Below are 72089 nucleotides of genomic sequence, written 5' to 3' on the forward strand. Positions count from 1 at the left end.
ATAATCAGTTGTACTTTAGAGTTTTCTTCTTTAGGTTTAATATTTCTTTTAATAATTTGTTGCATAACCCTTTCATCTTCTTTGTGGGCTGTGGAGAAGAAGGACTTATAGTAAATTTTAATCAGGTTTTTGGCGTTAATGTCCTGTGGGATTTTGTCTGGGTGGCTTTTGTCCTGGTACCATTTGTCTAAAGTTATTTTTGTGATTCGCTCTATATCCTTATTGGCGAATCCATTATTCATAAGGGTCTGAGAAGCTCTTTCTAACTCATTATGTACTGTTTCCCAATTATTACAGTGACTAAGCGATCTTCTAATATAAGCGCTGATGGTAGAATCTTTGTATCTTTGGGGACATTCGCTAGTCCCATTTAGGCAATGTCCTGAATTAGATGCTTTTATGTACACAGATGTGTCATAAGTGCCTTCATCTCTCTGTTTTACTAATGTGTCTAAAAAGGGAAGGGACCCATTTATGCTGTGCTCAATTGTAAAATTGATGCCAGATGTCTCTATTAATCGTTCTTTTAGATCGTCTATTTGTTGGCAATTTTCAGCTTTGACGAAAATATCGTCTATATATCTGCAGTAAATGTGAGGTTTTTGCAGATTTGCGGAAATTTCATTTTCGATGCTAACCATAAAAAAGTTAGCAAAAAGTACTCCAAGTGGTGATCCCATTGCAACACCATCGGTTTGGCAATATTTATTTCCTCTAGGGCACATAAAGGGGGCTTCTTTGGTGCAACATTCCAAAAGGTCTTTCATTACTTTCTCTGGGATATCACAGTTAGGAGTGGTATCATTGTGATAAACTCTCTCTATTATATATTGAATAGTGCGGTCAACTTGGATGTTAGTATAGAGGGACTCCGCATCTAACGAAGCGATAATGCCTTTTGAGTTATTGTTTGCTAAAAGATCTAGAAAATCAGTGGCGGATTTAACATTGTAGTCAGCGGGAGTGTAAGGTGTGAGGATTTCAGCCAGTTTTTTGGCAATTTTGTAAGTTGGTAATGGTATCTGTGAGATAATTGGACGTAGCTTGTTGCCGGGTTTATGGGTTTTAACATTGCCATAGCAGTAACCTAGTTCGTAATCGCCTGTAGGTTTAGGAAGCTTTATGCCTCCTTTAACCGCGTTTGCACAATCTACTAGTTTATTAATTTTCTTTTTGAGGGAGTCTGTGGGGTCTCTTTTGCGCATACACTGTGACGTCATAGGCAGAGACTGGTAGATAGAAAAAGATGAAAAATGAAAATGAAATAACGAAAAAGGAGAAAAAGACATTCAAAGGAATGAAAAAAGGAAGGAAATAGATATTTAAATGTGAAAGAAACTTATTTTTGAGTTGGCCGTCTTCGAGTTGCGCATGCGACGTGACGTCATGAGCAGCGACTGATAGATACAAAAATAGTAAACAACTAATTGGAAATAATAAAAAATCAAACAACTAAGAAAAGAGAGAAAAAGAGAAAGAAAAGAAGAAGAAATAGTTAATTTTGAATTTTAGGGTAATCGTTGGTCGTCTTTGGATTTGTTGTCTTTTGCGCATGCGTCATGACGTCATAGACAGTGATTGATAGATAAAACAAGATAAATAGATAAATAAATGATAAAATAACGAAAATAAATCAAAGATAATGAATAAAAGAGAAAGAAAAGAAGGAGAAAGTGTTAATTTTGAATTTCATAATCGTCTTCTGATTTGTTGTCTTTTGCGCATGCGCTGTGACGTCATAGGCAGAGACTGGTAGATAGAAAAAGATGAAAAATGAAAATGAAATAACGAAAAAGGAGAAAAAGATATTTAAAGGAATGGAAAAAGGAAGGAAACAGATATTTAAATGTGAAAGAAACTTATTTTTGAGTTTTAGGTTAATCGTTGGTCGTCTTCGGGTTTGTTGTCTTTTGCGCATGCGACGTGACGTCATGAGCAGCGACTGATAGATACAAAAAATAGTAAACAACTAATTGGAAATAATAAAAAATTAAACAACTAAGAAAAGAGAGAAAAGGAGAAAGAAAAGAAGGAGAAATAATTAATTTTGAATTTTAGGTTAATTGTTGGACTTCTTCGGATTTGTTGTCTTTTGCGCATGTGACGTGACGTCATGAACAGCGATTGATAGATAAAATAACGAAAATAAATCAAAGATAATAAATAAAAGAGAGAGAGAAAAGAAAGAGAAAATGTTAATTTTGTATTTCATAATCGTCTTCGAATTTGTTGTCTTTTGCGCATGCGCTGTGACGTCATAGGCAGAGACTGGTAGATAGAAAAAAAGAAAATTAAATAACGAAAAAGAAGAAAAAGACATTTATAGGAATGGAAAAAGGAAGGAAACAAAAATTTAAATGTGAAAGAAACTTATTTTTGAATTTTAGGTTAATCGTTTGTCGACTTCGGGTTTGTTGTCTTTTGCGCATGCGACGTGACGTCATGAGCAGCGACTGATAGATAAAAAAAATAGTAAACAACTAATTGGAAATAATAAAAAATCAGACAACAAAGAAAAGAGAGAAAAGGAGAAAGAAAAGAAGAAGAAATAGTTAATTTTGAATTTTAGGTTAATTGTTGGTCGTCTTTGGACTTGTTGTCTTTTGCGCATGCGCTGTGACGTCATACGCAGAGACTGGTAGATAGAAAAAGATGAAAAATGAAAATGAAATAACGAAAAAGGAGAAAAAGACATGTAAAGGAATGGAAAAAGGAAGGAAACAGATATTTAAATGTGAAAGAAACTTATTTTTGAGTTTTAGGTTAATCGTTGGTCGTCTTCGGGTTTATTGTCTTTTGCGCATGCGACGTGACGTCATGAGCAGCGACTGATAGATAAAAAATGGTAAACAACTAATTGGAAATAATAAAAAATCAGACAAATAAGAAAAGAGAGAAAAAGAGAAAGAAAATAAGAAAAAATAGTTAATTTTGAATTTTAGGGTAATCGTTGGTCGTCTTTGGATTTGTTGTCTTTTGCGCATGCGTCGTGACGTCATAGACAGTGATTGATAGATAAAACAAGATAAATAAATAAATAAATGATAAAATAATGAAAATAAATTAAAGATGATAAACAAAAGAGAGAAAGAGAGAAAGAAAAGAAAGAGAAAGTGTTAATTTTGATTTTCATAATCATCTTCAGATTTGTTGTCTTTTGTGCATGCGCTGTGACGTCATAGGCAGAGACTGGTAGATAGAAAAAAGAAAATGAAATAACGAAAAAGGAGAAAAAGACATTTGAAGGAATGGAAAAAGGAAGGAAAAAGAAATTTAAATGTGAAAGAAACTTATTTTTGAATTTTAGGTTAATCGTTGGTCGTCTTCGTGTTTGTTGTCTTTTGCGCATGCGACGTGACGTCATGAGCAGCGACTGATAGATAAAAAAATATAGTAAACAACTAATTGGAAATAATAAAAAATCAGACAACAAAGAAAAGAGAGAAAAGGAGAAAGAAAAGAAGAAGAAATAGTTAATTTTGAATTTTAGGGTAATCGTTGGTCGTCTTTGGATTTGTTGTCTTTTGCGCATGCGCTGTGACGTCATAGGCAGAGACTGGTAGATAGAAAAAAGAAAATGAAATAACGAAAAAGGAGAAAAAGACATTTAAAGGAATGGAAAAAGAAAGGAAAAAGATATTTAAATGTGAAAGAAACTTATTTTTGAGTTTTAGGTTAATCGTTGGTCGTCTTCGGGTTTGTTGTCTTTTGCGCATGCGACGTGACGTCATGAGCAGCGACTGATAGATAAAAAAAATAGTAAACAACTAATTGGAAATAATAAAAAATCAGACAACAAAGAAAAGAGAGAAATAGAGAAAGAAAAGAAGAAGAAATAGTTAATTTTGAATTTTAGGGTAATCGGTGGTCGTCTTTGGATTTGTTGTCTTTTGCGCATGCGCTGTGACGTCATAGGCAGAGACTGGTAGATAGAAAAAAAGAAAATTAAATAACGAAAAAGGAGAAAAAGACATTTAAAGGAATGGAAAAAGAAAGGAAAAAGATATTTAAATGTGAAAGAAACTTATTTTTGAGTTTTAGGTTAATCGTTGGTCGTCTTCGGGTTTGTTGTCTTTTGCGCATGCGACGTGACGTCATGAGCAGCGACTGATAGATAAAACAACAGTAAACAACTAATTGGAAATAATAAAAAATCAAACAACTAAGAAAAGAGAGAAAAAGAGAAAGAAGAGAAGAAGAAATAGTTAATTTTGAATTTTAGGGTAATCGTTGGTCGTCTTTGGATTTGTTGTCTTTTGCGCATGCGCTGTGACGTCATAGGCAGAGACTGGTAGATAGAAAAAGATGAAAAATGAAAATGAAATAACGAAAAAGGAGAAAAAGACATTTAAAGGAATGAAAAAAGGAAGGAAATAGATATTTAAATGTGAAACAAACTTATTTTTGAGTTTTAGGTTAATCGTTGGTCGTCTTCGTGTTTGTTGTCTTTTGCGCATGCGACGTGACGTCATGAACAGCGATTGATAGATAAAAAAAATAGTAAACAACTAATTCAAATAATAAAAAATTGAACAATTAAGAAAAGAGAGAAAAAGAGAAAGAAAAGAAGAAAAAATAGTTAATTTTGAATTTTAGGGTAATCGTTGGTCGTCTTTGGATTTGTTGTCTTTTGCGCATGCGTCATGACGTCATAGACAGTGATTGATAGATAAAACAAGATAAATAAATAAATAAATGATAAAATAACGAAAATAAATCAAAGATAATAAATATAAGAGAGAAAGAGAGAAAGAAAAGAAAGAGAAAGTGTTAATTTTGAATTTCATAATCGTCTTCTGATTTGTTGTCTTTTGTGCATGCGCTGTGACGTCATAGGCAGAGACTGGTAGATAGAAAAAGATGAAAAATGAAAATGAAATAACGAAAAAGGAGAAAAAGACATTTAAAGGAATGGAAAAAGGAAGGAAACAGATATTTAAATGTGAAAGAAACTTATTTTTGAGTTTTAGGTTAATCGTTGGTCGTCTTCGTGTTTGTTGTCTTTTGTGCATGCGACGTGACGTCATGAGCAGCGACTGATAGATAAAACAACAGTAAACAACTAATTGGAAATAATAAAAAATCAGACAACAAAGAAAAGAGAGAAAAAGAGAAAGAAAAGAAGAAGAAATAGTTAATTTTGAATTTTAGGGTAATCGGTGGTCGTCTTTGGATTTGTTGTCTTTTGCGCATGGGTCAAGACGTCATGGACAATGATTGATAGATAAATATTGACAATTGACAAGATAAATAAATAAATAAATGATAAAATAACGAAAATAAATAAAAGATAATAAATATAAGAGAGAAAGAGAGAAAGAAAAGAAAGAGAAAGTGTTAATTTTGAATTTCATAATCGTCTTCTGATTTGTTGTCTTTTGCGCATGCGCTGTGACGTCATAGGCAGAGACTGGTAGATAGAAAAAGATGAAAAATGAAAGTGAAATAACGAAAAAGAAGAAAAAGACATTTAAAGGAATGGAAAAAGAAAGGAAACAGATATTTAAATGTGAAAGAAACTTATTTTTGAGTTTTAGGTTAATCGTTGGTCGTCTTCGGGTTTATTGTCTTTTGCGCATGCGACGTGACGTCATGAGCAGCGACTGATAGATAAAAAAAATAGTAAACAACTAATTGGAAATAATAAAAAATCAAACAACTAAGAAAAGAGAGAAAAAGAGAAAGAAAAGAAGAAGAAATAGTTAATTTTGAATTTTAGGGTAATCGTTGGTCGTCTTTGGATTTGTTGTCTTTTGCGCATGCGTCATGACGTCATAGACAGTGATTGATAGATAAAACAAGATAAATAAATAGATAAATTATAAAATAACGAAAATAAATAAAAGATAATAAATATAAGAGAGAAAGAAAGAAAAGAAAGAGAAAGTGTTAATTTTGATTTTCATAATCGTCTTCTGATTTGTTGTCTTTTGCGCATGCGCTATGACGTCATAGGCAGAGACTGGTAGATATAAAAAGATGAAAAATGAAAATGAAATAACGAAAAAGAAGAAAAAGACATTTGAAGGAATGGAAAAAGAAAGGAAAAAGATATTTAAATGTGAAAGAAACTTATTTTTGAGTTTTAGGTTAATCGTTGGTCGTCTTCGTGTTTGTTGTCTTTTGCGCATGCGACGTGACGTCATGAGCAGCGACTGATAGATAAAAAAAATAGTAAACAACTAATTGGAAATAATAAAAAATCAGACAACAAAGAAAAGAGAGAAAAGGAGAAAGAAAAGAAGAAGAAATAGTTAATTTTGAATTTTAGGGTAGTCGTTGGTCGTCTTTGGATTTGTTGTCTTTTGCGCATGCGCTGTGACGTCATAGGCAGAGACTGGTAGATAGAAAAAAAGAAAATTAAATAACGAAAAAGGAGAAAAAGACATTTAAAGGAATGGAAAAAGAAAGGAAAAAGATATTTAAATGTGAAAGAAACTTATTTTTGAGTTTTAGGTTAATCGTTGGTCGTCTTCGGGTTTGTCTTTTACGCATGCGACGTGACGTCATGAGCAGCGACTGATAGATAAAAAAAATAGTAAACAACTAATTGGAAATAATAAAAAATCAGACAACAAAGAAAAGAGAGAAATAGAGAAAGAAAAGAAGAAGAAATAGTTAATTTTGAATTTTAGGGTAATCGTTGGTCGTCTTCGGGTTTGTTGTCTTTTGTGCATGCGCTGTGACGTCATAGGCAGAGACTGGTAGATAGAAAAAGATGAAAAATGAAAATGAAATAACGAAAAAGGAGAAAAAGACATTTAAAGGAATGAAAAAAGGAAGGAAATAGATATTTAAATGTGAAAGAAACTTATTTTTGAGTTTTAGGTTAATCGTTGGTCGTCTTCGTGTTTGTTGTCTTTTGCGCATGCGACGTGACGTCATGAACAGCGACTGATAGATACAAAAAATAGTAAACAACTAATTGGAAATAATAAAAAATCAAACAACTAAGAAAAGAGAGAAAAGGAGAAAGAAAAGAAGGAGAAATAGTTAATTTTGAATTTTAGGGTAATCGTTGGTCGTCTTTGGATTTGTTGTCTTTTGCGCATGCGTCATGACGTTATAGACAGTGATTGATAGATAAAACAAGACAAATAAATAAATAAATTATAAAATAACGAAAATAAATCAAAGATAATAAATAAAAGAGAGAGAGAAAAGAAAGAGAAAATGTTAATTTTGTATTTCATAATCGTCTTCGAATTTGTTGTCTTTTGCGCATGCGCTATGACGTCATAGGCAGAGACTGGTAGATATAAAAAGATGAAAAATGAAAATGAAATAACGAAAAAGAAGAAAAAGACATTTGAAGGAATGGAAAAAGAAAGGAAAAAGATATTTAAATGTGAAAGAAACTTATTTTTGAGTTTTAGGTTAATCGTTGGTCGTCTTCGTGTTTGTTGTCTTTTGCGCATGCGACGTGACGTCATGAGCAGCGACTGATAGATAAAAAATAGTAAACTAATTGGAAATAATAAAAAATCAAACAACTAAGAAAAGAGAGAAAAAGAGAAAGAAAAGAAGAAGAAATAGTTAATTTTGAATTTTAGGGTAATCGTTGGTCGTCTTTGGATTTGTTGTCTTTTACACATGCGTCATGATGTCATGGACAGTGATTGATAGATAAAACAAGATAAAAATAAATAAATGATAAAATAACGAAAATAAATAAAAGATAATAAATAAAAGAGAGAAAGAGAGAAAGAAAAGAAAGAGAAAGTGTTAATTTTGAATTTCATAATCGTCTTCTGATTTGTTGTCTTTTGTGCATGCGCTGTGACGTCATAGGCAGAGACTGGTAGATAGAAAAAGATGAAAAATGAAAATGAAATAACGAAAAAGGAGAAAAAGACATTTAAAGGAATGGAAAAAGAAAGGAAACAGATATTTAAATGTGAAAGAAACTTATTTTTGAGTTTTAGGTTAATCGTTGGTCGTCTTCGGGTTTGTTGTCTTTTGCGCATGCGACGTGACGTCATGAACAGCGACTGATAGATAAAAAATAATAGTAAACAACTAATTCGAAATAATAAAAAATCAGACAACAAAGAAAAGAGAGGAAAAGAGAAAGAAAAGAAGAAAAAATAGTTAATTTTGAATTTTAGGGTAATCGTTGGTCGTCTTTGGATTTGTTGTCTTTTGCGCATGCGCTGTGACGTCATAGACAGAGACTGGTAGATAGAAAAAGATGAAAAATGAAAATGAAATAACGAAAAAGGAGAAAAAGACATTTAAAGGAATGGAAAAAGGAAGGAAACAGATATTTAAATGTGAAAGAAACTTATTTTTGAGTTTTAGGTTAATCGTTGGTCGTCTTCGTGTTTGTTGTCTTTTGCGCATGCGACGTGACGTCATGAGCAGCGACTGATAGATACAAAAATAGTAAACAACTAATTGGAAATAATAAAAAATCAGACAACAAAGAAAAGAGAGAAAAAGAGAAAGAAAAGAAGAAGAAATAGTTAATTTTGAATTTTAGGGTAATCGGTGGTCGTCTTTGGATTTGTTGTCTTTTGCGCATGCGTCATGACGTCATAGACAGTGATTGATAGATAAAACAAGATAAATAAATGATAAAATAACGAAAATAAATAAAAGATAATAAATATAAGAGAGAAAGAGAGAAAGAAAAGAAAGAGAAAGTGTTAATTTTGAATTTCATAATCGTCTTCTGATTTGTTGTCTTTTGCGCATGCGCTGTGACGTCATAGGCAGAGACTGGTAGATAGAAAAAGATGAAAAATGAAAATGAAATAACGAAAAAGGAGAAAAAGACATTCAAAGGAATGGAAAAAGAAAGGAAAAAGATATTTAAATGTGAAATAAACTTATTTTTGAGTTTTAGGTTAATCGTTGGTCGTCTGTGGGTTTGTTGTCATTTGTGCATGCGACGTGACGTCACGAATCAGCGACTTATAGATAAAAAATAGTAAACAACTAATTGGAAATAATAAAAAATCAGACAACTAAGAGAGAAAAAGAGAAAGAAAAGAAGAAGAAATAGTTAATTTTGAATTTTAGGGTAATCGTTGGTCGTCTTTGGATTTGTTGTCTTTTGCGCATGCGTCATGACGTCATAGACAGTGATTGATAGATAAAACAAGATAAAAATAAATAAATGATAAAATAACGAAAATAAATAAAAGATAATAGATAAAAGAGAGAAAGAGAGAAAGAAAATCGTCTTCGGATTTGTTGTCTTTTGCGCATGCACTGTGACGTCATAGGCAGAGACTGGTAGATAGAAAAAGATAAAAAATGAAAATGAAATAACGAAAAAGGAGAAAAAGACATTTAAAGGAATGAGAAAAGGAAGGAAACAGATATTTAAATGTGAAAGAAACTTATTTTTGGTTAATCGTTGGTCGTCTTCGTGTTTGTTGTCTTTTGCGCATGCGACGTGACGTCATGAAAAGCGACTGATAGATAAAAAAAATAGTAAACAACTAATTGGAAATAATAAAAAATCAGACAACAAAGAAATAGAGAAAGAAAAGAAGAAGAAATAGTTAATTTTGAATTTTAGGGTAATCGTTGGTCGTCTTTGGATTTGTTGTCTTTTGCGCATGCGCTGTGACGTCATAAGCAGAGACTGGTAGATAGAAAAAGATGAAAAATGAAAATGAAATAACGAAAAAGAAGAAAAAGACATTTAAAGGAATGAAAAAAGGAAGGAAACAGATATTTAAATGTGAAAGAAACTTATTTTTGAGTTTTAGGTTAATCGTTTGTCGTCTTCGGGTTTGTTGTCTTTTGCGCATGCGACGTGACGTCACGAGCAGCGACTGATAGATAAAAAAATAGTAAACAACTAATTCGAAATAATAAAAAAACAGACAACAAAGAAAAGAGAGAAATAGAGAAGGAAAAGAAGAAGAAATAGTTAATTTTGAATTTTAGGGTAATCGTTGGTCGTCTTTGGATTTGTTGTCTTTTGCGCATGCGCTGTGACGTCATAGGCAGAGACTGGTAGATAGAAAAAGATGAAAAATGAAAATGAAATAACGAAAAAGGAGAAAAAGACATTTAAAGGAATGAAAAAAGGAAGGAAATAGATATTTAAATGTGAAAGAAACTTATTTTTGAGTTTTAGGTTAATCGTTGGTCGTCTTCGGGTTTATTGTCTTTTGCGCATGCGACGTGACGTCATGAGCAGCGATTGATAGATAAAAAAAATAGTAAACAACTAATTCAAATAATAAAAAAATTAAACAATTAAGATAAGAGAGAAAAAGAGAAAGAAAAGGAGAAATGATTAATTTGGAATTTTAGTTTAATCGTTGAACTTCTTCGGATTTGTTGTCTTTTGCGCATGCGTCATGACGTCATGGACAGTGATTGATAGATAAAATAAGATAAATAAATAAATAAATGATAAAATAACGAAAATGAATAAAAGATAATAAATATAAGAGAGAAAGAGAGAAAGAAAAGAAAGAGAAAGTGTTAATTTTGAATTTCATAATCGTCTACGGATTTGTTGTCTTTTGCGCATGCGCTGTGACGTCATAGGCAGAGACTGGTAGATAGAAAAAGATGAAAAATGAAAATGAAATAACGAAAAAGGAGAAAAAGACATTTAAAGGAATGGAAAAAGGAAGGAAACAGATATTTAAATGTGAAAGAAACTTATTTTTGAGTTTTAGGTTAATCGTTGGACTTCTTCGGATTTGTTGTCTTTTGCGCATGCGACGTGACGTCATGAGCAGCGGCTGGTAGATAAAAAAAATAGTAAACAACTAATTGAAATAATAAAAAATTAAACAACTAAGAAAAGAGAGAAAAAGAGAAAGAAAAGAAGGAGAAATAATTAATTTTGAATTTTAGGTTAATCGTTGGTCGTCTTCGGGTTTGTTGTCTTTTGCGCATGCGATGTGACGTCATGAGCAGCGATTGATAGATAAAACAAGATAAATAGATAAATAAATGATAAAATAACGAAAATAAATAAAAGATAATAAATATAAGAGAGAAAGGGAGAAAGAAAAGAAAGAGAAAGTGTTAATTTTGATTTTCATAATCGTCTTCTGATTTGTTATCTTTTGCGCATGCGCTGTGACGTCATAGGCAGAGACTGGTAGATAGAAAAAGATGAAAAATGAAAATGAAATAACGAAAAAGGAGAAAAAGACATTTACAGGAATGGAAAAAGGAAGGAAACAGATATTTAAATGTGAAAGAAACTTAATTTTGAATTTTAGATAAATCGTTGGTCGTCTTCGTGTTTGTTGTCTTTTGCGCATGCGATGTGACGTCATGAACAGCGATTGATAGATAAAAAAAATAGTAAACAGCTAATTGAAATAATAAAAAATTAAACAACTAAGAAAAGAGAGAAAAAGAGAAAGAAGAGAAGAAGAAACAGTTAATTTTGAATTTTAGGGTAATCGTTGGTCGTCTTTGGATTTGTTGTCTTTTGCGCATGCGTCATGACGTCATAGACAGTGATTGATAGATAAAACAAGATAAATAAATAAATAAATGATAAAATAACGAAAAGAAATCAAAGATAATAAATATAAGAGAGAAAGAGAGAAAGAAAAGAAAGAGAAAGTGTTAATTTTGAATTTCATAATCGTCTTCTGATTTGTTGTCTTTTGTGCATGCGCTGTGACGTCATAGGCAGAGACTGGTAGATAGAAAAAGATGAAAAATGAAAATGAAATAACGAAAAAGGAGAAAAAGACATTTAAAGGAATGGAAAAAGGAAGGAAACAGAAATTTAAATGTGAAAGAAACTTATTTTTGAGTTTTAGGTTAATCGTTGGTCGTCTTCGGGTTTGTTGTCTTTTGCGCATGCGACGTGACGTCATGAGCAGCGACTGATAGATACAAAAATAGTAAACAACTAATTGGAAATAATAAAAAATCAAACAACTAAGAAAAGAGAGAAAAAGAGAAAGAAGAGAAGAAGAAATAGTTAATTTTGAATTTTAGGGTAATCGTTGGTCGTCTTTGGATTTGTTGTCTTTTGCGCATGCGTCATGACGTCATAGACAGTGATTGATAGATAAAACAAGATAAATAAATAAAAAAAATGATAAAATAACGAAAATAAATCAAAGATAATAAATATAAGAGAGAAAGAAAAGAAAGAGAAAGTGTTAATTTTGATTTTCATAATCGTCTTCTGATTTGTTGTCTTTTGCGCATGCGCTGTGACGTCATAGGCAGAGACTGGTAGATAGAAAAAGATGAAAAATGAAAATGAAATAACGAAAAAAATTAAATAACGAAAAAAATGAAAATGAAATAACGAAAAAGGAGAAAAAGACATTTAAAGGAATGAGAAAAGGAAGGAAACAGATATTTAAATGTGAAAGAAACTTATTTTTGGTTAATCGTTGGTCGTCTTCGTGTTTGTTGTCTTTTGCGCATGCGACGTGACGTCATGAAAAGCGACTGATAGATAAAAAATAGTAAACAACTAATTGGAAATAATAGAAAATCAAACAACAAAGAAAAGAGAGAAAAAGAGAGAAAAAGAGAAAGAAAAAAAAGAATAGTTTTTTGGCGTCACAGATTACTCTGCGACGCATAGGGGGTTAGCGTAACGAGTGCCCTCTTTTCTGGATTACGTAACGTAAACAACGCGGGGTTAAGGATCCACGGGGTACTCGTCGCTAACATTTATTGGCAATAGAAAACACGACTTTCTCTTCTTCACACAACAGGTGCTTCCGTTGAAACCATGGCAGCACACAGTAATTGGAAGGAAGAGTAGAAGTAGAAGTAGTAGGAGGAGGAGGAGGAGATGAAAAACTGTAAACAAACCAGAGCAACGCTCGTTACTAACAGCTTTTATACAGAATTACAAATAATCTGAACATGAAATACGAGCAGCTTTAAGGCTAAATTCATTATGACATACAAGAAACAATATACCAGATCTAAAACTAAATTCAGCTCAAAACTCACCGAGTAGGCCGCGAAGGGAGCGGGGTATACAACTGAAGGCGTTTCAAACCACACTGGCTGGAGGCGCGACGTAACATCGCACCACCGCAACAGGTTCTTACACACCTTCTTAAGTCTAATTCTTAAAGTGAACATTGTACAAATAATGAGATGCTATCTTGCAGCACAGCTTGCAGACAACTTACAACGATAGTATTCTTAAGCAGACGAAGCTTCTGCTCGCAGCATACTTAAATTAAACATTACGAAAAAACAAACTTAAAAACCTCTTCCGAGGGGAAACGAGCCTTACGACAAAAGGATATGTAAACATGGGGATACACGGACATATAAAAAAGCCCCGTTACCTCTCGTAACGGCACACTCCCTTCCTAATTTTCTAGGGGGAAAAATTACCAAAACTATTGACCTAGCAACACAAGCTCAGAAATGGGTCTTACATATTCATGGGCCTTGTTGTTTACCACAACTCTTACTTGGACCTTCCTGACTAAATCATCCTTGCCAGGGAATACTTTGTTTACAATACCCAAGGGCCACTGTCCTTGGGGACACTCTTGATTTTTTACCAACACTACATCATCCACCTTTACATTTGGAGAGGAATTGACCCACTTTCTTCTGGGTTGTAAAGAGGAAAGATACTCTTTCTTCCATCTCTTCCAGAATTCCTCAGCAAGGTGATGGACATGCTTCCATTGAGATTTGTATACTGCCTTAATATCTATCTCTTCAGGAAGAGTTACAGGAATATCAGTTTTCTGAGTGAGAAGGATGGACGGAGACAAAATGAAAGGACTACTAGGGTCCGAGGAAACAGGAACTAAAGGTCTGGAATTCACGATCTTACATACTTCTGCAAAGAAGGTTACTAACACCTCATGTGTTAATGCCTTGGGGTGATGGTTAGTCAGTATCACATTCATGATGTTGCGGACTATTCCCACCATACGCTCCCATGCTCCACCCATGTGAGAAGCATGAGGAGGGTTAAACAACCAAGTGCAACCTTGACTTGACAAGAAACTATTGACATCACCACCTTCATCGGTAATGGCAAGCAAGTTCAGTGCTTTGACAGCACCTACAAAGTTCGTGCCTCTGTCAGAACGCATCATCTTAACTGGGCCACGAATACAAATGAATCTCTTTAAGGCATTAATGAAGGAAGAAGTACTCAATTCTTCTACAGTCTCTATGTGGATAGCTCTGGAAACAAGACAGGTGAACAGAACGCCCCATCTTTTACTTTCGAGGAAGGAACTTCTAGTGCGCCGAGTTTTTATATGCCAGGGGCCAAAAAGGTCAACTCCTACATAGGAAAATGGCGGATTGGGAGTAAGTCTATCGACGGGTAAGTCTCCCATCTTCTGAACACACACCTTACCTCTTACCCTTTTACAGGTGACGCATTTGGAAATGACCTTAGAAATGGTACGTTTCCCTCCCAAAATCCAGAAACCACCTGTACGGACGGCTCCTTCTGTAATCACTCTCCCTTGGTGGTGCACTGTCTCATGGTAGTGACGGATCAACAACAAGCCTAAGTGGGATTCCTTTGGAATAATAATAGGCCTTGCAAGCATACCAAGTATATCACCGCCTTGACTCAACCTGCCTCCTACACGAAGTAGGCCCTTCTGGTCTAAATAAGGAGACAGAGATGCAATGGGACTGGAAGGAGGTAAACAAACTTCACCTTGCAATTTAGTCATGGCAGACGAGAAATAATCCTTTTGGTATGTCTGAACAATGAAATCAGCTGCATCTTCTAGTTGATCGGGTGACTTATGTTTGTTGCATATATGCCAACCTGAACAACACTTGTTACCTTGTTTGAAAGAACGGGCTATATGCTTAAGGAGAGCTACCGCTCTTACAAGTCTCCTCCAACAGGAGAAATTAGAGAACCTCTGAGCTAATGACGCAATTGCAGGCTCTACATTGCTTTTGTTTGCACTAACAAGGGGTTCAGACTCAATTGTGTAGTCTGATACCTTTACTTCTTTATCTGTCTCAGGGCTTACAAGAGGAAAACTTCCACTGGTGGATACAACATCCTCAAATAAGCTTGAGGGACCTGACAACCAATCACTCTGATTTAGGTTGGTTATTTCAAGACCACGGGTAGCCAGGTCTGCTGGATTACAATCTGTAGGTACATAATGCCATTGGTTAGGTTCGGTGGACGACCTAATGTGGTCTACTCTGTTACTCACGTAGACCTGAAATCTACGCCTTTCATTATGAATATAGCCCAAGACAATCATGCTGTCAGAATAGAAATGCCTTGCGTCTAAGGGTTTGTCCAAGCAATCCGAGATGGAATTGCTGAGATTAACTGCCATCACTGCAGCACACAACTCTAACCTGGGAATAGTATGACCATGGTTGGGAGCTACTTTAGCTTGTCCCCTCACAAAACACACCTGGTAGCTTTTGGTATCACTGAAAACCTTAAGATATGATACAGCTCCTACTGCTACTCTGGAAGCATCTGAAAAGGTATGAAGCTCTATCCTGTGAGCTTGAGACAAAGAAATACTAGCAAACTGACGATTGATGCTTACATCCTTGAGGTCCCTTAAGGACGTTAGCCATCTGGACCATTTGGTATGGATCTTAGCTGGTATGGGTTCATCCCAACCACACTTTAGATTGGTTATCTCTCTTAGGAGTAGTTTTCCCACTATTATTACTGGGGCTAAGAATCCCATGGGGTCAAACAGACTATTTACAACAGACAGTATCCCTCTTTTTGTCGAAGGCTTGTCTGAATCCATGAACTTATAGACGAAAACGTCTCTTTGGATGTCCCATAAGAGGCCCAGGCTAGACTGCATAGGCATAGAGTCAGAAGTTAGGTTCAGCTCCTGAAGGTTATCAGCCAGCTCACTGGTGGCAAACTTTTCCAGCACTTCCTTACTGTTGGAAGTGATCTTGTGCAAGCGCAGGCGTCCTCCTTCTTGAAGTGCTGACTTAGAGTCTTGGATTAACTTGTAAGCAGTCTCCGCATCTGGCAGAGATGCTAACCCATCATCCACGTAGAAATTGTTCTCTATGAAATAGCGAACTTCAGGAGAGGCATCTTCTACAGACTTACGCAAGCCATAGGTGGCAATGGCGGGAGATGGCGTGTTCCCAAAAACGTGAACAGTCATTCTGTACTCAATCAACCTTTCATCAGGGTCATTATTCTTGTACCAGAAGAATCTGAGATAATCTCTTTGCTCAGTCTTCACTTTGAAATTGTAGAACATCTGTTCTACATCAGCTGCCACTGCTACAGCTTCCTGACGGAAACGTAGAAGAATCCCGAGAATACTGTTTGTCATATCAGGACCTGACATCAGCATATCATTTAGGGAGAACTCTCTGGATTTGGCAGAAGAGTCGAACACAACCCTGATCTTGTCAGGTTTCTTAGGGTGGTACACCCCAAACAATGGAAGATACCAGCACTTCTGATCAGACTTCAATGGTGGTGCAACCTCAGCATGCCCACGATCTAACATCTTTTGCATGAAGGCCATCATATGCTGACGTTTTTCCGGCTTTGTGCTGAGGCTACGATGGAGAGACAGTGTGCGGTGCCACACAAAGTCTCTATTATTACTGGTGGCTACAACATTGGGACGGAAAGGCAGTGGCGCGACCCAATGACCACTTTGATCCTTGCGGAACTCTGAGTTCATAACATCCAAGAACTTCCTGTCTTCAATCGACAGGGCGGCCTTGTCATCATCTTTGGTTACCTTGAACAAATCATCCTTTACTTCAGAAACATGAATCTGGTTACCACATGGTGCGACTATAGAGGGACGTCTATCATGTACAAAGGATGTTTTGAAACTGCTAATGACAGGAGGCCTACAAGTGCCATGGAGACACACTTCCCCAATGATTGCCCAACCCAGACTGGTCTGTTGAGCTAGAGGGGCATTGACAGGTCCAATTCTCTGGTCAAAAATGTAATGAGCTGAAGGCACATCTCGACCAATGATGAGTAGAATCTCAGCTTCAGGAACCAGAGGTGGAATACATTCGGCCAGATCGGACAGATGGGGATAACCACGAGCTATGGCGGGGGTGGGTATCTCTTCTCTTACATTGGGAATGCTGTCGCATTCCACTAACTGAGGGATATGTACCTCTTGTGAGTTATGCCAAGACACGATGGTGTAATTTTTGGTGGTGCGCCCAGAAGCGCCCGTTACACCTGCACAGGTAGCTAGACGATATGAAACCCGATTGCTCAGCTTGTCAAACAAATCGAAAAACTCAGACCTTGCTAAAGAGCAATTGCACTGATCGTCTAGGATGGCATAACACCACACTCCGAGCTCTGGCTTACTTTCAGGATAGACCTTTACCAAGAAGGTCTTGGCGCAGGACTTACTCGTGGAAGTGGGGTTACTGCATATCAAGGTACATTTGGAATTGACCGCAGCATCCTCCCCTCCCTGAGTCTTTACTATGGGGGTAAGAACATTTGGAAGCGGCACTTGATTGACTACAGGGGAGCGAGGTGTTTTATCTTGAGCAACCTCCCTTCCATGCTGTGTAACCGCTTGAGTCGAACTCCTCTTCGACCTGGGTTCATCGTGATGTAAGGCAGTCACATGAGTATGGGCCTTACAGAGTTTGCAGAAAGTTCTCTCTTTGCAGCTGGAAGGAGGATGGTTACCTTTGCAACATCTGTTGCACACTCCTTTATCGTTTAAGAAAACCTTCCTCTCGCTCACTGACATGGTGCGAAAAGCCCTGCAGAAATCCAAATGGTGTACGTAGGCATCATGGTAGACGCAAAAATCTCCCTTTTCTGCCTTTCTTCGCTCGGTAGGACTAGCGGCGCCAACAGACCTGTCAGCGCCCATGGTCGACTTACTGCCACTGGACAACATGGTGTCAGTCTTCTTCACACGTACTTGAGGAAACTTAGAGGGAGGTGGCTTCTCTGGTTTCACAAAACCATCGGCTCCAAGGCTTTGATAAGAGAAACATGGATCATTCTCGACCCTTGCCATCTCCTTCACAAACTCAATGAAGAAGGAGAAAGGTGGGTACGGCACACCGTGAGCAGTCTTGTAGTTCATGGCTCTGCCAGTCCACGCTTTCTGTATACAGGGTGGAAGTTTTGCGACAATGGGATTGATGCCTGACGAGGCGTCATAATATGCAAACAGTGTACTGTATACAGGGTTAGCCTTCAAGGCTTCTATCTGATACAGAATGTCACACAGGTCGTATAACCTTAAGGTGTCTCTAGGCGAAATCCTAGAGAAGTTGGCGAGCTTCTTTTTAATTGAAGTCTCAATGATCGAAGGGGCAGCAAACCTGTCATCCAAGCGCTCCCAAATTCTACTGCACGCCAGGTTTGGATTCTTGGCATTTGAGTTTCTGGTTGTACGGGCCCATTCTTTAGACTCAGGACCTAGGTACTTAACTAACAGGTCTATTTCCTCCTTACATGAGGTGCCTAACTCTTGCACGACTTCCTTGAAACTCTCTTTCCAAACAGCATAGTCTTCCGCAGTATCATCAAACGTAGACAGCCTGCTAAGAAGTAAATCCTTCCGCAAGAAGAACTTGCTCAAATCGGCAGAATTGGAGGTTGTCCCCAACCTAGGAGATGCACTCCGAGGAGGTTTTACTACAGGTGGTGACACATAAGAAACATGGTTAGCAACAGGTTGCTGCGCAGGTTGTACAGACCTCACCTTTACCTTTTCGATACGAGGTTCAAAACTGAATGGAACATTGTTAGCAGGCTGTGAGTTAACTCTGAAATCAGAACAGGGCTTGAAAACAGGGCTTTCAGGATTCAAGCCTACCAGATCCTTCTGACTAGCGGAAACATCGACTATACCACCCTGTTGCTCCACATATAGTTGGGTGCGGGTAGCGACTGTACCTTTTAATTGGTCCCAGTCACTGCATGTTTCCCAATCATCGTCGGGTCCTAAGTGCCTAAGTTCGGCTTCGGCTTCTTCCAACTCCTTTTGCTGTGTCATAACTTTGAACTTGGCCTGCATTTCAGCCTGCTCTTTCATAAGCTGACCCTCCTGTTCGGCAAACTTAACTCTGATACGAGCGGTCTCCACCTTGGCTCGTTGCTTCCTTGCAACACTAACACTGGTGCTACTGGAACGACCTGACCTAACCGACCTTCTTGAACTGCCCTTCATGGAAGGGGGCATACAACGCTCAGAGTGGTCGACGAGGGATAAAGGAACTTGATTGGACTTCGGGTCATCTTGTAAAAACGGTTCAGTGTGGTGTTCCTCTTCCGTGACCTCAACTGAGGAAGAGGAAGCATAGTTACTGATTACCTGACGAAAAGATGCCTGAAAATCCCTGTCTTCGTGCTTCACTGATTCAGCACGAGCCAGACTTTCTGGAGTACGTTCACGCATTAAGAATTCCAGGTGCCTTTTTACAGTATCCTGGTACACAGCGTGGGCCTCATACAACCAAGGACCATGATTCGGTTCTTCCAATAAGGCTTGTACTCCTTCTCTACTCGCCTTTACCCTCTCTTCATGCTGATCAGACGCTCTCTGAAAAGCCTCTTGCCCTTCAGCCGTGAGGACTCTGACCCTACCAGAGACGGGTCCTTCATCTATACTGTGGTTGGAAGACATATTGCCAAGCGAGAGAAAACAGTGAGAGACAAGACAGTAATATGATAAAGAAGACAAGGAACTCGAACTTAATCGAAAACCACGGAGTACGTTACCACACTCCTAACTATACGACTATTGAGGTAGACAACAACAGATTAAACCCTACATTTGGTTCAATCTAAAAATGCACATTAGTCGCATGCTTATATTAACATATGACAGGATTTAGGCAAGGTAGCTTGCCTTCAAAGGAAAAACACATGCTTAACTGCGACGTGGTGTTATGTAAACACTGTTGGGGCTTGGCAACCATACGTTGTTGCCACATCACACTCGCGCGCCGATACGATCACTAAGACTGCCACATCACACTCGCGCGCCGATACGATCACTACACTTTGGCTTGCGCTACACTACACTTTTACTTGCGCTACAAAACCAAGCGCACACACGTAAACTTATGCCAGGAAGGCGACACATCAAGTTCATGTGGTGACGACGAGGGGAATCTAGACGTGGCAACGGCGTGCAGGGCGTGGTCTGGCCGACACTTCAAGATGGACTTGGCATACCGCATGGCTAACTTTTAACTCCTTCGCAGCGGCTCTTTTCATTCACCTCTTCACGAAAGCGATTTTCTTGGCAGAGAGCGCCAATGGTAGTCGTTTTTCATTTTGGCGTCACAGATTACTCTGCGACGCATAGGGGGTTAGCGTAACGAGTGCCCTCTTTTCTGGATTACGTAACGTAAACAACGCGGGGTTAAGGATCCACGGGGTACTCGTCGCTAACATTTATTGGCAATAGAAAACACGACTTTCTCTTCTTCACACAACAGGTGCTTCCGTTGAAACCATGGCAGCACACAGTAATTGGAAGGAAGAGTAGAAGTAGAAGTAGTAGGAGGAGGAGGAGGAGATGAAAAACTGTAAACAAACCAGAGCAACGCTCGTTACTAACAGCTTTTATACAGAATTACAAATAATCTGAACATGAAATACGAGCAGCTTTAAGGCTAAATTCATTATGACATACAAGAAACAATATACCAGATCTAAAACTAAATTCAGCTCAAAACTCACCGAGTAGGCCGCGAAGGGAGCGGGGTATACAACTGAAGGCGTTTCAAACCACACTGGCTGGAGGCGCGACGTAACATCGCACCACCGCAACAGGTTCTTACACACCTTCTTAAGTCTAATTCTTAAAGTGAACATTGTACAAATAATGAGATGCTATCTTGCAGCACAGCTTGCAGACAACTTACAACGATAGTATTCTTAAGCAGACGAAGCTTCTGCTCGCAGCATACTTAAATTAAACATTACGAAAAAACAAACTTAAAAACCTCTTCCGAGGGGAAACGAGCCTTACGACAAAAGGATATGTAAACATGGGGATACACGGACATATAAAAAAGCCCCGTTACCTCTCGTAACGGCACAAGTTAATTTTGAATTTTAGGGTAATCATTGGTCGTCTTTGGATTTGTTGTCTTTTGCGCATGCGTCATGACGTCATAGACAGTGATTGATAGATAAAACAAGATAAATAGATGAATAAATGATAAAATAACGAAAAGAAATAAAAGATAAGAGAAAGAGAGAAAGAAAAGAAAGAGAAAGTGTTAATTTTGATTTTCATTATCGTCTTCAGATTTGTTGTCTTTTGCGCATGCGCTGTGACGTCATAGGCAGAGACTGGTAGATAGAAAAAGATGAAAAATGAAAATGAAATAACGAAAAAGGAGAAAAAGACATTTGAAGGAATGGAAAAAGGAAGGAAACAGATATTTAAATGTGAAAGAAACTTATTTTTGAGTTTTAGGTTAATCGTTGGTCGTCTTCGTGTTTGTTGTCTTTTGCGCATGCGACGTGACGTCATGAGCAGCGATTGATAGAGGGGGGGTTTCGAGGGTAGGGTAGTTTGGTCGAGGTCGGAGGCCTGGCAATGGGAGGGTCGGCTGAGTATGGAGCTGGAGACATCAGGTTGGGTGAGAATTGTTGCAATGCATGGTAGAACGGGGGCGTGGGGTTGGGAGGATCTTGGGGGAGGGGGTGCCGGGAACAGTTGCAGAAGGGTGTGTATATGATAGGCGAGTGAAGAGTGTTCTCTTTATTGATGAGTGACGCCTACTGGCGACTGGCGTGGATACAGTGGGTAGGCACAGTGGTGGTGCCTGCCTGGAGCCCAACTTATCCTACATCCCCCTCCCAAGACAATTAAATGGACCATATGGTATATAACAAAACTAGCAATGTTAAGTGTTCACAATTCCGAGAAAACAATATGTTCAACACAAAAGCAAAAGTGAGGGATATCTACTGTTCCTTCGTGAGAGGAACACACACACACACACACACACACACACTGACACGCACACACACCAGGCAATCAGTCACAATCGTCGGTTGCATAATCTCGCAGCCACATCGGCTTCCTTGAGCTCCTTTTAGGGCGGCTATGAGGCGTGTTGGATGACGGCGGATTGGACGTCTGTGGTGCTGGTGACGGTGACAGCGTTTCTTGTAAACTGGTGTCCGCAGCGACCCGCAGGTGCCTGCGGTTGCGTAAGGTAATGCGTCCACTCCCATCCAACTTGACAGAGTATTGGCGGAATGGTAGGACCTCGGTGACCACGCCTCGCCTGTCCCACAACTTACTGGCCTGGTCCTGTATCAGCACTTGGGTGCCAATCGATAATGTGGGAAGAGTCTTAGGTGTCCCTTGGCTGATCATCCAAGCTTCCTGCTGCCTCGCCGCCTCGATTTCCCTTGCGCGTAGCGCCTGCTGCCAGTGCACATCCACCTTGTAGTGCTGCTTGTGCACCGGTACCCCATCTCGTAGCTGTCTGCCCATGGCTAGCTGCGCTGGTGACTTGTCCACCCCGCGCAGAGGTGTGTTGTGATACTGCAGTAGGGCTACTGATACCTTATCAGCATCCAGGCTGCCGCCCGGACCTGTGTTGTCTCGGAGCAGTCTCTTGGCGGACTTCACAGCTGTTTCTGCCCTCCCGTTTGACTGAGGGAAGTGAGCGGACGAGATCCGTCTCTCTACGTCCCATTTTCTGAAGAAGGCACGCATCTCTTCACTGGTGAGGTTTGTCCCTCCGTCTGTAGAAATAGACACGGGCGCACCCCACCTGTGGAAGAACTGCCGGAACACTGATGCTAACTTGTTTGACGTGGCACCACTTGGGAAGTGTGCTAACTCCATCCACCCGGTGAGCCTGTCGGCGTATGCCATATACATTCTCTCGTCAAGTTGGAACAGGTCTGCCACGGTGTGCTGGAACGGGTACTCAGGCGTAGGGGTGAAGGTAAAGGGTTCCGCGGCTTGTGAAGGCGAGTGAGTGTTGCAGGTGGCACAAGCATCCCGATGTCGTTGCAGGTCGCCCTCCATGCCAGGCCAATATACCGATTGCCTCGCCCTTCGTAACATTCCGTCTAGGCCTTGGTGACCCGCGTGGAGATTACTTGCAATGCGTCGTCGTAGAACTTCCGGGATCACTAATCGCACGGCGCCTTGGTCGTATGTGTACGTCACCAACCCGTGTGACACTGCCAACCTCTCCCTGACGGCATAGTACTGCCGAAGGCTGGTCAACTCTTGTGCTCGGTGAGGATGCCAATCGCCTGCTGTCACCTTAGCCACTAGTAGCTGGTAGTCTGGATCATCTGCAGCTGCCCGCACCACCGCTGCATTATCGAGTACGATAGAGTCAGCGACATCGAGCGCGGCAACTGCTGCTGCTGCTGCCACAGCGGCCTCCATGTCATTTGAATCCTCTTCGTCCCCAGCCTCTGGTGGTGCACAGAGCGCAGGATAGCGGGACAAAAAATCTGCTGCACAGTTCCGCTTCCCGGGCAGGTACTTGATCTGAAATCGGTAAGGAAGGGTTTTTTCCTTCAAGGAGAATAACCTTGGGTTCACTATGTCTTTCAGCGCCCTGTCCCCAAGAAGCTTGACTAGCGGGCGATGATCAGTGACGATCAGGAGGTTGGGGCATCCGAGCAGGAACAGGCGGGCCTTACGGAGACACCAAGCGACCGCCAACGCCTCCCCCTCTACCGGGACGTAACCCGCCTCCGCAGGTGTGAGGTGGCGGCTGCCACAAAGTGCGAGGCGCCACCCACTCTTGCAGCAGAATGGACTCCCTCTCATCGGGCACTGACAATGCTGCTGCAGCACCACAAACCCGATGCCCACCTTACTCCAATCGGTAATCACCGCTGTGGGCTTGTTCTTATCGTAATAGGTTAGGCTCTCCTTAGCAAGGCTACAGATAACCTCCTTTGCCTGCTGGAATTTCTCTTGCAGATTTCCATCCCAGTACACCTTCCTGCCTTGAGGTTTCCGTAGCAGCTCACGAAACGGCTCCATAATTGGTGCAGTAGCGAGGAAAGGTGCCATTTGATTGACGAACCCATGCCAGGAGCGAACGTCCGTCAGTGATGGCTCCGCAGGCATACTGAAGTTCCTGATGGCAGCCAGTCTTTCGTCTGTCGGCTTGTAGCCGTCCCACCTGACATGAAACCCGACGAAGTCCACCTCTCTCCTTCCGAACTTGAACTTCTCGGGTTTGAGGGTCACTCCTTTCGTGGCGCAGGTTTCAAGGAAGTTATACGTATGCCAGAATGCGTCCTCAACGCTAGCGTCAAACAGTAGGGTGTCGTCAACACACTTCACATTTCTAAGAATCACAGCAATGGACTCGTCAAACCTTCGAGTGTAAGAGTCTGGGGCGGCACAGTGACCCAGGGTGTGATGAAGGTTGTGAGTTTCTTACTGGCTTCCTGAAGCTCGACCTGGTGAAAGCCCCAATGTGCGTCAGCGATGGTCTTGTATGTGTGGCGCGGGATGCCGGATACCATGTCAAATGGTGTAGGGGTGTGATGGGTCTCCCTTCTGCATGCAGCGTTGAGCTTTTGGTAATCAATGGTGCACCTAGGTTGACCTGACTTCTTAGCCACAACTACCATTCTCGCGCACCACTCCGTGGCCTCCCCCACAGGCACTGGCTCTATAATTCCCATCCTGACGTCGTCGTCGAGTTGCCTCTTCACCTCTGCCTCCCAGTGTCTAGGTACCGAGGCCGGTGTGTGACATGCGAAGGGCTTGGCGTCTGGAAGCAGGTGGATGGTATGCGGTTCACCCGCCATTGTTGGAAGGGGACTTCTGTCTGTGTTAAATGTAGATCCCGAAAAATGACAGAGGAGCCATTCCTCCAATCTGGACACGTTTTCTTCAAGGGGGGGGGAAACGGAGGGGAGGATGGGCGTGGGTGCATGGTGTCAGCTGACTGTGTGGCAGCGTCGCCAACTCCGCCAATAGCCGCTCCTGCGACGACAGTGTGATGAGGGAAGGTCTCATGCACCAGTCCCAACTCCCTGCACGCCTGTAGCGATATGTAGCACTGTGTGGCTGTCTTCACCACAAAAATCTCCTGCAGTGTCGACTTGTCACCATACTGCAGTCGACAGGGAAAAGAGCCCAGAGGTTGCAGCTTGACGTTCGCCACATCTCGCAGTCCTCCCCGATGTGTCAGCGATGCTACCTTGACGCCCAATGAAGTCAGTAACTCCAACCCAGCCACACACACCTGAGCTCCCGTGTCAGGTACGGCCTGGATTTTTGCGGATTTGTTCTTCCCTTTCGCATGACTGACCGTCACCCAGATGCGTGGTTGACTTCGAGCTGCGCCTGCAGCTGCAATCACGATGCCAGACGCTTCCAGATCTTCAGCTGCCGCTGCTGCTGCTGGTTTCCCTTTACTCCTGCACATTTTCTGCACGTGCCCAACTCTACCGCAGCTGTGGCAGGCTAGTGTCTCCGCGTAACACAGCCCTCTGCCTTGCTTGTGTTTTAAACCACAGTTGCCACAGCGTTTCAAAACCTGCTGCTGTTGGCGGGCTGCCTGCGGCATGCGAGTGGGTTGTTGGTGGCGGGCTCCAGCTACCTGAGGGTAGGAATCTGCTTGCGCGTCTGGCAGCGGCGTCACCCCAGCCACCGCGGCCAGATTTTCCCGCCCGAAACTCCCGCCCAATGTGTTATGGCGGGCGTCTTCTTGTGCCGCCTCGAAGGCAACACAGAACCTGCGTAACGAATCCACATCATTGAAGGATTCACACTGACGAAATACTTCCTCTTTCAACCCCACACTATGTAACCCACACACTAGCTTACGGAGGAGCATGTACTCAGAAAGACTACACTGACACTGGGGACACGAAAACTCGCAATCCGCCGCACACTGTGTGGAACGAGTAAAGTAATCACTTATGGACTCACTGGGTTCTTGCACTGCCGAGAAGAACTTGAGCCACTCCGCCGCCTGGTTGGACGCCTGCACGGCCATGCACCCAATAGCGTCCAGTGCTCCTTGGATGGAGAGAGCCTCCCATTGCTGCGTGGTGAATCTAGAGTCCAAAGAGCGTTGTAGGGTCGGCGTGCAGAGGAGACGGATATGAAGGACCGCCTCAGCAGGTGCAAAGTCGCTGAGGGCCAGCCAGTACTCCATGGAGCGCCTCCAGGATCGGAAAGCTGCCGTGGACATACTTACGTCACATTTCTCGGGTGCTGAGGACCGAGGAGCCGATGAGTGGTGTCTGGGCTGTGCCGCTACCTGGCGTTGCAGGGCTGTGATGGCTTCCGACTGTGCTAAGAGAAGCCGATGAGCTTGCCCCAGGGCTGCGGATGCTTGAGGGGACCCACGGCTGGACCGTGGGGTCTGAGCTGGTAGACGAAGACGACGTCCGGCCATGTTGAGTGCGTAGGTCGTGAACCGGTCACTGCGCCATATATGATAGGCGAGTGATAGGCGAGTGAAGAGTGTTCTCTTTATTGATGAGTGACGCCTACTGGCGACTGGTGTGGATACAGTGGGTAGGCACAGTAGTGGTGCCTGCCTGGAGCCCAACTTATCCTACAACACTGCATACGTGAATTTCTTCAGAGACGTTGATCTGTTGCCATTCATTATCAGCCTGAAGTTGTAGGCATTGAGCACAGTTTTCCTCACACATTCCACAAAGCTGACCATCATGTCGGCCTTGTCAACAAGACGCATATTTGCCGTGTAGTCAACCACAAGGTCTGGTTTCTTTATTACTTTACTTGTCCTGTAATTCACCTTTCCTGTAGCCATCATTTTTCCGGTATGCAGAGTTGACAGCATAATGACTTGACGCTTGCCATACCACTGCATTACCATGACCTTTCCCCACTTCTGAATGTTGTGGTCCCAACTTCTAGTTTTGTGTGCCTTGAAAAGTGGAGGCATGTGTTTTCGTGTCTTTCGAGCTGTACCACAGGATCCTCCTACTCCTTTGTCGTGCAGACAACGGGACAAAACTGGGCTTGAATAATAGGAGTCTGTATACAAGACGTGGCCTTTCTCCATGTAAGGTGCAAGCAGAGTTTTTTTTTTCATAATGCTCCTGGTGCTTCCGTGAGGGTCATTTCGATTGTAATCAATGTTGGTTGGTACCTGTGTATGGGATCATGTCCACTACAATACCAGTCTCACAATCACACAAGACAAACAACTTGATTCCAAATTGGTTCCTTTTCGTCTGCATATACTGCTTGAAAATAAGACGTTCCTTGAATTACAAAAGCGATTCGTATATTACCAGCTTGCAGAAGGGTTTGAGAAATCGGCTGTACCGTTCCTTTATCATCATAAACACATCACGTATCTTCCACTCGTATCTTCTCGTCTGGTCGAGGTTGTGTATTCGTGGCAAAGTGGCAAGGTCGTTAGTAGTGTTTGGAGCCTATTTCTTGACATGAATTTCCCGAATGTTGGTGTACCCAGCAACGGTTCTTTTTTTCCAATAGTCGCTGATGACATGTTTCTTTGCGTGTGGCATCAGAATAACAAAGAGTTCCCTGACTGATGCGTCTTTCCATATCCTGAGGTGGCTGTGTGTATTACTTTCTTCTGAATTGTCACTCTCCTGTGTTATGAGATAATTATATTGTAGATTAGTCTTCTGCACTATTTTGTCCGTTACTTCATTGTCAAAGAAGGCTTCTAAATATTTTGCTTTTGTTCCATCAGGTCCAACGGAAAAAAAAAAAAAAATGAAGTCACACCTGATGAGCTAGAGTCAAAATTATGAATGTGAGGCTCAAAATCATGACCATCGCTCCAGGAAGAAAAACCCACATTGTCGCAGGGGTTCGTGTCAGGTGGTGTGGGGGTCGGTGCAACTCCTTCGTCCTCACTCGAATTCCATTCATACTCTCTCCCCGATGCACCAGGGCCATCGATGTCTCACTGCTGTCCTCTGCTCGATGATCGTGATTCATGTCATCATATGATCCAGAATTGCCATCCGCTCTTCTTGATGATGATAGGAAAGTTTGATCACTTCGTCGCTTTTGGCCAATGCTGATTTTACTGTATGTTGCAACATTATGGTCACCCAGTACCAAAAAAAATATAAAGAAAATTAAAAGAAGCCAGAGAGCAACCACGAAAACGGCCCCAGCACTTTCAAACTTGTCATATGAAGAAAGACTGGCCAAACTGAAGTTTTCGACTTTGGAACAAAGAAGAGGTAACGTACTAACCATCTACAGAATCATGAAGAACATGGAAATACTTGAGAGAGGACTTACTAAATCGAGACAATAGAGACACAAGAGGACATGGAAAACAACTCAAAAAGGATAGTTATACAAGAGACCTGAAAAAAGAAAGAAATCCACACGGAGTGCTGGGCACTTGAAACAAGCTGCACAAAACAAGTGTGTGCAAAAATCATACACAAATTTAAGAGCAAACAAGACACTGAGATACAAAGGCGGTACACCACGAGCATAGTTGTCTTTCCCGTATGATACAACTAGGTAAATATATTTATCATAAATTTTACAATACTCACACTAGGGCGTGACAATGGTGGACATGAAATATTACACTATATTCACACTCGGGTGTGACACCTTCCCCATTAAAACTGATAACTTGAGACAAGAGTATCAGCAAGGATATTTTTGTGGCCAGACATAAGTTTTATTTCTAATGTAAAGGTTTGCTAAAGTAAATTCCACATGAGTGCAGAATTTTGCCTTTGTGCAAATTTTGCTTTCTTTGCACATTATATGCACACCTATATAAGTCTCCGTACTGACCAGGTCAGCAAATGCACACTTTTCTTAAGTATCATTGCCTCCTCCAAGGAAGTTATGTTTGTTTCTTGGTTTGTCTGTTAGCAACTTTACTCAAAAAGTTATCAACATATTTTGATGAAATTTTGGTAGAAAGGTGGGTCTTAGGCCAAGAATCAAGTCAATATTTTGATGCAGATATGTGTATATGGGGATTCATTTTTTTTTCAAACTTGCAACCCTCGCATGTATAGAATGTCTACAAAGTGATCTCTGGTATCATTTATAATGTGGTCAAAATTATCTTCTTCAATTTATGACCCTTATGTTGGTGCAGGTTTATAATCTCTGAGTGCCACCTGGTTTGATATTTCATATATTTGAATTTTCTTAATTTGGCTTTCTATATACAATTAATTAAACATATACATTTTTCTCTATATTTTTTGTACTCATTTAGTATTTCAAGAATACATTGTGTGATAACAATGACAGAACTGACAATATGTAATACATATTATATATATATATATATATATATATATCCGAGTAGTGGTATGAAGTAAATAAAAAATAATAATAATGGCTGATTATGTTTATTTAAACTTATAACTTTGCAAATAACTAAATATACATTATGAAATAAGTTGATAACTAATTCTCAACTTGGTTAGTTCTAGCTTCTCTTTATTTCTTCTTTCTGTCTTTGGCATTGACTCACTTCTTAAATACACTATCTAAATTCACTGAATTTCCATATAATTGGTAGTTTTTCACTCATGCATATCCAAATGACATTTTCTTAAATGGTTTCTAAATTACTTTTCTTTATCTGATTCACTGGACTAAAACTTTGGTCTCAGTCTGCACTGGACTCAAGGAGGGTTTCTCCAATTTCCATCAACTTTGCCAAGTTACAGAACTATTCATTCAGAAGAGCAAAAACTAGCATTGTGTAAATCTTTATATAATTTAGGATTTATATTTTTTCATGCACATAAAATTTGAAATCATTAAACTAATTATTTCTGTATCAGCCAGAAAATCATGATATTCATGATAAAGGGCATTAATGTCTACACTACCAAATGAGAAATCACAATATGAAATAGAGGAGGTATCAAACACTGACCATTCTTGTACCTCATCCTCAGAGAAACTTTCCTGTAGATGGGCGTAGCTGTTTTCCTTTGAATTTGACATAAGTGAGTTGAAGGCAGAGGTGGATGGGGTGAACATGAGGGGGCAACTGAGGACGAGGTGGATGGAGGGGGTTAAAAAGATAATGAAACAGAGGGAGATGTCTGTTCAGGAAGGGAAGGGAAAAGGCAGAAGATACGGGTGAGTGGAGAATGGTTGTGCATGGATGACACTGTAATACATGGAAGGGAAAGGGTGGGGGATGGGGGGTTAGGGAGAGGTTATGAGTATATAATATTTTGATGTAGCCCAGAGGAATTTCTCCCCAATTTCAATGTTTCTGCATGAGGGGACAGAGGGGTGGAGGTTGCCAATTAAATGAAGTGACCTTGCTGCAGATTTGCTGTATCTTCCTGTATTGCTTTTGACCCAGGGCAATGGGCGAGATGCAGGGATGACCCTTCATCCAGGAGGAACCATGATGAAAGGGAGGAAAGGGTGGTGATTGGGAGTGGAGTGGGTGGGGATGAAATGGGAGTGGAACTATGCCTTTTGACTTTGGCCAACTCCCTTGTAAAGGGGAAAAAGCCTTTGGTATATGTATGTTAACATAAGTGGAGTAGGAAATACAGGAGTCTAAGTCTTGAGTCTATTCCTGACTAGTTTCGCAGGTATGCTTTTTTCCTACTCCACTTACATCAACCTGTCAGAATGTCTCAATGTAAGTATGTTAGTTGTAAAACATGGGTGGACTCACATGTGCATGAAATTTAGAAGAAACATTTTTCATGGCACGGGTCACACTGGAATGGCTTCCCTCTAGTGCAATTCACCATATGAGGAGAGGCCACTTTTATAAGAAAGCAGAATTGCACAGGTCACATTGGAAAGGCTACTCTCCTGTGCGGGTCATCACATGATATTTGGGCTGATTCTTTTGAGAAAGCCTGCATCGCACAGGAATGGTTTCTCTCCAATCTGGGCCTTCATATTACATGATCTTTAAAGTGGTTCTTTTGAAAGAAAGCTTTATCACTTAGGCCACACTAGAATGGCTTCTCTCCTGTGTGGTTCCTTATATGCCTTGTGAGACAACCCTTTCGTGAGAATGCTTTATCGCACATGGCACACTGGAATGGCTTCTCTCCTGTGTGGGTCCTCATATGCAGTGTGAGAGAACCCTTTTCTGAGAAAGCTTTATCACACATACAACACTGGAATGACTTCTCTCCAGTGTGGGTCCTCATATGCCTTCTGAGTTCATACTGTCGTGAGAAAGCTTTATTGCACATGACACATTGGAATGGCTTCTCTCCTGTGTGGCTCATCATGTGATTTTTGAGTGCACTCTTACAAACAAAATCTTTATCGCACAAGCTACACTGGATTGGCTTCTTTCCTGTGTGGAGCATCACATGTTTTTGGAATTCATTCTTTCGTATGAAATTTTTATCGCACAGGCCACAATGGAATGGTATCCCTCCTACATGGGTCATCCTATGCAGTCTCAAAGAACTCTTTTCTGCAAAAGCTTTATCACACAAGCAACACTGGAATGGCTTCTCTCCAGTGTGGGTCCTCACATGCTGTGTGAGGTTATCCTTTCGTAAGAAAGCTTTATTGCACATGCCACACTGGAAACATTTCTTCCCTGTGTGGGTCATCATATGCCTTGTGAGAGCTTCCTTTTTTAAGAAAGCATAATCACACATCCCACACTGAAAAGGCTTCTCTCCTGTGTGGATCATAATGTGATCATTGAGATGCGGCTTTTGAGAGAAAGCTGCATCACACAGGTTACACAGGAATGGCTTCTCTCCAGTGTGCGTCCTCATATGCCTCGTAAGAGAACCCTTGTGTGAGAAAGCAGAATCACACAGGTCACACTGGAAATGCTTTTTCCCGTGTGGGTCACCATGTGATCTTTGAGGTGACTTTTGTGCCATTTGAGATCACCTTTTTATGAGAAAGCAGAATCACACAGGTCACACTGGAAAGGTTTCTCTCCTGCGTGGGTCAACACGTGGTGCAGAAGTCACACCAGATCCTTTTCAATAGATATCACATATAGAATCTATGGATAGCTCTTCCAAAGAAATGGTGATTGTTACCCTCATCCTGAAAAGAAAAAAAAAATTATAAGACTGACTGTATAATACACTGTAACAGTGTAATACGATTGTGGATGTTTTGTACATAAGCCATTTCATACTCATGTTCATTTATACCTAAACAGAACCTTTGTACCTGTCATCACCTAACATAAAACAGGTAGAAATACTAACAGATATGGGGCTAAGATATATTGTATTCTACTTTTTCATTAGAAATGTGCTGAAAATCATCTAATAGCTACACAACCAGAATGACTAAAATTTTATTCTCGCTTTTTCATCATGTCAACAACCATAAAGTACTCAGGCAGGAACTCCTATCATAGGTGCAATCCCAGTAAATTTGAAAGTGATGAGATGACAATGTATGAGAACTAGTGCTTTAATATTTTCAATCAACAGATCATTTATATATAAGAGTCATTGCATACAGTACACTAATCCAGTCATCTTTCAGAAAGCCTGTGGCATCTCCTTTACCACTTCTGACACTTGGGTGATATTTTTGAAAGAAAAATCCTTATTCTCTTTGTGGAACCTTTATTTGATATCAGTATTATCTTTGTTTAGATGGCGTCCCTGCCTATTAGCATTAATCAATATATAGTTGGATATTATGCAAGCTTTGGTCTAATTTGAATGTGTCCCACATCAGCTTCCATAGAGAAATGCAGCTCTGCATGCCTAACCTTGAGATTGTGCCCATCTATGTATTCATACTACTTAAATGCTATTATTAATTTGGTCATATCTCTACACACACATATCAATTTCTTAAATATAGCAGAAATTTTAAAGATAGCGAACTAGCCATTATAATGTTTGATCCAACCCACTCATACTGTTTCACTACAATATAAAACACAATTGCCAGATCAACTTCAACATGAGGTACTTTCCATCCAATGTACCATCTATAAGTAGTAGCAATAGTTCATACCAATAGGCCTTGTCCCCTGTCCTCCTATAGCGTCACGATGGGATGTAATGACAATGGAGGACAAAAGATTACGATGGGATGTAATGATAGTGGAGGACAAAATAACATGATGGGATGTAATGATACAGGAGAAAATATCATGGTATGATATAATGTCAGTGGAGGACAAAATATGATTTTAGGAAGGGATGCCGGACAGAATGTCAATGAAGGCCAAAATATCACGATAGGATGTAATGACAGTGGAAGACATAAGAGCACGTTGGGATGCAATTATAGTGGAGAAAAAAATATTACGGTAGGATATGTCACTGAAGGACAAAATATAATTTTAGAAAGGGATGCCAGACAGAATGTCAATGAACGACGGGAGGCTGGTGTGAATAGCGGTGACGTAGGGGGACAAAGTGTACAAAAGAGATCGGATGACCATGAGTGACCAGATGTCCATGATGGGGGAAATGCTAATTTTGATGGGAGAAATGTTAATGAGGCATTGAATGTCAATGAAGGACCAAATAATAATATAGAGAATAGTGTTGAAAAAAAAAAAAAAAAATTGTAATGTAAGACATATTGAAACTCAAAATGTGTCAAAAAGAAATAATCACGAGTTTCTTAAAACCATGTTCACTTTTATGCTCATAGTATTAGGAACAAATTTCAAGAAATACAGGCGTATATCAAAAGCAAAAATCTCGATATGATAGGAATAACTGAGACATGGTTAAATGGTACAGAGTTTGAAGCTGAATTTAATATTGCGGGATTTAAACACTTTCATTAGGATAGAAACCACAAGAAAGTTTGGGGTGTTCTGTTGTACGTTATAAACAATGTCCATGCTTGTATTTTCCTAGTTGTATTTTGCAGGAAGGGGAGCTACGCTCGTGGTGTCCCACCTTTGTATCTTGCAGTGTCTAGTTTGCTCTTAAACTCATGAATGGTTTTGCGCACACTATTCCCTTGTCCAGTTTGTTCCAAGTGTCTACCACTCTATATGAAAAACTGTTTTCCTTCAGATCTCTTCTGTAGCTATGTTTTTTCATTTTCTTTCCATGTCCTCTTGTGCTTCTCTTGTCACAGTAGGTCACCTCTCTCTCTTCTTTGCTCCGGAGTCGGTAGATCTAGTTTAGCCAATTTCTCCTCATATGACAAGTTTGTGAGTGCATGTGCCATATTTGTTGCTGCTCTCTGGATTCTTTCTATTTTCTTAATGTTCTTTTTTGGTACTGGGGGACCACCATGTCGCTGCATATTCTAGTCTAGGCCTTATCAGTGTGACCAATATTTTTTAAAATAATTTCTTCGTCTAAATATGTAAATGCCACTTTTATTGATCTTAGCAAGTTGTAGGATTCTCCAACAATTTTGTTTATCTGTTTGTCATAGGACAAATCATTTGAGATAATTACACCCAAATCTTTTTCGGATCTCTCCTTTACCTCCTTGGTTCCAATTTTGTATTGTCCTGATATTTTGTGTTTGCTTTTTCCAAACTCCATTGTGCTACACTTCTTAATATTGAAGTCCACCTCCCATTTCTGACTCCAGTTCCATACTTTATTCAGGTCTTCCTGCAGTGATTTGCAATCCTCTTCAGTTTTTACTTTTATTAACAGTTTGGCATCATCAGCAAAGAAGCTCATGTAACATTTCACATCCTCATCCATGTCATTCACATAAATAACAAACATTATTGGAGCTAGTACAGATCCTTGCGATACTCCACTGATCACTTCTTTCCAATCTGAATATTTTTCTATGAGCACTACTCTCATCTTTCTACCAATCAGGAAGTCCTCCATCCATTTTAGTAGGTTCCCTTGTATCCCTCCTATATGTTCAAGGGATGCATATGATAGTTTGAGGGTTGAGTTAACCCAAACAAATGGACAAAAAAAAAAGGTGTAATATATAGGCCAAAGACATTATCATTAGCAGACAACAAACTGTTATTTCAAGAACAGTCTAGTTTCTGCAACCGGGATTTATTGATAATGGGTGATTTCAATTTTACTGACACTGATTGGATCACCTTGTACATGGCCATATAGGTAGTTCATTGATTGATTTTCTTGGTGACAATTACTTAATTCAGCATGTAAAAGAGCCCATAAGATATGGAAACATACTCGATCTATTGATCACTAGCTGCGAAAGCATGGTAACTGATGTAGAAGTCGGTGAAACTGTTGCAAATAGCGATCACAACTTAGTTAGATTCAAACTCCTGAATTTTTTTAGAATAGATACTTGTGTTTCTAAAATACCCGATTTCAGTAAAGCTCAGTTCATAGGACTACATCAGGAGCTTCAGCTTACAGATTGGGAGGTAAAATTAAGCTTAAGATCTGTAGATCAGATATGGGAAATATTTCAAAATATGCTCACTAAGATGATTCATACTTACATTCCTTTTAAGGACAGATGTCCCCCAAATCAGGCTCACCCAAAGTGGCTCGACAAATAAATTGAAAAAAGTATTGCTAAAAAGAGACAGGCTTATAAGAAATATAAGTGCTTGGGTGCATCTAATGACTATGAAAGTTATGTATCAATACAGAGATTTAAAAAAGACAATAAAAAAAAGTACACGACAATACGAAATGAACATCGCTGATAAATCCAAAGAGAATCCCAAAGAATTCTATAGTTACATTAGAGATAAAAAGGTTGGTAGGAATCACAATGGTCCACTATTATCTGCTGACAGTCAACTTGAATATTTGCTGATGATACAAAACTGTGCGGAACGGCATATGATTACTTAAATCAATTAGATATTCAAGAAGATTTAGATAAATTACAACAATGGTCTCAAAAGTGGCTAATGAAAATTAACACAAGTAAATGCAAGGTAATGCACATAGGTAAAAAGAACAGTAAGTACGATTACAAGTTATTTGGAAATTCGTTAACAAAAGTGAATAGTGAAAAAGATCTCAGCCTAATTATCAGTAACGATCTGAAATCATCCAAGCAGTGAATTTCAGCCTCTGAGAAAGCAAATAAGATTCTAGGACTGATTGTGCGATCTTTTGACTTCAAAAGTCCATCACTAATTGACAAGCTATACAAATCGTTAGTTCGTCCACATTTGGAATATGTTGTTGCCATATGGTCACCGAATCTCATTAAAGACATTGACAGACTGGAAAAAGTATAATGGCGAGCCACAAAACCGATTCCAAATATAAAAAATAAATCATACGAAAATCAACTAAAACATATGAATCTGTTTTCCCTAAAAAAAACGTAGACTCAGAGGTGACTTGATACAGGTCTTTAAAATTCTAAAGGGAATTGACAACATCAAAAGTGACAAAATTTTCACATTGAATGAGAATCAGGCAAGAAATGATGGTCTCAAACTGTCCGGAAATAGATTCAATTTGGAAGTGGGTAGAAACAACTTTGCCAATCATGTAGTTAATGAATGGAATAAACCTCCTGCACAGGTAGTGCAATGTAGTTCAGTTCAAAGCTTTAAGAATCATTTAGATAAACACCTAAGCAAGATGATGTAATGATTATTATTTATCATATATTATTTGTTTTTGTTTTGTTATCATTTGTCTGTTTGATTCTCATTTTATTATTAGTTATATGTCAAATTATTATTTTATATTTACCTGTTTGTTTATTATTTAACTATGCCTATGCATTTATTTATGTTTTTATTTGTTATTTACATTATTATAGTTCTTATTTATTAATTTATCATTATGATTTTTTTTTTTGCATCCAACCTAGATATGGACCAAAAGGTCTCCTGTCGGCATGCTCCGCCTTTGTAATCCTTTGGGACAGTGTAGATTTAGGACAGGTAGAGGCTGCATAGATAAGATTTTTGTGGTAAGACAGATATGTGAGAAAGCTATAGGAAAAGGTAAGGATGTTTTTTGGGCTTTTATGGATCTGGAAAAGGCTTATGATAGGGTACACAGGAAGGCACTGTGGGAGATTTGAAGATATACGGGATAGGAGGAAAGCTTTTAGGAGCTGTCAAGAGTTTTTACGAGAGTAGTAGAGCATTGTGTCAGGATTAGAAATGGAGAGCGTGGTTTGAGGTAAAGGTGGGACTTTGTCGGGGATGCATTGTGTCGCCCTGGCTGTTCAACTTATACATGGATGGGGTGGTGCAAGAGGTAAATGCAAGGGTGGTGGGTCAGGGATTGGAGATGGTTAAAGAAAATGGAGAAAAGTGGGAGGTGAGCCAGCTGTTTGCAGATGACACTGCGCTTGTAGCAGGATCAGAGGGATTGAGGAAGTTGGTGACAGAGTTTAGGAGAGTGTGTGACAGAAGAAAGTTGAAGATAAATGTGGGTAAAAGTAAGGTGATGAGATGTACAAGGGGTGAAAGTAGCAGCAAACTGGAAGTGAGCATTAAGGGAGAGCGACTAGAGGAAGCGGATATTTTTAGATACTTGGGTGCAAATGTGGCAGGAAAGGGTGGAGTGGAGGTGGAGGTAGAATGTAGATTGAGAAAAGAGAGTAAATGTCTTGGTGGATTAAAAAGTGTAATGAAAAATAGACTTCTGGGAATGAATGCTAATAGGAGATTGTATGAAGGAGTGATTGTGACAACAGCACTGTATGGGGCAGAAACATGGAACATAAGATAGGAAGAGAGAAGTTTGAATGTGTTTGAGATGAGGTGCCTGAGAAGTATGATGGGGGTTACTTGGCTGGATAGAGTGAGAAATGAGGAGGTGAGGAGGAGAACAGGGGTGGTAAGGGAGTTGGGAGATAGGGTGGATGAAAGAGTATTGGGATGGTTTGGACACATGGAAAGAATGAGTGAAGAAAGACTAGTAAAAGAGGTATGGAAGGCAGATGTGGAGGGAGTGAACATGAGGGGGCAACCTAGGATGAGATGGATGGATGGATGGGGTGAAAGGGGCTTTGGGGAAGAGGGGAATGTCTATTGAGGAAGGATGGGAGAGGACAGAAGACAGGGGTGAATGGAGAATGGTTGTATATGGATCATGTTGTGATGCATGAGGTGGAATGGGCGGGGGGAGGGGGGTTAGCATGTGTGAGAAAAATTTGATGCAGCCTGAAGGGATTTCTCCCCATCTTCCCCTCTTCTGCATGAGAGGACGGAGAGGGGGGGTCGCCAATTTAATGAACCAGCCTTGCTGTGCATGTACTGTGTCTTGCAACACTGCTACTGACCCAGGGCAGTGGACAAGATGCAGGGATGACCCATCATCCAGGAGGTGCCAAGCGGGAGGTTTGGAGGGTGGAGGGGAGTGGAGTGTATTAGGGATGGAATGGGTGGGAATGGTTTTTATGCCTTTGTTTTATGGTTACCTCCCTTGTAAGGGGGAAAAAGCCTTTGGTATATGTATGTATAAAGGCCAAAAAAAGTATCCATACCTTTTGCTAATAATTTCTCCCATATTTCTCTTACAACAAAAATCTGATCCATGCAACTAAACCCACTCTGTTCCTCATCAATTTCTCCCTCTGTTCCTCTCCTAATCCTCTCAATCAAAACCCTCCCATAAACCTTCCCAACTACACTCAACAAATTAACATCCTCATCTCAGATTTTGATGAAATTTTGTTTATAGGTAATTTTAGGACCCTATACACATTTCTGAAATTTGAAGGTCAATCTGAACAACTGTTCAGGAGATATGACTTCAGATATTTTGAGGTCATATGAGAGGTCACTAACATTTGGTGACCAATAACTGGGGTGAAAAAAGTCATAGTTATATAACTATATATATTTGGAATCAGAAAAAGAAAAGAAATCCAAATATCAAAGTTTTAGAATTCTAGTTTGAAAAAAATCCCATTTTAGTAAAAATTTGAGGTCAAGATTTGACCCCTTGGAAAACATTTTTTTTTAATAATAATAATAATAATGATAATAATAATAATAATAATAATATATATATATAATAATAATAATAATAATAATAATATATATATATATATATATATATATATGCATACATATACCAGAATTTTTTCCCTTTATAAGGGAGGTAGTCAAAAAGCAAAGGAATAAAATCTACTCCCACCCATTCCATCCCCAAGATACTACACTCTGATTAACCCATTAAACTCCAATGACAGGATGTCTTGTCATTTGGTCAAATAAAATGAAAAATTATAAAACACCAAAATGTTTGATCCAACACCAGAAAAATATGACGTCAGTCCTCGCTTCGCGCGAGGACTGACGTCATATTTTTCTGGTGTTTGATCAAACATTTTGGTGTTTTATAATTTTTTGTTTTATTTGACCAAATGACAAGACATCTTGTCATCGGAGTTTAATGGGTTAACCCCCTCCCTCCCTCCTGTCTTGGCTCCTGGATTTTATAGATGAGAAATATGAAGGCATAAGGTTTGGCTATTAGAATCAGGAAAAAAGCTTATGTATTTTTTATATAACACTTCAGTGAGTGCCATATTTACATGTTGTCCATCAACTGTACATATTCTTTTTACACATTTGTTAATTATAAAAAATACTAGTATAAATTTTTTTTTTTACTTATTCTAATAGCCAAAGTTTATGCCTTCAGTTTTCTCATCTATTTTTTTTTCTTTTTTTTTTTTCAATTCCGATACCCCAGGGGTCAAATATTAACCTCAAATATTTGCTTAAGTGGGATTTTCTTTATATTTCAACCTAGAATTCTAAACTCTGACATTTGGATTCCTTGTCTTTTTCTGATTCTAAATATATATACATTTGTATAACTATGACTTTTATTACCCTAGCTATTGGTCACCAGGTGTTGGTGACCTCTCATATGACCTCAAAATATCTTGAGCCACATCTCCTCAACAGTTGTTTGGACTGACCTTGAAATTTCAGAAATGTGTTTAGAGCCCTAAAACTACCTATAAACAAAAACTCAGCAAAATCGGAGATGAGGGTGTTAGGCACTTGTTGGTCTGACAGAGAATGCCCCTATGCCAAATTGTTTCCCAGCCTCAATTTTCTAAAAATCGACACCAAAGTTACTATTGATTTCTGATACTTATACATGGGGGTCAAAATATTCAATGATATGAGCTAGACAATGATAGAGGTAAGAATTACACCTGTGAGACCTGACCTAACCTCAAGGTCCTTTGTAAATATGAAGATGTTCATACATCACAATATTTTTTTTCTAAATAGCAACTGACATCACTATTAGTTTGCGGTTCTTATATCAGGGGTTCAAAATACCCAGAATGATAACAGCTAGCCAATGGTAGAGGTATTACTAGCTGTGATACTGAGAAACATCTTGATAAAAAAAATATATATATACGTATAGGCCCAGCTCAGAATGCCAAATACATTACCAAACGGGAATTGAAGTGTAGCAAATGCCAGATGCTAACATACTACGTATACACTAAACTATCTTAAAACTATAATGATTGCACTTACAAAATAAAGAAGGAACACTTGTTTGGCCTGCACAAAGCTCAGTTACGAAAACAACCTCTCTAACATGCTGAATGAGTGCAACTCATGGCCTATCGGGTTATGACGTCATATGTAAACAAACATGAAATAATGGCTGAAGTGTAGGTTTTCTAACACACACACACACACACACACACACACACACACACACACACACACACACACACACACACACACACACACACACACACACACACACACACACACACACACACACACACACACACACACGGAAAGAAAATAAAAAAAGACAGCTATAGAAGAGATTTGAAAAAAGAACAGCTTTCCTCACAGAGTAATAGACAGTTGGAACAAGTTAGATGAGAAAGTGGTGTGTGCAAAAACAATACATGAATTTAAAAATAGTTTAGATAAAATGAGATATGAAGACGGGATCCCACGAGCATAGCTCCCCTTCCCGTAAAATACAACTAGGTACAACTAGGTAAATACACACACACACACACACACACACACACACACACACACACACACACACACACACACACACACACACACACACACACATATATATATATATATATATATATATATATATTTTCCAACCACAAATCACTTTTAATTCCATGGCATCGCAGTCGAGACTGAAGAATCGCTCGATGGAGGCATCCGTTGGAAATTGAAACGTGGACGAGCCGAGGATTCGAACCCAGCTAATCCGTAACAAATTTACAGTGACTTAAACCAATGCGTTATCTCTCTTGATAGTGCATTGGTTTAAATCACTGTAACTTTGTTACGGGTTAGCTGGGTTCGAATCCTCGGCTCGTCCACGTTTCAATTTCCAACGAATGCCTCCATCGAGCGATTCTTCAGTCTCGACTGCGATTGCACGGGATTAAAAGTGATTTGTGGTTGAAAAAAGATATTAATTGATCACTGGGAACCATTCAGTGTAAATGTATGTATGTATGTATGTATGTATGTATGTATGTATATATATATATATATATATATATATATATATGTGTGTGTGTGTGTGTGTGTGTGTGTGTGTGTGTGTGTGTGTGTGTGTGTGTGTGTGTGTGTGTGTGTGTGTGTGTGTGTGGAGAGAAAGGTAGTTTCAGTGGGAAGTGCTAAGAATATTACAGTGATGAATGTGGAAAATAGAGGAGTAATAAAAAAAAACGGAGGTACGGTGATGGTGGACTGGCTGATGAGGTTGTTTACTGTTTGTCTAAATGAGGGTAGAGTGCCGAAAGACAGGAGGATTGCCTGTATAGTTCCACTTTACAAGGGAAAAGGGGACAAGTGTGAGTGTAGTAGTTTCAGAGGGATCAGTTTGTTGAGTGTAGTTGGGAAGTCATATGGGAGCGTTAGATTGAAAGGAACAGAGGGAGTAATTGGTGAGGAACGGGGTGGGTTTAGGACAGGTAGGGGTTCCGTGGATCAGATGTTTGTGGTAAGAAAGATATGCAAGAAAGCTTTAGGAAAAGGTAGAGATGTTATTTGAGCCTTTATGGATTTGGAAAAGGCTTATGACAGTGTAGACAGGGAGTGTAAGGGGTATTGCAGAGATAAGGGATCGGAGGAAAGGTGTTAAGAGCAGTCAAGAGTTTTTACAAGAGTAGTAGAGCCTATGTTAGAATTAGAAATGGAGAGCGAGTGGTTTGAGGTAAACGTGGGACTCCGCCAGGGATGCGTTATGTCGCCTTGCTTATTTAATTCATACGTGGATTGGGTGGTGCGAGAAGTTAATGTAAGGGTAAAGATGTTTAAAGAAAATTGAGAAAAATAGGAGATAAGCCAGTTGTTGTTTGCTGACGACACTGCGCTTTTGGCAGGATCAGAGGATGGAATAAGGATGTTAGTGATAGAGTTTGGGAAGGTGTGCGAAAGAATGAAGTTAAAGATAAATGTAGGTAGTAAGGTGATGAGACGTAAAGGGGGAGAATGTGGCAGCAAACTGGAAGTGAGTATCAAGGAAGAGGAACTGGAGGAAATACTTAGGTGCGAATGTGGCGGGAAAGGGAGGAGTGGAAGTGGAGATAGAATGTAGATTGAGAGAAGCAAGTAAATGCTGTGGGGGATTAAAGAGTGTAATGAGAAATAGGCACTTAGGAATGGAAACTAAGAGGAGATTGTATGAAGGAGTGATTGTGTCGACAGCACTGTATGGGGCAGAAACGTGTAAGACGAATTTACATGTGTCTGAGATGAAATGCCTGAAAAATATGATAGGGGATACAAGGCTGGATAGAATGAGAATCGAGGACGTGAGGATAGCGGGAGTGGGAAGGGAGTTGGGGGATAGGGTTGGCGAAACAGTATGGGGTGGTTTGGACACATGGAAAGAATGAATGAAGAAAGATTAGTAAAAGTTGTGGAGGGCAGATGTGAAAGGAGTGAACATGAGGGGGCAACCAAGGATGAGATGAATGGATGGGGTAAAAGGGGCATTGGGAAAGAGGAGAATGTCTGTTGAGGAAGGAAGGGAGAAAACAGAAGATAGGGGTTAGTGGAGAATGGTTGTGTATGGGTGATGCTTTGATGCATGGAAGGCAGTGGGTGGGGATGGGTGTGAGGGAGTATGTGCAAGTGATATTTTGATGCAGCCCGAAGGGATTTATCCCCGTCCTCTCTTTTTCTGCATGGGGGGATGGAGGGGGGCTGATTAGATAAAGCAGCCTTGCTGTGGATGTGCTGTGTCTTGCTACATTGCTTCTAACTCAAGGCAATGGGTGAGATGCAGGGATGACTCGTCATCCAGGAGGAGCCAAATAAAGAGGGATGGAGAGGTGGTGAGTGGGAGTTGAGTATGTGGGGATGAAATGGGAGTGGGATTATGCCTTTGACTTTGGCTACCTTCCTTGTAAAGGGAAAAAAGCTGTATGTATGAATGTATGCATGCATGCATGTATGTATGTATGTATGTATGTATGTATGTATGTATGTATGTATGTATGTATGTATGTATTGTTATAGCCAACCGTGAATCGAACCACTTTCAAATCGCCCGCCTACTACTAACGGCTTCGAACATGACTCGTCGCCATCATACGTTCTCACAACGTTGGTGATTCGAACCTTACCATGAAACAATTGGCCACGCCTTCCTCGGGTATAAAAAGCGCCCCCCCCCCTGGCTGTCCGCCCCACACTCACACAACCCCCAGGCCTCACGTACTTCGTCGCTGTATTCTGCCTTGCTGGTTTTGTTCGCAAGTATAGTAGTAATCAAATCTTGGACTTATATATCATTACTTTTGTATGTTTAGTTATGTTTTGCCCCTTTGTTATTTCTCTTGTATGTATTTATTTATTTATGTTAAATGTCCCTGTGTACTTTGAGTGTATGATCGTAAATGTCAAACAGTAAAGCTTTATTTTTCTTTATTTGTAAATATAGTTAATTTAAGTTTCGTGCAGACTTCTATCTTACCTCCATCCTTACTTACAATCTCAAATAGAGCTTTTCATCGGAACGTACTTTTATCTACCTAAATTATCTATACGTTTCACTTTATTGTTGTGGGCTTGCTTCCCAACTGGAACTCGACTTACTCCTAGACTCGACTTAAGTTCCACTCTTTACATTAACTCGGGTCAAACCAAACAAGGAAGCGCCCATGACAGTATGTATTTTCTATTTCTATAATGTGACTGTGTTCGCTGACACGACAGAGCAACTGGATGAGAAGATGGAGAAATGGAACACAGAAGTAGAAAGGGTCTGTAAATGAATAAAACAACACCGAAGTAGTGCATGTAAGACGCAGAAAGAACATACATATCAGAGCAGGAGGATAGACGCATCAAGGGTGACACATGACTTGGAGAATAATATCAAAGATTATTCCCAACTTCAAGCTTTATTCAACATTTTATATCATTAATGGAGTAAACAATCTGCAAAAGGCGAAGCAACGCCAATACTAGTAAGAGCCAAAGACATTTTTAGCACAACAACTTTACAGTACACAATCTACAAAGGAAACATTATCGTCACACTCCACAACCGAATCATAATATTTTCCTTGTCATGTTTGATTGTCACGGGGTTGGCCAAGCCTTCCCACGTGTTCTTTGATTTTTTGTTAGGCCCATAGGCAGGACACATCCTCGGCCTGGGAAAGATTACGACCTCTTCCGATGCTACCATGGGAGGCCCCTATGATCGGGTTACAAAAAGTCCAGACACCCAAGGGCAATTTTTGATAGTGTTAACCCATTAAACTCCGATGACAAGATGTCTTTTCATTTGGTCAAATAAAACAAAAAATCATAAAACACCAAAATGTTTGATCAAACACCAGAAAAATATGACGTCAGTCCTCCTCGCTTCGCTCGCGAGCGAAGCGAGGAGGACTGACGTCATATTTTTCTGGTATTTGATCAAACATTTTGGTGTTTTATGATTTTTTGTTTTATTTGACCAAATGAAAAGACATCTTGTCATCGGAGTTTAATGGGTTAAGGAATATTAAGAGCCAAATGTTTTTCATGTGTGTTTTAAGGTTAGCGTGTCAAGTTATGTAATATCTAGATGCCTTGAGTTGGGCAAGGAATTGTTTTTACGTTTCTTGAAGCCGTTGGTACGCAGGACCGTGGTCGAATCTATGTCAGAGGAGGCCGCGCAGTTTTCGTAGTCACTCCCTCCAGGCTCCCTCCCTCTCTTCACACCCAGGTGTTCCAAGGTGTCAGAGGTACGTGAAGAAAAGGGAAATCTGTTGTGTTAGGCCCTGAGGAGATACGAGCCCCAGTTTTGGTGCCTGGTGGTTATATTTGTAGTCCGGCTCGCCTTTTGCATTTTTCGGAGTTTTGGATTTCCTTATTTTTTGTTATTTCATGTATGAAATTATAACTTAGTAGAAGTTAAAGCACTAAAACGCACGTTTCTAGCGCGTTATAGTCTTGGTTTTATCCAAATAGCATGCTCTTAAAAGTGACCGATAGCAGACGAACTTATGTGACAGTTACATTTTCCACCATTAGGGCATACTGATGAAGTAAATGTTGCTGTTTTCATTTTTCAATATGGCCGCCACGCATTATGAAAGTGACTTCACATCGAGTGAAGAAGATTGATCGAATGTGGATGCTCTTTCGTGTTCCAATGTGGGTACGGTAGAAGTACATGTACGAACCAACTCGGAGTAGCCAAACAACACTCAACTGACGAAGAACTTATCGTGAGCGACGAATCCTTAGAGGATGAACGCCCAGAACGTGCGGGAAATAAGGACTGGTGAGTTCATTGGAATGCATTACTGCATGCACGATTTACGTACATAAATGCACACCACTATCCACCACACCAGACACATGATTTCGTTGGTTTGTCATCAGACATGCGGATGAAGGTCTGAAGGCATGATATGGTAGGCCTAATACCTAGCAGACGTTGATGGGCCTGGTCCTATCTGCCAGGCCCCAGCATGCCCAACAAGGCTGGTTTTGATTTTGTTTTGTTGGAAAAACATCCAAACGACCACCAAGATGACCACGTCCACAGTGCATGGATAGTTCATCTGTTCATGCAAGGAGGATGTGTTTTACTAACCAAATATCCTTGTGTTTTACTATCCTTGTTTTGGTTTGTTTAAAAAGTCAAAGTGATAATCAAAACCTACATGTCAGGATCATCAAATCCACGTGCCGAGTATCTGTCATGTCTGGTTCCCAATCAAGTTTGGTGTCCATCATGTTATCCACCATGTCGTCCACCAATAGATACTCCCCACTACTACTAGAAAGGGCAACTGCCTCGGATAGGGACGCAGAGACATCTGTGACAGGTTCACTATGGGTTGACGCCACCTCCTTCAACCAAACTGGGCAACAACTCAATCTGATACGACATCTTTGGTCATGGATCTGTTCATTTGTGTCTCTCTGTTTGCCGCTCTTGGCCATATGGAAACATGTACAGGTTTGTGGAACTTCGGACTTGGTGGTACAAGCGCTTGAGTTACAACAGAGGTGGATTTCATAGGCTGAAACGAGTAACACCGAAAAATCGTTAGTCAAGCTTAACCATGCTTGTTAACGATTGTCAGTGACAGCGTAGATAACACAGGCCTACCTAAACACATGATAAGCAGACTGATACACCTACCTCCCGGTGTTGTCTTCTTTTCAAACAGCAGAGCTCCTTCGACGGCGTTTGCTTGCCTCGTCCATGACAAAAATTGTCGGTGTTGCATCTTCTTTTAGAATGGGCTTCCTAGTGACTCGGCAAGGCCAGGGTCCCGAGTGTACTAGTTTTTCGAAATGTTTCGAACAGTTTCGCTTTCAATCCAGGCTTCCATGATCCAGTCGTTTTTGTGAACAGGATCTTTCGGAAAAGAATGAAAATGAATTCCATCCGCAGCAGAAAGTTTCGTCGAATCACTGTTGCAATTTGCGGCGACACAATAAACCATTTTCGAAATACTTAATAAAACTCTGCTAACACACGAAATATGAAAGATCACTGATCATTCTGACAGATCAGCACGGCATTTTACAGTGAATGCACATGGCATGCATCAGAATGTAAACAAGATTGACGTCACATTTCGTTTTGGCATTTCTTTGGGAGCTTAAATACCACAATCTATTCAAATTAAGAACATTTAGTCAACCACTTCCCACTGCTGACTTCGGCAGACTAGGCCTAACCGTCTCAGATACTCAGGATCATAATCTTTGAGTCGAAATCTCAAACTCCAACATGTATTCCATTGATATCTTGTCTTGTATGCGTACACTGTGGCCCCACGTGTTGTGTTCCAAACAGCAACTACATAAAATTATGATAAAAACACATCAATGGTTATTGTGGCCTTCAGTTCTTACTGTTTTAGAATACACAAGGTAATTTATATAATTTTTTGTTAGGCACCAAAATGGACTAATCAACATCCTGCTTAATGTGACACAGGACGTAGGACAGAGTGCTGAAAAATAAAATAAAATAATAGGATTGTCCTGCCAAATATATGATGTTTGGCCACCTTATTTTCCTCCACTTTATGACCATCACAAATTATGTCAATACTGTGCATTTATGTGGAGCGCCCATTAGTTGTTACATGGCTTGGGCATCGGGAACACTTCCCGATGTGTATTTACTCTGCTGCCACACCTCCACACAATCTACATACAATCAGATGATTCTGAATATAACTACAATTAATACATTAAATAAAAAATTAGATTGTTAATATAATTCAATGTACAGTTCAGCACATGGCACACAACCATACAGATATATATTTTATAAGTTTTACAATACTCACACTACGGCGTGACGATGGGGGACATGAAATATTACACCATATTGATGCTAGGGTGTGACACTTTCCGGGCTGATAACTTGAGACAGAGTATGAGCAAAGATATTTTGTGGCCTGGTGTAAGTTTTATTTCTAAATTAAAGGTTTGCTAAAGTAAATTCCACGTGAGTGCAGAATTTTGCTTTCTTTGCATAGTATATGCACACCTATCAGTCATCATACTGACCAATTCAGCAAATGCGCACTCTTCATAAGTATCATTGCCTCCTCCAAGGAAGTTATGTTTGTTTCTAGGTTTGTCTGTTAGCAACTTTACTCAAAGAACTATAATCAGATTTTGATGAAATTTTGGTAGAAAGGTGGGTCTTAGGCCAAGAATCAAGTCAATATATTTTGAGTCAGATCTGGATATGCATGGGGATCCATTTTTTTCTTTTTGGGTGGGTCAAATTTGTGATCCTGTCATGTATAGAATGTCTACAAAGTGACCTACGGTATTATTTATAATGAGGTCAAAATTATCTTCTTCAATTTTATGACCCTTACATTGGTGCAGGAATATGATCTCTGAGTGCCACCTAGTTTGATATTCCATGTACTTATACATTTTTCTCTATATTTTTTGTACTCATTTAGTATTTCAAGAATCCATTGTGTGATAACAATGACAGAACTGACAACAATATGTAATACATATCTTATATATATATATATATATCTTAGTAGTGGTATGAAATAAGAAATAATAATAATGTCTGATTGTTTATTCAAACTTTCTAAGTTTGCAAATAACTAAATATACATAATGAAATAAATTGTTAACTAATTCTCAACTTGTTTAGTTCTTGCTTCTAACTTCTTATTTCTTCTCTTTTCTGTCTTGGCATTGACTCACTCCTTAAATACACTATCTAAATTCACTGAATTTCCATATAATTGGTAGTTTTTCACTCACGTATATGCAAATGACATTTTCTTAAATGGTTTCTAAATTACCGGTACTTTTCTTTATCTGAGTCACTGGACTATAACTTTGGTCCCAGTCTGCACTGGACTCAAGGAGGGTTTCTCCAATTTCCATCAACTTTGCCAAGTCACAGAACTATTCATTCAGAAGAGCAAAAACTAAATTGTGTAAATCTTTATATCATTTAGGATTTATATTTTTTCATGCACAGAAAATTTGAAATCATTAAACTAATTATTTCTGCACTATCAGCCAGAAAATCATGAGAAATCACAATATGAAATAGTGGGGGTATCATGAGAAATCACAATATGAAATAGAGGAGGTATCAAACACTGACCATTCTTGATTGATTTATGGACTTTTTGGCTCGAAGGCCAAGCGCTGACCATTCTTGTATTTCACCCTCAGAGAATCTGTCCTGTAGATGGGCATGGCAGTTTTCATTATTTCATTCAGCCATTCACTCGCTAGCAGGTACCAGTTTGTTTTTTGCTTCACACCCTTTGCTTCCTTTGAATTTGACATAAGTGAGTGGAAGGCAGAGGTGGATGGGGTGAACATGAGGACGAGATGGATGGAGGGGGTTAAAAAGATAATGAAACAGAGGGAGATGTCTGTTCAGAAAGGGAAGGGAAAAGGCAGAAGATACGGGTGAGTGGAGAATGGTTGTGCATGGATGACACTGTAATACTTGGAAGGGAAAGGGTGGGGGATGGGGGGTTAGGGAGAGGTTATGAGTATATAATATTTTGATGTAGCCCAGAGGAATTTCTCCCCAACTTCAATGTTTCTGCATGAGGGGACAGAGGGGTGGAGGTTGCCAATTAAATGAAGTGACCTTGCTGTGGATTTGCTGTATCTTCCTGTATTGCTTTTGACCCAGGGCAATGGGCGAGATGCAGGGATGACCCTTCATCCAGGAGGAACCATGATGAAAGGGAGGAAAGGGTGGCAATTAGGAGTGGAGTGGGTGGGGATGAAATGGGAGTGGAATTGTGCCTTTTGACTTTGGCCAACTCCCTTGTAAAGGGGGAAAAGCCTTTGGTATATGTAAGTATGTTAGTTGTAAAACATGGGTGCACTCACACGTGCATACAATTTAGAAGAAACATTTCTCATGGCACAGGTCACACTGGAATGGCTTTCCTCTAGTGCCATTCACCATATGAGGAGAAGCCACTTTTATATGAAAGCAGAATTGCACAGGTCGCATTGGAAAGGCTACTCTCCTGTATTCACCTCGGATCTGCTGCAGTCTCTATCGAGACAGCCAGACACCACCCTACGGCAGTGAGCTCAGAGCTCATTATTGCCGATCTCTGGGTAGGTCTAAGACCACTCACACACCACACACCGGGACAGCAAGGTCACAACTCCTTGATTAACGTCCCGTACCTACTCACTGCTAGGTGAACAGGGGTTACACGTGAAAGGAGACAAACCCAACTTATCTCCACCCGGCCGGGGAATCGAACCCCAGTTCTCTGGCTTGTGAGGCCAGTGCTTTACCAATCCACCACCGAGCCGTATATGTGTGGGTCATCACATGATATTTGGGCTAATTCTTTGGTGATAAAGCCTGCATCGCAAAGGAATGGTTTCTCTCCAATTTGGGCCTTCAAATGCTTTTTGAGAGATCTCTTCTGAGAAAGCTGTGTGAGAGCACCCTTTTGTGAGAAGTCAGGATCACACAGAAAAGGCTTCTCTCCTGTATGGATCACATGTGATATATGAGATTACACTTATGTGGGAAAGCTTTATAGCACAGGTCACACTAGAAAGGCTTCTCTCCTATGTGGGTCCTAATATGCTGTGTGAGAGAACCCTTTTGTGAGAAATCAGGATCACACAGGACACACCGAAAAGGCTTCTCTCTGTATGGATCGTCATGTGATATATGAAATTACACTTATGTGGGAAAGCTTTATAGTACAGGCCACACAGGAATGACTTCTCCCCTGTGTGGGTCTTTATATGCTGTGTGAGATGACCTCTTTGTGAAAAAGACTTATCACACATGCAACACTGGAATGGCTTCTCTTCTGTGTGGGTCCTCATATGCTGTTAGAGAGAACCCTTTTGTGAGAAAGCAGAATCACACAAGTCACACTGGAAAACTATTCCTCATGTGTGGGTCATTACGTGATCTTTGAAGTGGTTCTTTTGTAGGAAAGCTTTATCGCTTAGGCCACACTGGAATGGCTTCTCTCCTGTGTGGGTCCTCATATGCTTTGTGAGACAACCCTTTCGTGAGAAAGCTTTATCGCACATGCCACACTGGAATGGCTTCTCTCCTGTGTGGGTTCTTATATGCAGTGTGAGAGAACCCTTTTCTGAGAAAGCTTTATCACACATACAACACTGGAATGACTTCTCTCCAGTGTGGGTCCTCATATGCTGTCTGAGTTCACATTTCCATAAGAAAGCTTTACTGCACATGACACATTGGATTGGCTTCTCTCCTGTGTGGATCATCATATGATTTTTGAGTCGACTCTTATAAACGAAATCTTTATCACACAAACTACACTGGATTGGCTTCTTTCCTGCATGGAGCATCACATGTTTTTTGAGTTCATTCTTTTGTATGAAATTTTTATTGCACAGGCCACATTGGAATGACATCCCTCCTACATGGGTCATCCTATGCCGTCTGAAAGAACTCTTTTCTGGGAAAGCTTTATCACACATGCTACACTGGTATGGCTTCTCTACAGTATGGGTCTTCATATGCTTTGTGAGGTTATCCTTCCGTGAGAAAGCTTTATTGCACATGCCACACTGGAAGGATTTCTTTCCTGTGTGGGTCATCATATGCCTCGTGAGAGTTTCCTTTTTTAAGAAAGCATAATCGCACATCCCACACTGAAAAGGCTTCTCTCCTGTGTGGATCATAATGTGATCACTGAGATGCTGATTTTGTGAGAAAGCTGCATCACACAGGTTACACAGGAATGGCTTCTCTCCAGTATGCGTCCTCATATGCTTTGTAAAAGAGCTCTTGTGTGAGAAAGCAGAATCACACAGGTCACACTGGAAATGCTTTTTCCCGTGTGGCTCACCATGTGATCTTTGAGGTGACTTTTGTGCCATTTGAGATCACCCTTTTATGAGAAAGCAGAATCACACAGATCACACTGGAAAGGTCATCACATGATATTTAAGATGACTTGTAATATAACTGTGGTGCAGATATCACATCAGATCCTTTTCAACATATAACACATATGGAATCTATGGATATCTCATCCAAAGAAATGGTGATTGTTAACCTTATCCTGAAAAAGAAAAGAAAAAATATATATATAAGATTGACATCTCTTTGAAATTGTATAATACACTGTAATAGGGTAATATGATTACGGATGTTTCATACATAAACCATTTCATAACCGAGTTCATTTATACCTAAACAGAACCTTTGTACCTGTCATCACTTAACGTAAGTAGAAACACTAACAGATATGGTGCTATGATATTGCATTATACTTTTTCATTAGAAATGTGCTGAAAATCATCTAATAGCTACATACATACTCACCCCACCACAAACCAGAATGACTCAAATTTTGCTCTCACTTTTTCATCATGTCACAACATTTGGAAATGGGGAAAGGGCCAGCCATCTACAGCAGTCCTATTTTAATATAACTCCATATCATTCCATGTTTGGGCTCACAAGACCTGAATCTAAATATCACCTAATCTAGGAAGGTTTATCCAGTTCATTTCACTCAAATAACTGATACAAGTCACATCATCTAAGATACACTGGTATGTGGTGTACCTGTGTTACTACTTTAGCAAAATGTAACAAACAGTATTGATCTAAGGAATTGTAGAGGTACTTCCCATATTTTGGTCTTGTCATAATTAATAAAATACTTGTCTGTCTAGTAGAAAAAACTATCATATATACCTACTAAAATAATCTCAACAACCATAAAGTACTCAGGCAGGAACTCCTATCAAAGGTGCAATCCCAGTAAATTTGAAAATGATGAGATGACAATGAGAACTAATCCTTTAATATTTTCAATCAACAGATCATTTATACATAAGAGTCATTGCATACAGTACACTAATCCAGTCATCTTTCAGAAAGCCTGTGACATCTCCTTTACCATTTCTGACAATTGTGTGATATTTTTGAAAGAAAGAAAAATCCTTATTCTCTTTGTGGAACTTTTATTTGATATCAGTATTATCTTAGTTTAGATGGTGTCCCTGCCTATTAGCATTAATGAATATATAGTTGGATATTATGCAAGCTTTGGTCTAATTTGAACATTTCCCACATCAGCTTCCATTACAAAATGCTTCTCTGCATGCCTAACCTTGAGATGGTGTCCATCTATATATTCATGCTACTTGACTGCTAGAATTTATTTGGTCATATCTATACACACACACACATAGCAACTTCTTAAATATAGCAAAAATTTTAAAGATGGTAAACTGGCCATTATAATGGTGCTTGACCTGACCTATTCATACTGTTTCACTACAATATAAACACACAGTTGTCAGATCAACTTCAACATGAGGTACTTTCCAACCAATGTACCATCTATAAGTAGTAGCAATAGTTTATACCAATAGGCCTTGTCCCTTGTCCTCCTATATTGGGAGTGACAGAGTCAAAACATACACCCACATTTCACAGATCTCACACCCTTTCGTTTATCTCGCATTCACTTAGCTGTGCTCCCTTAATGAGAACCATCTTGTCAGGGGGGAGGGGGGGCTTACATGTCCTTATGACCTGGCAAGCAAGACTAGAGGGGGCTTCAGGCCCAGCTCTTCTTTACTTGGAGGGGAAAGGGCCACCCATGGTACCTAGGTCGTTAATGAGGGACAAGATGAAATAACTCCTGAAAGTAGGCTGCCTGTATATGCCAACAGTGATACCTTCCAGAAGGACCATCATAAGGTTGTCCTGTGTTAGATGGTTGGATGACTGGACTGGGATGAGTTGTGGGGGGGGGGGGTGTCTCATATCTGTTGTGAACAAACTTTCGATTCATAAAGAACATCTTTTTAAAATGAGTGGTTACTATGAGCACGAGATACCATGTTTGTGATGGCCAGTGCTCACTCCCCTCAGTCCTAGTAGGTGGTCGCCCTTGGCCCCTGGAGACAATTAAATTACAAAATATCTATATGGATACACTTAAAAAATCCTCTTGTCTTTGAGGGGAGGTCCACCAGACTTGAAACATCCCTCTCTGGACATGATGGTAATGCTATGTATTTCCAGGTTGGAGCTCGTATTCCCACTGCTGCTATTTATCATGCTGGAAGACCCCCCAGGTCACCTCCCAAGTCCTGTCTCGACACCCTTCAAATAATCAACATCAACACATCCTGATCATAGCATGCTATCCACTCCATTTTCAAGCCTTTCAGAACAATTCTCCACATCCTTCTCATATATGATGGTGACTGTCTTTCCAATTGATGCTATGTGACAATTACATCTGATAATACTGCCAGAACTGCATATGAGGCAATAAATTCCTTACATCCTGGAGGCAACAACCTAACTGCTGAGATCATTTGATCATGCAATGTAGCTGACAGCGAGAATGATTACTGTCCTAACCTCCTCGATAATGCTAAAGAATTTGACCCCAAATTTCACCACACCCATACACCTTACTGATTTGTGGCATACTATTAGGAACACAAAAGTAACTTTATCCATGCTGCTAATCATCTAGAAATAGAGAATGGAGTGTTCCCTACGAAATATGGTAAAATTGTGTTGATCTGAGGTAAAGATACAAGTCACACTCTTCAATCTACCTTGCCCTTTAGATGGATTTTTTTAATCCATCAAACCACACTGAACATTTAATTACTGTAAAGGGCATACCTAGGGCCATGACCTATGCAAACTCTCAGAAATATCAATTATGTCCTAATAATACTCAATAAGCCACAAAAATAAGGGAAAATAGTAACATGATCATACATTTTATGGTTCACGTCTTCCTGAGTGAATAAATAGTCCTTTTTCCTTCCCAGTAAAAGTTTTCATTAACTACCTTTTACTGTGTTATCAGCGTTATGAGTTCAGTCACAAAAGGAAGAATAGTACAAATTGTCCCCAAAATGGTCAGTACTCTGCTCTTGACTCACACCCTAGGTTAGGTTATGAATCAGAACCTTATTGGTTCCATTGCAGAGAAGCTCACCCAATATGCTCTCAACAATGCAAAGAGTACTGTCTTGAAGAAGACATTCTTCAACTAGATAATATTCAGTTCATTAGTCTTGGTACTGCCTAGTGAGAACTTCATTTCAGACATACTCCTCCTCCTCCTCCTCCCTGTACTCCATCAAATACCTTTAACCCATTAAATTCCGATGACAATATTCTTGTCATTTGGTCAAATAAAACAAAAAATCATAAAACACCAAAATGTTTGATCAAACAGCACCTGAAAAATATTTTTCTGGTGCTGTTTGATCAAACATTTTGGTGTTTTATGATTTTTTGTTTTATTTGACCAAATGACAAGAATATTGTCATCAGAGTTTAATGGGTTAAGGCACCTTCCTGTCTTTCTCAACCATCAATTTCCCCCCGTACCCTGCTCCTGCTGTTACAGTCCAGAATAAGTTGTCTATTTTGTAAAATCATCCAGATAAACCTTCCACTGTATCTTCAACAATTCCCTCCACCTCATCTTTAGCAAAGCATTCCATTACAAAATCCTCTTTTACATCACCAAAACCCTCCACAGTATCCTCAGAAACATAACAGACTCCCATAACAGAAGCCCATTTCGTATAAGTCCATGCTCATATGGATTCCTAATCAAGAACTCATAATATAGTAAACCAAAAACAAACACATTTTTAAAAAACAAAACCAGACATATGGCAATTCATTGCCAAATTTTGTTGCCAGACCCCCTGATATCCATCCCTCTGAATCCCCTCTCCCTCAATAGGACAAAGTCCACCTGGCCAGACTACAGTGCAGTCACCATTCAGCCTTTCTAATTTACCAGAACAGGCTGGATGACATCATAAATAACTGTCCAGGATGTAACACTTCATCCCCATTCTATACAACACATTATGGAAGAGTACATTGTACACAATCACGCACACCAACAACACAATATACACTCTACAGGATATTTTGGGAAAACCCCATTCCAGCCATGGCATTCCTCAAGAAGACAGGACTGCTCGGCCTCAGTCACCAGAAACATTCCTGAGGATGTGCCGAGTCCCTTCACTCAACAGATGTCCTCCCAATAATCCTTTGGGAGCATCAAATGGCCCCTCACCAGATTCCTACAGCTACATCAGAGCCCCAATCTGGGGTTACCGGTGAGACAAGCATCTCTAGACAAGACAAACCTCAGCAGCCGAGTGAAATATCAAGGAAATTCCTCTCTTGACCTCCCCTTAAACCATCCTCAAAATAATAATATTCAAATTCCTCCAATAGAATTGCCCCACCTGTTGTCAAGAGACAGCACAGTCAACCCCAGAATTGTTTCATTTACTTCTTTTATAGAGGATGAGGCATTAGGAATTCTAAATTCAGGCACTGAAATTTCTCTCAACTCTTCTAATGCCACTGCAACATATTTTACTGATAATTTACATTCTGGAGCATTCCAAACATCTGCTACCTTGATGGAACAATCACTTGACAGCTGTAGTGTGGGTGAAATGTGCTGCTTTCTCTTGTCTTTGCTGACATCTTGGGTACCCCCAGTGTATGGAATCCTTCTGACTAGCATAGGTTCTGGCTTGATCAATCCTAAAAATTGCACAATGTCTTGGAAAAATATACCTCCTCAATTACAGCCCACATCCCACTTATGCAGGTGTGGAATAGAGTTTACAAGATCATAAGGAAATTTTCACCACCTATCCCTCCTGTATAGTATTATCTCATGCTGGGGATAAAGTGGGTGATCACAAAGTGTGTGCTGATATATTTGCATATCACTTTGCATAGTAAACTCACTTATGGCATACCATCGACACCATTTGGAATCTTATGGAATCAATTTTGCCTCTACTAAGGGTGAATCTTATGTCCCTTTTTACATCTCAGAACTGAAGATAATTCTATCACAGTCCAAAAGAATCACAGCGCACTTACAGGATGCAGAGATATGCCTCCATAACAACAGGACACATGGGCAAACACTGAGCAGAAAACTGATGGAAGAAAATACAGTAATCCTACACAGAGAACATGACACCAGGAGATTATGAATGATGGAAGCTGTGTATATTCACAACTTAAAACCTGCTATAAATGTCCAACAAATGCCTGTTTCCACTCTTCCCTCAGCTAGAAGCTCACAAGCAACACACGGAGCTCCACAATGACTTAGACAGACAGCACCCGATGAAGTGCCACCTTCCGCACAAAGGTCACCTCCCCCAGTGCCAACATAAGCAAATATCACCATTTCAACCTAACACAACTATACATACACTCCTAAAGATGGCCGAGTGAAAGCTGAAAGACGTCTCGAGTTATCATGGATTTTAGAAATTTACTTAGTACCTTCACCTACGAATATCGGAACACCGTAAGAAAAATTGAAAAAGCAAACTACAAACTGAATATTGCTGTAACTGCTGTTGACTTCAATAGAACATGTATTCTGAATGGCCTTCATCCCAAATATATATACATACATATATAATATATATATATACAGTATATACTACATAGATAGATAGATACAGACATACATGTACCAAAGGCCTTTTCTCCCTTACAAGGGAAGTAGCCAAAAAAAAAAAAAAAAAAAAAAGACATAAAATCCCCTCCCACCCATTCCATCCCCACTATACTCCCATTCACCCACCTCCCTCCCTCCCTCCCTCTTATCTTGGCTCCTCCTGGATTTTATGGATGAGAAAAATGAGGACATAAGCTTTTGCTATTACAAGCAGCAAAAAAAAGTTTATACCAGTATTTTTTATATAATCAACACATAAGTGAGTGCCGTATTTATACACTGTCTGTCAATTGTACATACTTTTCACACTTATGTCTTAAATAAAAAATACTAGCATAAAGAACCCTTTTTTTTTTTACTGATTCTAATAGCCAAAAATTATGCCTTCATTTTTCTTATATATATATATATATATATATATATATATATTGTATGTGTATATATATATATATATATATATATATATATATATATATATATATATATATATATATATATGTGTGTGTGTGTGTGTGTGTGTATTTTTTGTTTCAATTTTGATCATTGAATTCCTTGTCTTTTTCTGATTCTAAATATGTATACATTCATATAACTTTTATTACCTTTGTTATGGTCGCCATATGTTAGTGAATCACATATAACCTTAAAATATCTGAATGGTTGTTCGGATTGACCTTAAAATTTCAGAAATATGCTTAGAGCTCTACAACTACCTATACACCAAATTTCAGCAAAATCGGAGAGATGAGTGTGTTATGCATTTGTTGATCTGACAGAGAATACCCCTATACCAAAATGTTCGTCAGTCTCAATTTTCTAAAAGTCGATACCAAAGTTACTATTGATTTCTGATACTAATACATGGGGCTCAAGTATTCAATAATAAGAGCTAGCCAATGATGGAGGTAAGATTTACAGCTGTGAGACCTGATCTAACCTAACCCTTTTGTAAATATTAAGATGTTCACACATCTCAATATTTTTTTTCTAAACAGCAACTGACATTACTATTAGTTTGCGGTACTTATAGCTGGGGTTCAAAATACCCAGAATGATAAGAGCTTGCTGATGATAGAGGTAATACTAGCTGTGAGACTGAGAAACATCTTGATAAATACCGACACGACCCCTGCTCAGAATGCCAAATAGAATTGAAGTGCAGCAAATACCAAATGCGAACATATTACGCATGCACTAAGATACCTTAAAACTATAATCATTGCACTTGCAAAATGAAGAAGGTACACTTGTTTGGCCTGTACGAAGCACAGCCACGTATACCAGCTCTACAACGTGCTGAAAAAATCTAACTCAGGGCCTGTCGGACTATGACGTCGTATGTAAATAATCATGAAATAATGGCGGTGTAGGTTTTCTATTAAATGTATATATATAATCCGAGAGTTAACACCTTCACGTGGTGAATAGGCTTGAGAATTTTAATGACTACAAAAGCTATGTCGATAGAGAAAAAAATCTCTGCAGGGTCACCCATATCGAACAGGTTTTGTAAGAAAGATAAAAAAGCAGCTCACACGCACAGTCGCAGGACCCACTGTAAACTGGTACGTCACTGATGGCGAACAGGGAAATTCCTCATAGATATATGGGGTACCGTCATAATGACGGCGTGGAGCATTGGGCACCCTATAGATATAGGGCTTCACCGAATGTAATGAAAAAGGTGACACCAGAGAAATATCTCACCAGAAACCAGTTAGCACGGAGATGAGATTACTGCCAACCCCCTTTCATAGCCAACATGAACAGCACATCAATAACAAAGCCGGGCGTTCCTGTTGGATCATCGTCTCCTAAAGGTCCAGCCGCATTGCCTTGTGTGCTTACGAGTAGTGTGCCACCGAATGTGAGTAAGCACTGTCCAAGCAGATCCAAGTCTTGGACATTAAACAACATGAAGAAAATTAAGATCTATACCTACAACGTAAGAAGTCTCTCAGAAGATCACAGGCTGGAGAGTTTAATGGAAGAACTAGACAGCATCAAGTGGGATATCGTAGGACTGAATAAAGTCCGAAGAACGGAAGAAAAGCTGATACAATTACAAGATGGTCACCACCTGTTCTACTATAGAGGCAAGGGCAAAGAAAGATCTAGTGGAGTAGAATTCTTGATCAACCGAGAGGTTGCTGTTAACGTAGTCAAATTCAATAGTTTGTCAGACAGGGTAGCTTGGATTGTGATTAGGCCGTGTAAAAGGTACACTGTAAAATAGTTTTCAGGTTTATACACCAACTTCACAGAGTTCAGACGATGAAATTGAGTCGTTCTATGATGATTTAAATCAGGTAATGGATCAAGAAAAAAGTAAGTACACGTTGGTAATAGGCGACTTTAATGCTAAAGTGGGGGAGAAGAAGGGAGATGAGACGTGCATTGGTAAGTTTGGAGTAGGTGAAAGAAATGACAGAGGCGAGATGTTAGTCAGTTTTGCAGAGAACTGCAACATGAAGATAATGAATACTTTCTTTCAAAAGCGTATAGGTCGTAAATGGACATGGAGAAGTCCAAATGGAACAACAAAGAACGAAATAGACTATTAGGAGACGAGAACAAAAGCGTTAGCAATGTTACGGTGATAGATAAAGTCAATATAGGTATTGACCATAGAATGGTAGGTTGCACAGCTAAATTCAATTTCAGAGCCGAGAGAAATAAACTAATTTTAAGAAAGAAAATAAGTCTTGCAAAGGTTAAGGATAACAATGAGAAATTTCAGTTAGAAATCAAAAATAGATTCGAAGCCCTAAGAAATAACGAGGACACCGTGGAAGCTAATTTGAATTTAGTGAATATCATTAGGGAATCGGCAAAGAAAGAAAGAAAGAAAAAAAAAGCAGAGAAAACAAATACTCCAATGCTACAGATGACCTAATTTAAAGAAGAAGGACCATGCAGATTAAAAGGAGAGACGAAATAGAAAGAGTAGAACTAAACAAGTTTATCAACAAAAGGCAGAGATTAGAGAAAAGAGAGAGAAACATAGATGAAATACAGGAAACTGTTCGGAAAGGTAAAAGTATTAAACTGACCTAGAGCAAACATGGTTTAGGAAAACAGCAAATGATATGTTTAAATGATAGAAATGGAGAAGTCATTAAATGCAGGGACAGGATGGTAAAAAGAGTAGAAGAATTTCACCAAGAGCTTTACTCGTCGAGGACCGTAGTTGAGTCAGTATATTCATGTGTAGACGTTAGTAGTGTACCAGAGATTACAAAGGAAGAAGTAGAATTTGCTCTAAAAACTATGAAACGAGGAAAAGCCCCTGGGAAAGATGGTATATCGATAGATCTATTGAAAGACGTAGGTGAATTAGTTCATATTAAATTAGCTGAGTTGTACACTCAGTGCTTACGTCAAGAAAGCGCTCATGATGCGTGGCGCAATGCTATAGTGATTTTGGTTCATAAAAAAAGGAGACCAGAAGGACCTTAGGAACTATCGACCGATTAGCTTTCTATCAAATGTATATAAAGTATTCTCCAAGATCCTTACAAATAGACTAAGTCAAGTTTTAGATGGAAACCAACCGAGAGAACAGGCAGGCTTTAACCCATTAAACTCCGATGACAAGATGTCTTGTCATTTGGTCAAATAAAACAAAAAATCATAAAACACCAAAATGTTTGATCAAACACCAGAAAAGTACGACGTCAGTCCTCGCTTCGCTCGCGGACTGACGTCATACTTTTCTGGTGTTTGATCAAACATTTTGGTGTTTTATGATTTTTTGTTTTATTTGACCAAATGACAAGACATCTTGTCATCGGAGTTTAATGGGTTAAGAGAGGATATTTGACTCTAGACCACTTGCAGGCGATAAACCAACTAATCTAGAAAACGACAGAATACAATATACCTTTGTGTTTAGCTTTTGTAGACTACGAGAAGGCCTTTGACTCGGTAGAACAAATAGCAGTACTAAACTCGCTACGCAAGCAGGATAACGCTATAATTCGACTACATAAAGATACAGAAAAGATTATGACGGGGATAGGAGTACGACAAGGCGATACAATTTCACCCAAATTATTCAAAGCTGCTTGGAAGATATTTCCAGAAGGTTGAGTTGGGAAAAGAAAGGTTTAAAGATTAATGGCGATTGTTTGAACCACCTAAGATTTGCGGATGACATTATTCTTATTTCAGAAAGAGCAGAAGACTTGCAAGATATGCTGAGTGATCTAAACAAGGAAAGTCTCAAAGTAGGTTTATAAATTAATAAAAGTAAAGCCAAAGTAATGTTCAACACGAAAGTTCAAAGTAAAGAGATTGTAATTGATGGTGAGTCTTGAAGAAGTTGAGGAGTATAATTATTTAGGGCAGATGGTGAAAATGACGAAAGATCATGATAATGAAATAAAAAGACGCATTACAATTGGTTGGAAAGTGTTTGGTAAGTATAATAAAATCCTGAGAGGCGCTCTACCTTTGAAATGTAAAGTTCAATCAATGCATTCTGGCAGCAATAATCAACGGGTGTGAGATTTGGAAACTAAGGAAGGCAATGGAAACAAAACTAAGGACTGCACAGAGGAGAATGGAGGGATCAATGATGGGAATAACGCTGAGAGACAGAGAGCAAGTTGGGTGAGAGAGCAGACTTGAGTGAAAGATATTGTGGAGACGGTAAAAGAGAGGAAATGGAATTGGGCAGGTAAGTTAGTGCGAACGATTGATGAGCGATGGAGCAAGTGTGTTACTGAGTGGACGCCGCGAGATAGGAAGCGTGGAAGAGGGAGACCAGATAGAAGGTGGAGAGACGAGATCAAGAAGTTTGCAGGAGTGACGTGGCAGATGATGGCACGGTCGTGTGATTCGTGGAATGCTATGAAGGAGGCCTTTGTTCAGCAGTGGACTCAGGATGGCTGATTTTATATATATATATATATATATATATATATATATATATATATATGCAAGTAATCACATCACCGCGATACAAAAATGCAAAATAACCACAGAAGAGAAACTTGTAGACAATAAGTACTTTCGTATATTACATCTGAAGATGTAATATACGAAATTGTTTATTATCTACAAGTTTCCCCTCTCTTGTGGTTATTTTGCATATATATATATATATATATATATATATATATATATATATACATATATATACACATTCAACCACATTAATTCCCTTAATTCTATGCCATCACAGTCGACAATGACAAGCTCGAGGGAAGCATATATACGAAAACTGATACGTGGTCAAGCTAAGTGGGATAATAGTTGCATAAATTTACCTTATAATAAATCAATTAATGACTTGTCTTATTTGTTACCAAAAGAAAAAGTAAATTTTATCTTCAATTATCCCAACAACTTGTTCAGTAAAGTTGTCAATATACATCATAGATCCAAGAGTAATACAACTCCTGGAGTTTATAAGTCACCTTGTTTAGATTGCAGGGATATATATTGGGGACAAATGGGTAGAGACCTCACCACCAGGGTCAAAGAACACAAGAACTCTGTAAAATATGGGCAGGAAAATTCCGCCGTATTTCAGCATGTCGCCAACAAAAACCGTCGGATAGATTGGGACGATGCTGAAATAATTTACAAATCTAAAAGCAGTTTCAGAAGAAAAATGGTAGAATCCTCTTTGATAAACAATTTTTCAAATTATAACATTTCTTATGGTCAATGGTCACCAGATTGTATATCTTCATTTGCAATAAATAAAATGTTACCTTCTATATTAGCAGTGGACAAAAGCCACCAAGGTCCACACAACGCCGGGCACGTGACCTGAGCCCCCATCCCTTCCTGCTTACCTCATTACTTCTTATATAAATACACATTGTTCTCTGTAATTCACATCTGCTGAAGAGGATTACAGTTAGTGATCGAAATATACAGATCTTTATACTTTCGCTTATTCTTCTCCGAAAGTGGGTCATCAGTGTTATTTTACAAATGTGCTACGACATAACTTTGTTTTGATATACATATGTGTGTGTGTGTGTGAATATATATATATATATATATATATATATATATATATATATAAACTCTCCTACTTCCGACAAGTGTTTCTGTCATTTTGACACAAACACTTGTTGGAAGACTAGCCTGCATAAAGGATTTGATGAAATACAGTACATACCACGTTCCACCCGAGTGCCCTCGGCAGAATGATTAGTCCGTAAACTAATTCGTTCTGTTTTGAAGGGTCATGGTGGAGTAACGGTACGGTCTTCGCCTTGTACGAAGCAAGCCGCTCTGGCGAGGGTTCGAATCCCAGTAGGAGAGTTTATTTCCAAATGTCAAAATGACACACACACACACATATATATATATATATATATTATATATATATATAACGTACGTGTGTGTGTGTGCTTTCCGAGGTTTATAGGGCTGGTACCTATTCGGACCTCTACCTTGCCGGTGCTCCGGAACTGTTCATACATGAACACAGGAGAATGTCTGCTGCACAGTATGCCAGTGCAGTGACGATCTCCAAAGGAAGCTAATATATCACAGACAGTGATGTCCAAGGTGTGCAGTGGGCGGGAGCCATTACTCAGTGGATGCTCTTCCTAACCTCTGCGCCGAATTCCCCACGCGGTTACGAGACGCGCGTTCTACCAACCCAGGTGATGTTAGGTTATTCAATCATGTAATTGTATTACGTCGTTGGGTATGCGGGCATTTGCAATCGCGTCACACATGTGATCTTTAGAATAACACGTTTGTGTGAAAGCTTTATCACAAAGGCCACACTGGCTTCTCACCTGAGTGTTTCATCATGTGATATTTCAGTTTATGCTTTTGTGAGAGAGCTGCATCACACAAGTCACACTGGAACGGCTTCTCTCCTGTGTGGGTCCTCATATGCAGTGTGAGAGAACACTTTTGTGAGAAAGCTTTATCGCAAAGGCCACACTGGAAACGCTTCTCACATGCTTTTTTGAAAAAGCAGAATCGTATAGGTCACACTAGAAAGGCTTCTCTCCTGTATGGGTCCTTATATGCTTTGTGAGAGTATCCTTTTTTGAGAAAGCAGAATCACACAGGTCACAATGGAAAGACTTTCTCCTGTTTGGGTCACCACATGATCTTTGAAGTGACTTTTGTGCCATCTGAGAAACCAGAATCTCACAGGTCACACTGGAAAGGCTTCTCTCAAGTGAGGGTCATGACACAATGTTTAAGATGACTTCTGATGTAGTTGTGCCACAGCTGTCACACAAGATCCATTTCATCATGTGATGTGTGAAATGTATGGATATCTTTTCTAAATAAATGGTGATAACTACCCCCATCTTGAAAAAAAAAAAAAAATAAGATTTACATCTAACTCTTTGAAAGTGTGTAATACACAGTTATAGGATTGTGGAGGTTTTGTACACATACCATTTCATGCATCCCTTTGTATCTCAACAGAACCTTTGTACATGCCATCTCCTTACATAAAATACTGTAGGTAGAAACACTAACATATATGGTGCAATGATGTATTGTATTCTACTTTTTCATTAGAGATGTGCTGAAAATCATCCAATAGCTACATGAATACTCACCCCACCCCAACCAGAATCACTCAAATTTTGCTCCAGCTTTTTAATCACATCATGAGATTTGGAAATGGAGAATGGCTCAGCTGGCCACACTAGTCATATTTTAATATAACCATGTCACATTACATGTTTGGCCTCACAAGACCTTATTTTGAAGCAAATCTGGATATGTATGCAGACCTAGGATTCTTTTGAATTTACAAACCTGGCATTAATAGATTGTATACAAAGTGGCTCCTGCTATCATTTTATAATGTGGGCAAAATTGTCTTTTCCAATTTTGTGACTCTGACATTGGTGGAGGTACTGTATGTGCTCTCCGAGTGTCGTCTATTCTAGTGTCATATTATGTAATTGAAACACCTTTTAAATTTGGGTTCCCATAAATAAGACATATCATTAGGCATATATATTGTATTTTGTATTAATTTTTGCACTAATTTTGTATTTCAGGAGTCCTTTGTGTGACAAAAATATTTAATGTGTATTCTATATTGATCTGATTAGTACAAAATGAAGCAAATTAAAGATAATACTAATAACTATTTACCTTTATTTAAACTTTCTAACTTTGCAAATAACTATACATAATGAAACAAGTCCATTACCAATTCTCAACTAAGTTTGTTTTTTTATGTGATTCATCGGACTAAAACATCACTCAACTTTGCCAAGTCACAGAACTGTTCATTCTAAAGAGCAAATACCAACATTTGTGTAAAATCTTATACAAATTTGAATTTAATCTTTTCTTGCAATAATTAAAACATTTTTTTTCTATAGTATCAACCAGAAAATTATTATATTCAAAACAAGGTACATTAACATATTCACTAACAAATGAGAAATTACAATGTCAAATTGAGGATATATCAAACATTCTTGTACCTCATCCTCAGGGAATCTGTCCTGTAAATGAGAATACCAGTTTTCATTATTTCATCCAGCCATTCATTAGCAGGTAGCAGCTAATTTTCATTGAACATTTTTTTTTTTTTTTTGAAGAATGTTTTTTTTTTAATATTGTTTTGCAAATTTACAAATGGTTACAAATCACAGAATACAGACAATGTAAAGTGTGCACTATTTAACAAATATGGTTATCACTTTGTTTTGTTTTCCTGTGTTTATCTTTCCATTAAAATCAAGTAGAAATTCGGGGTGGACCTTTCCAGTGGCTCCCTTTTCCTATACAATAATCCTTAACTTCTGATCTTTGTTTTGGTTTTGTTTCATTGTTGCACTTATCTTAGTAATTCTATTATTCCAGAGCTCTTTTAACAAAAAAAATTCATCAGTATCTTCATTGCTTATATTGTTATTTTTGAACAGTAGGTCTTTAGGAAATATATATATTTTTTTTCTTAGTAGAATTTTATACATAAAAAAAAATTGTATTAAGTATTCTGAGTTACAAGGCCATCAGGACTCTTTGAGAGGGCGAAATTCCTAAAATGCTTGGTTTACTTCACTTGACTGAACAAGCATTGGTGATGAATAACCACCAAATACATTACAATCTCATAACTACATGTAACATTGTGGAATTGTACACTTGCATTTTAAAGGTCTCTGACAGATTTTCAGAATCACATCTTTCATTTGTCTTAAATTCATTATTACAAAATTATAGAATTTCTTTAATTAAAGCATTTTAATTTCACCCTAACCTAGTGTGTGTACATTTTTTCATTTATGTACTAGTTTTAAAATATGTGTGCATGCACTAAACTTAGAACATTTTTCTTTGGAGAGGTCACACTGATATGGTTCCCCTCCAGTTTGGTGACAGTTATCATGTGGTGAGTGAGAGATTTCTTTTGTGAGAAAGCTGCATTACACAGGTTCCTTTGGAAAGGCTACTTTCCTGCTTGAGTCATCACATGATATTTGAGCTGATTCTTTTCTAAGAAAGCTGCATCATACAGGAATGGTTTCTCTCCATTGTGGGTCTTCATATGCCTTTTAAGAGAAAACTTCTGTGAGAAAGCAGAATCACACAGGTCACAATGGAAAGGCTTTTCTCCTGTGTGGGTCCTTATATGCTTTGTGAGATGACGCTTTACTGCAAAAGTAGAGTTGCATAGGCCACACTGGAAAGGCTTCTCTCCTGTGTGGGTCCTGATGTGCTTTTTGAGATCACCCTTTTGTGAGTAAGCAGAATCACACAGGTCACACTGGAAAGGCTTCTCCCCTGTGTGGGTCCTCATATGCTTTGTGAAATTACTTTTTATTGAGAAAGCAGAATCACAAAGGACACACTGGAAAGGCTTCTCTCCTGTGTGGGTCCTGATATGCTGTTTCAGAGAACTCTTTTGTAAGAAAGAGGAATCACAAAGGTCACATTTGAACGGTTTCTCTCCTGTGTGGATCCTCATATGCTTTGTGAGATGACACTTTTGCGAAAAAGCAAAATTGCACAAGTCACACTGGAAAGGCTTCTCTCCTGTATGGGTCCTCCTATGCTTTGTGAGATGACACTTTTGTGAGAAAGCAGAATCGCACAAGTCACACAGGAAAGGCTTCTCTCCTGAATGGGTCCTCATATGCTTTGTCAGAGATTCCTTACGTGAGAAAGCAGAATCACACAGGTCACACTTAAAAGGCTTCTCTCCTGTGTGGGTCCTCATATGCTGTGTGAGATCACTCTTTTTTGAGAAATCAGTATAACACAGGTCACACTGGAAAAACTTCTCTCTCTTGTGGGTCATCATGTGGTACTTGAGGTAACACTTTTGTGTCAAAATGTTAACGTACAGGCTACACTGGAATGGTTTTCTCCACTGTGGGACATCACATGAAATTCAAAGTTATTCTTTTATGAGAGAGGTGCATTGCACAGGTGACAATGGAAAGGGTTCTCTTCCGTGTGGATCCTCATATGCTTTGTATGAGAAATCTTTTGTGAGAAAGCAGACTAACACACATCACACTGGAAAAGCCTCTCTCTCTTGGTGGTCCTCATATGCTACATGAGAACTCTTTTCTGAGAAAAAAGAATCTCAAAGGTCAAACTGGAATGGCTTCTCTCCAGTATGGGTACTCATATGCTGTGAGATAATACTTATCTGAGAATGCAGAATCACACAGGTCACACTGGAAAGGCTTCTTATATTTGTGAGAGCACCCTTTTCTGAGAAAACAGAATTGCACTGGTTATGCTGTAAAGGCTTCTCTCTAGTGTGGGTCTTCATGCAATATAGATGACTTGTGACATTACCGTGCTATAACTGTTACTTTGGATCATCTTCATCATGTGACCCATATTGAATCTACAAATAGTTCTAAAGAAAGTTGACAGTTACCCTCATCCTGGAAAATTTTTAATTATAAGTTTGACATCTAGCCCTTTGAAATTGTGAAATACACTGTTATAAGATTGTGGAGGTTTCAGACACAAACCATTACATACATCCCTTTGTACCTAAACAGAACCTTTGTACATGCCATCACCAAACATAAAATAGGTAGAAACACTAACAGATATTGTGCTATAATATATTGTATTCTACTTTTTCATTAGAAATGTGCTGAAAATCATCCAAAAGTTACATGAATACACACCCCACCCCAACCATAATGACTCAAAATTTGCTTCGATTTTTTCCTTATTTCACTAATTTGAAAACGGGGAATGGCACATCTGGCCACAAGTCATAGCTTGATATAACTCCATAACATTCCATGTTTCGGCTCAAAAGACCTGAATCTAAATATGATATACTCTAGGAAGGTCTAATCAGTTCATTTCACTCACATAAGTGAGGAAAGTCACATTGTTTAAGATACACTGGTAAGTGGTGTACCTATGTTATTATTCTAGCAAAATGTAACATATAAGATTAATTTAAGAAATTGTGGATGTATTTTCCATGTCTTTTTCTTCTCACAATTACTAAAACACCTGTTTGTCTATAAAAAAAAAAAAATATATATATATATATATATATATCACAAGTTAAACACCATGTGAGAATGGAGCCTTTATTAGTATGACGTTCCGCTTATTACAGCTTTTTCATGTACTTGGAAAAAGCTGTAATAAGCGAAACGTCATACAAACTAAGGCTCCATCCTCACATGGTGTTTAACTCGTCAGTCTTGTCGGCAACTGCTACTTTCATAAAAAAAATAATATACACACATATATATATATATATATATATATATATATATATATATATATATATATATATAGATATATAATATATATACATGTTATCTGAACACAAAGGCATAATAATATACTCAAACAAGGTCATCTTTTAGGAAGCTTGTGACATCTCCCTTACTGGTTGTAACACTTGTGATAATGCTGAAAAAAATAAAGATAAATAATAATAATGATAATAATAATAATAATAATAATAATAATAATAATAATAATGATAATAATAACAATAATAATAATAATGATAATAATAATGATGATAATAATAATAATAATAATAATAATAATAATAATAATAATAATAATGATAATAATAACAATAATAATAATAATGATAATAATAATGATGATAATAATAATAATAATAATAATAATAATAATGATGATAATAATAATGATAATAATAATAAAATAAATATCTTTGGAACATTTATCTGATATCAGTATTAATCAATGTACATACTTACATACATATACCAAGGCTTTTTTCCCCCTTACCAGGGGGGTAGCCAAAAAGGACAAGGCACAAAAACATTCCCACCCATTTCATCCCCGAAAACACTCCACACCCCTCCACCCTCCCTCCCATCTTAGCACCTCCTAGATGACGGGTCATCTCTGCACCCTGTCCACTGCCCTGGGTCAGAAGCAGTGTCGCAGGACACAGCACATCCACAGCAAGGCCGCTTCATTAAATCGGCAACCCCCCTCTCCTTTCCCCCATCAATGTAAAGTCAGATATAAGTGAGGTTTGGTCTCATTTGAACATTTCTCACATCAACTTCCATGGCTTCACATGCCCAGCCTCAAGATGGTACCCATCTATGTATCCACACCACTAGCCACCAACCACGATTTGACTGATATTAATATCAGTCATTAACCATCCATTTGGTCATATCTATACACACACACACACACACACAGAAGGAAATTAGAGACCAAATAAAAAACTTTGATGTCAGAAAATTACACAGTCCGGATGGAATTGCAAACTGGATATTGATAAAATGCATAGATGAGCTAATGAACAAAATATTTAGGATAATTGATTACTCACTCAGAGAAGGAAAGGTACCACAGGATTGGAAAAATGCATAATATTGTACCAATACATAAAGGAGACAAGAAAAATCCAACTACTGACCGGTCTCCCTTACAAACACAATAGCAAAAATATGAGAAAAAGCTATCAAAAGTAGATGGATTAGATATCTGGAAGAAAAAAATATACTGAATCCAACACAATTTGGATTTAGACAAGGAAGATCATGTGCCACAACCTTGATTTTCTTCTCAAAACTAATAAGAATAATACAAGAAAGGGATGGATGGGCCAATTGTGCTTTTCTAGATTTACAAAATGTATTTTATAAAGTACCACACAAAAGAATATTAAGAAAAATTGAATCAATAAGTGGTATTCAAAGAAAATTATTGGAATGGATGGAAGATTTCCTGAACAGAAGAAAAATGAAGGTAGTACTTAGAGACAAATACTCAACCTGCGAAGTAATGATAAGTGGAGTCCCACAAGGTTCGGTATTGGCTCCAATTATGTTTGCCATATATATAAATGACATAGATGAATGTTATATGAACTTCTTTGCAGATGATGCAAAATTGTTAAAGAAAGTACAGAGGAAGATTGTGAATCACTACGGAAAGACTTGGATAAAGTCTGGGAATGGAGTCAAAAGTGGGAAGTGAACTTTAACATCAAGAAATGTAGTATAATGGAGTTTGGAAAAAAGTAAAAATAGAATATTGGGGAAGTACAAAATTAGTACAGAGGAAGTCACAAAAGTAAGCTCAGAAAGGGACCTGGGAGTAATTATTGGCAAAGACATGTCCCCAGACAAGCATATCAAAACAGTCATAGAAACCTTCAATTTACTAAGGTCAATGAAAGTGGCTTTTGATTACTCTGATGAGGAAATGGTAAAGAAAATATTAGTTACACTGATAAAACCAAGATTGGAGTATGCTGTGACACTATGGACATCCAGTACTAAAAAGAATATAAAGAAATTAGAAAGAATACAAAGAGCAATGACAAATATGGCACCAACACTCTCCAAATTGACATACAAAGATTGCCCAAAGTTAATCACACCCCTACACCTTACTGGTTTGTGGCATACTATAAGGAAAACCAAAGTAACTTTATCCACACTGCTAGAAAAAAAAAAATAATAATAATAATAAAAAAAAGACTGGACATAAAGAGGCATAGTAAAGGTGTGTTGATATGAGGTGAGGATTTAACACAGGTCATGATGCTCTTCTTTTACTTTTTTTTAGGAACGTCCCCTTTGGGGCTACAGGTAGCAGGATTCCTAGTCCTATCCCCATCCTGTTGAGGGGGCGACCTAGGATGAGATGGATGGATGGGGTAAAAGGGGCATTGGGAAAGAGGGGAATGTCTGTTGAGGAAGGATGGGAGAGGACAGAAGATAGGGGTGAATGGAGAAGGGTTGTGTTTGGATGATGCTGTGATGCATGAGGGGGAGTGGGGTGGGGGATGAGGGAGTATGTATGAGAAATAAATTGTTGCAGCTCAAAGGGATTTCTCCCTGTCTTCTCATTTTCTGCATGAGGGGGTGGAGAGGGGGGTTGCCGATTTGAGGAAGTGCCCTTGCTGTGGATGTGCTATGTCTTGCAATACTGCTTCTGACCCAGAGTGGTGGACAAGATGCAGGGATGACCCATCATCCAGGAGGTGCCAAGATAAGAGGGAGGGAAGAGGGTAGAAGGGAGTGGAGTATGTAGGGGATGGAATGGGTGGGAGTTGATTTTATGCCTTTGTTTTTTGGCTACTTCCCATGTAAGGGGTCAGGAGCCTTTGATATATGTATTTATAAGTATGATGCTCTTCCATCTACCTTGCCCTTCATATGGAATTTTTCAATCCATCAGACCACATTGAACATTTGATTACTGCAAAGACCTATACAAATTTCTCAGAAATATAAGTTATGCCCTAATAATGTTCAACATGTGACAAAAATAAGAGAAAATAAGTTTTATGGTTCATATCTCCCTGATCAAGTAAACATTGGTCAACTGTATCTCCCATTAAAAGTATTCTTCATCAACCATCTT

General features: G+C 39.1%; 4 protein-coding genes and 1 long non-coding RNA gene across 6 annotated transcripts in view; all 5 read right to left on the minus strand.

Annotated features, from left to right (window-relative positions):
• Nucleotides 1–12617: 12617 nt before the first annotated feature.
• Nucleotides 12618–20124, minus strand: LOC143030319 (uncharacterized). Its single transcript, XM_076193471.1, has 3 exons — nucleotides 20120–20124; nucleotides 12922–15522; nucleotides 12618–12765 (listed from the first exon to the last, which is right to left on the minus strand). The coding sequence occupies exons 1-2, from the start codon at nucleotides 20122–20124 to the stop codon at nucleotides 13323–13325; spliced, it is 2205 nt and encodes a 734-aa protein (XP_076049586.1). The 3' UTR covers nucleotides 12618–12765; nucleotides 12922–13322.
• A 201-nt stretch (nucleotides 20125–20325) lies between these two features.
• On the minus strand, nucleotides 20326–20986 carry LOC143030651 (uncharacterized). Its single transcript, XR_012966923.1, has 2 exons — nucleotides 20630–20986; nucleotides 20326–20473 (listed from the first exon to the last, which is right to left on the minus strand). It is a non-coding gene; the product is annotated as an uncharacterized LOC143030651 (long non-coding RNA).
• An 8271-nt stretch (nucleotides 20987–29257) lies between these two features.
• On the minus strand, nucleotides 29258–40382 carry LOC143030652 (uncharacterized). The gene is made up of 2 exons (XM_076193825.1): nucleotides 40276–40382; nucleotides 29258–31925 (listed from the first exon to the last, which is right to left on the minus strand). The coding sequence occupies exon 2, from the start codon at nucleotides 31751–31753 to the stop codon at nucleotides 30854–30856; it is 900 nt and encodes a 299-aa protein (XP_076049940.1). The 5' UTR covers nucleotides 31754–31925; nucleotides 40276–40382; the 3' UTR covers nucleotides 29258–30853.
• Nucleotides 40383–48322: 7940 nt separating this feature from the next.
• On the minus strand, nucleotides 48323–58820 carry LOC143031283 (uncharacterized). 2 transcript variants are annotated; one of them, XM_076194917.1, is made up of 2 exons: nucleotides 58793–58820; nucleotides 48323–51803 (listed from the first exon to the last, which is right to left on the minus strand). In XM_076194917.1, the coding sequence occupies exon 2, from the start codon at nucleotides 51616–51618 to the stop codon at nucleotides 50650–50652; it is 969 nt and encodes a 322-aa protein (XP_076051032.1). In that variant the 5' UTR covers nucleotides 51619–51803; nucleotides 58793–58820; the 3' UTR covers nucleotides 48323–50649. The 2 variants fall into 2 exon arrangements, with proteins under 2 accessions (XP_076051032.1, XP_076051031.1); XM_076194916.1 differs by lacking the exon at nucleotides 58793–58820 and adding an exon at nucleotides 58461–58564.
• Nucleotides 58821–65899: 7079 nt separating this feature from the next.
• LOC143030653 (uncharacterized) overlaps nucleotides 65900–72089 on the minus strand; it is a 12052-nt gene continuing 5862 nt past the window's right edge. Inside the window, exon 2 of the mRNA XM_076193826.1 lies at nucleotides 65900–68125. Coding sequence (XP_076049941.1) covers nucleotides 66673–67527 — 855 coding nt within the window. The 5' untranslated portion in view covers nucleotides 67528–68125 and the 3' untranslated portion in view covers nucleotides 65900–66672. The remainder of the gene's footprint in view (nucleotides 68126–72089) is intronic.

The sequence above is a fragment of the Oratosquilla oratoria genome, chromosome 12 (assembly GCF_046742065.1).
Source record: "Oratosquilla oratoria isolate Oo_2021 chromosome 12, ASM4674206v1, whole genome shotgun sequence".
Lineage (NCBI taxonomy): Eukaryota > Metazoa > Arthropoda > Malacostraca > Stomatopoda > Squillidae > Oratosquilla > Oratosquilla oratoria.

What these genes read in the sequence shown, in the direction of transcription:
- LOC143030652 (XM_076193825.1), bottom strand. Translation starts at nt 31,753, where the DNA reads ATGGCACAAAAGTCACCTCAAAGATCACATGGTGACCCACACGGGAAA.
- LOC143031283 (XM_076194917.1), bottom strand. Translation starts at nt 51,618, where the DNA reads ATGGCACAAAAGTCACCTCAAAGATCACATGGTGAGCCACACGGGAAA.